The 53,770-nt window shown below is 54.6% G+C and overlaps 1 protein-coding gene across 5 annotated transcripts; it reads left to right on the top strand.

The window, feature by feature from the left end:
• Positions 1–899: 899 nt before the first annotated feature.
• KIAA0930 (KIAA0930 ortholog) lies at positions 900–46,720 on the top strand. 5 transcript variants are annotated; one of them, XM_003812394.6, is made up of 10 exons: positions 900–1,085; positions 29,132–29,283; positions 36,573–36,692; positions 36,778–36,855; positions 37,165–37,266; positions 38,497–38,637; positions 39,298–39,492; positions 42,449–42,611; positions 44,599–44,757; positions 45,331–46,720. In XM_003812394.6, the coding sequence occupies exons 1-10, from the start codon at positions 1,022–1,024 to the stop codon at positions 45,369–45,371; spliced, it is 1,215 nt and encodes a 404-aa protein (XP_003812442.1). In that variant the 5' UTR covers positions 900–1,021; the 3' UTR covers positions 45,372–46,720. The 5 variants fall into 5 exon arrangements, with proteins under 5 accessions (XP_003812442.1, XP_063459209.1, XP_063459208.1 ...); XM_003812393.5 differs by lacking the exon at positions 900–1,085 and adding an exon at positions 28,694–28,974; XM_063603140.1 differs by lacking the exon at positions 900–1,085 and adding an exon at positions 28,762–28,868.
• The last annotated feature ends 7,050 nt before the right edge of the window (positions 46,721–53,770 follow it).

The following is a 53,770-nucleotide window of genomic DNA, read 5'->3' as shown; positions in this document are numbered from 1 at the left end:
TCAGGATGACACGCCCAGCTAACCTCATACCTTCCCCTTCATCAACACTCCCCCATGTTGGGGAGGCAAGGCAGGGAAAGGTCCCCCATGGTGCAGCTGAGGAAATGGAGGCGCAACACTCGGCACTGTGCCAGGTGCAGAGAAGGGGGGCCGGAAGGGCTTTGCCACAGTGTCCCCCAGAAGACCACCTTCTGGGAGCAGGTGACCTCTTGAGGGGTTCTGCGGAGGAAGTTCCCAGAAGTCAGCCGAGGGGACTTGGTGGAGGTGGCAACGCACAGGGCGGGTGACAAAGTACACATCCCGTGGGGTAGCAGCGGGGGAGGGGAGAGGGGCCCTAAAGGGGCGGTGGGAGGGGCTCAGAGGCGTGATCCTGCTGGTGGGGCGTTTAGGACCGTGGGTGGAGGCGGGACCCCGCGAGCGGTTTGAGGGAGGGAGTCCTGGGCATCCGAAGATTGGCGGAGACTGACCGTTTGGAAGTGGGTGGGGCTAGGGAGGTCAGGGGGCGGGACCAGGGAGCCGGGGGTGGGTCCGGGCCGTTCAGAGGCGGGGCGGGAGGGGACAGGGGCGGGGCCGGGGCGGGGAAGGGGCGGGGCCGGACCGGGGCCGGGCCGGGCCGGGCCGGGGCGGGGCGGGGCGAGCGGAGCCGGGGGCGCGCGGGCGGCGGCGGCGCGGAGGTGCGCTCGCCGGTGCTGGGTTTGTCGGGTGGTGGCGGCGGCGGCGGCGGCGGCGGCGGCGGCGGCGGCGGCGACGGCGACGCGCACAGAGGCGGACTGTGGCTTCCTTGGTGCTCGCGGCGGGCTGCGTCGGGGCGGGGGCGGCGGGGCGCGCCGGGGGCCCCTGCGGGCGCGGCGCAGGCGATGAGCCGGGGCCCGGCATGGCCTCCGCGCGGCCGCCGGGCCGGGCCTGCGCCTCGGCGTCCGCGCCCGCGGGGCTCCGGGCCGGGCCGCCCGCCCTCCCCGCCGCCGCCGCCGCCCCCGAGCCTGCGGGCGGCGCCGAGGCCGAGGAGCGCTCGCTGCAGCACATGCTGCGTGCCATAGCGGAGGAGCGCGGCCGTCTTAGCCTGCGCCGCGAGGTCTGCGGCCTCGGTGAGTGGGACCCGGGGGCGAGGCCGGGCCGGGGTAGGTGAGCGTCTCCGGGGCCGCCTCTGCGCGTCCGTGTTTCTGTGCGCCCCGCGCATCTCTGTCTCTGCGCGGGTGTCGTGGTCTCTGGGTCTGCCTGGGTACCCTGTCTTCCTCCATGGCCCCCCCCCGTCCCTGAATCGGGGTCTGTCTCTGCTTTCCGTCCGACGAGCGCCCTGCACCCCTGTGCCCGGGTCTCATTCGGCGTCTCCCGTCAGTCCGTCCGGGTGTCTGTCTCATCTTCCTCCTTCTTCTTCGTGCCTCTGCGGGTCTTCTTCCTTCTCCAGGAAGCCCGCCCCGGGCCCTCAGCACCGCGGTAGGGAGTGTGGGCGTGGGATCTGGGTACACCCTTAGCCCAGCGCGGCAGGGTCAGGCCCTCGTTGGGCTCTGGGTGGACCTCGCTGCGAGCGTGCCCTGGCCACTGTCTCCTGCTACCCGAAGCCTTTGTCTTTCCGCACCCACCGGCCCCTCTCATCCCTTGGCTGTATCCAGGGACCTGTTGGGCAATGGCCCCCCGAACCCGCCCGCTTGGCTGAGGGGCAGGGCCTGCTGCCTCTCGGTGTGATTCTGGGCTTTAAGTCATGGATCTGCTGGGGGGCGTGGGATGGGGGTGCCTCGTATTGTTTGGAAGGGCCTGGGACTGCAGGTGTGGGTGGGGTCTCCCAGCCAGTGAGGTAATCCATTACTGATGGATCGTGCCCAGACTGAAGCCCAGGAGAAGCCCCCTCTTTTGTCGTCTCAGGTTCGTCATTTTCTCCGTGGAAAAGACCCCTCCCTCCTCCGTGCAGGGAATGACTTCATACCACATTGTCAGCCACCCCCCACCCCACCCCCAGGCTAGGCTGGGGATTTCTGAGGGGGTGACAGCATTGCTGAGTAGGGAATGTCAGCCTTCCAGATTCACCCCTTCATTCACCGTTGGGGAAACTGAGTCCCAGAGAACAAGTGCATCCCCCTAAGGTCACACAGCTGCAGGGACATGGCAGTCCCAGGCATTCAGGGCCCCTCAGCAGGCCACACCCTGGAGGCTGGAGTTGGGAGAGGAAGTAAATTTGAATCCCTTTTGTAGGAGGCAGGCTTAGCATGGGAGGCTTCCCAGTGAGCAGGCCCCAGCCTAGCCTGCCCAGGCGAGCCTTTCCTCATGCAGGGGTGGGGTGGGGGGTGCTTATGAAGTGAAATGGACAAGAACTTCAATGGTTGACAAGGTTTCAATGGTTTCTTTCTGAAAAGGTGTCAAGATTTACTTTTGAGCAGAAATTGGAGCATGCTCATTCATTCATTCTGCAAACATTCATTGAGCACCTACTGTGTGCCACCGTGGCAGGCCCACCTGTCACCTGGCACCGAATATCTGAGCTGGGATGCGTCTGAAGGACCATCTGCTGCAGGTCACTTGGCCCTGTTTGCTCAGCAGCTTCAAGCAGTCCCTCCCCACTCCCCTGTCCACACACACCTATTGTCCTCTGACCACCTTTACCTGTGAGCACCTTCTCTCCTCTTTTAGGCAGCCCCTCCCACAAGGAGGCTGCAGGGCCATTCCCAGAAGAACAGTGAACAGTGAAAATGGCACCTAGCATTTACTGAGCACTTACTATGTGCCGGGTGCTTTACTCATGCTGCAAATTTAATCCTGACACAATACTGACTTTGCCAGGGAGCAGTATTATCTCCATATCAGCGATGAAGAGCCTGAGGGTTAGAGAGAGAGAGAGAGAGAGGAGGCCTGCCCAGGGACAACCAGTGAGGAAGCAGCATTGCCGGGACTGACCCTCTGCCAACCTGACCTCAGAGCCTGCCCTCCACTCCCCGAATATCCCCAGCCAGGTCTTTCTGTGCCTACGATACTCACGCTGTTTCCTTGTCTCCTCTCCAGGCCTCCCGCACGTGCCAGGTCTCCCCTCTTCCCCTGCTGCTGAACTCAGTCCCTGCAGGGCTCTGAAGCAGAGAAAACCTGCTGTTTTCTCTGCCCGGAAAGCTGCCCCTAGTCATGTGCCCCACAAGCATCTCTTAAGTTTTCCTTTAAGTCTCAGCTCCAGTATTGCCTCTCCGGGAACTCTTTCCAGCTCCCAGGCACACAGTCCTGTTCTGCCTGTGTTCTCTTTGTGCCAGGCACATGTTTGTTGGGACAATCAGGACAATTGTGGCCTTGTCATGGTCTGTGTGCTGTCTCCCCAGTTAGCAGGTGAGGCCTTCAAAGCCATTACCCAGTCTGATTCATCTTGGTGCCCAGCATGGGGCACATACGGAGCAGGTGCCCAGTAAACATTTAGTGAACAAGTGAGAAAATTATTATCTGGACTGGTAGATGAAGGGCGTGGAGGGCCACGGAGATGGGAATCTTAACTTCTTAGAAGGCCTCATTTTTGGCCGGGCGCGGTGGCTCACGCCTATAATCCCAGCCCTTTGGGAGGCTGAGGCGGGCAGGTCATGAGGTCAGGAGTTTGAGACCAGCCTGGCTAACACGAGGAAACCCCCGTCTCTACTAAAAATACAAAAAAAAAAAAAAAAAAAAAATTAGCCGGGCGTGGTGGCGGGCGCCTATAGTCCCAGCTACTCAGGAGGCTGAGACAAGAGAATGGTGTGAACCCGGGAGGCGGAGGTTGCAGTGAGCCGAGATCACGCCACTGCACTCCAGCCTGGGCTACAGAGTGAGACTCTGTCTCAAAAAAAAAAAAAAAAAGGGGGCTCATTTTTCAGATGAGAGATTTGATGTTCAGCGAGGGGTGAGCTTACTAGGAACCTGATGCCCAGAGTGGAGCTCACCTCTCACCTCTCAGGTGTGAGTCCTGAGAGGAGCCAAAACACCAGCCCCGGAGCACTTCTGCGTCCACTGAATCATCAACACTCTCAAGCTGTGGGGGCGGGGTTGTGTTTGATCACCTCCACTTCACCTCTGTGACAGCCTGTTAGATTTATGAATGAATTTAAATCTCCCAGATTTTTGTTGTTGTTTAGCAAAAGCTTGGGTTACTCAGAAACCTGCTGTGTCCTCTGACGTTGTTTTGAAGGTGTCAAGGGAGCCTCAGGTGGAGGCGCTGGGCTTTGGTTGAGTGGTTGTCATTCTCTGAGTCAGTGTCTGTCTCTGAGATGGGACTAAGCTCCTGGCCCTCCCCACTCAGGGGTCATCGCTCAGCTCTCGTGATGAAAGGCACCTTGTAGATTTCACATCTGGCTTTTGAGGTTTGTCTGTGGCAGCCTCTGCAGTAGAAGGGGAGTTGAGCACTTGCTCTGTACTGAGAGGGGGCGGGAGTGTTGGGCCCTGATCCCTGCCTTGTGGGAGGGCACAGTCCATGGGGGAGACAGCCAGGAGCACAGGTCACTGTTAGCTGAAGTACAAACCCTGCTGGAAGCAGTGGGGCTGCGGCTGCCCGGAGCAAGATTTTGGTGTTGCATCCACAGGACACTGCTCATGACTCCAGGTCACAGATGAACCAGGTGATTCAGGACCCAGGTGTGCGATGCAGACGTTTGGACTGAAGGGGGACAAACCCTGCCACTTCTTCCCGGGGCTTGGGCCTTCTCCTGGGCCCTGGGCCTCAGCCCAAGCACACAGGCTCCCTTTCAACAGGGGCAGCCCACCCGACAGTTGGTCAGGCAACGTGGACGCGACCTGGGCCCAAGACCTGGTGTGAGTCCTGAGAGGTGCCGTGAGCAGGTGGGGCCCACATCCGGCTGCTTGTCTCTGCGCCCTGCCTCAGCTGAGCATTCTTGGAGCAATTTGTTCCTGGCATTTGGGGCTAAGGGATTCTCCCTGTGTCCGGAGTGGTGCAGAGAAGGGGCATTTTATGTTCATTCTTTCCTTTTGTCTTTGGAGTAATCCTGTGGGCTAGACATTGTTCTGTTCTTCTCTTTGTCCTGATGAGGGAACACAGGTTGGGGGGAAGTAAGGTGCCCCCAGCTGCAAGGCTAGGAAGTGGCCGGATCTTGCTGAGCCCAAGCTCTTAATTGCTTAACCCTGCGCAGAGGTGAGGCCCACCTAGACCCATCCTCAGGGTGCTGAGGGTCTGGTGTTCCAGGTTGTGTGGCAGCCTGGCCACAGTGGATGGAGGCAGGGCCCCAGTGGAGCTGTGAACACTTAGCCAGAGGCCACAGAGAATGGAGCCACCAGCGTGGCCCATGGGAGGGGTTTGTGGACAGCGTAGTCCTCAAGCAGGGCTGAGGCTGGATGGGCTTGTGTGGATGGAGGAGCAGAAGCTCACTTTTCTCTAAGCAGGGCTGTGGAAGTCGAGGCTGGAGTAATCCCTGGCTCAGAACTTGGTATTTCCCAGCCCTGGCCTCGGGAAGCCCTGCAGGTGTGATTTGTGGGGCGGCTGCATGGGAGGGGCCATCAGTGTAGAGGATACTGCGTGCCTGCCGCGAGCCGGTGCCTGACACCTGCCGCATTTCCTTCAGTCCTGCTCCCGGAGAGGTGGGTTCTGTCTTGACCTCATTCTGCAGGTGAGGAAGCTGAGCTTCAGAGTGGGGAGGGATGTACCCACAGCCATGTAGCTGGCAGGTGGCAGGGCTGCCGTTCCAGCTGAGGCCCATGATGTGCAAATAGCCAACCCGGAAGGGTTCGTGGAATGGGCCAGAGGAGTGAGGGAGACGGCCTTGCCTCTGTGCTGAACACCTGTGTGTGCTAGGCCTGCGAATGGGGAAGAGCGCTGTGCACCCTTCACCTCCCCCAACCCGCCATCACTTTGCTAGGCCAGGTGTAGCTGGGCATAAGTGATGGGGGCCGGGGGGCCTTTAGTGGGAGGTGCCGCTGGAAAGGAAGACTGTGAGCCCTGGCTGAGCGCTCCAGCCCTCGGGCCTCAGTGTCCTCATCTGTAGACTGGAGACCACAAATTCTCTAGGGACTTAGGGATTGTATGAGAGAAGTGACAGGGAGTAAATGAGACGTGGCAGGTACAGGCTCAGCACAGAACTCTAGTGTGGAGTCGGGTGCAGTCCAGGCTGCTGTTATTATCCAGGATACAAAGCACCTGGCGCAGTGCCTGCATGTGGAATCAGGGTTGTATTTACGCCCCGACGCTCGGGCTGCTTCGAGTCAATGCGGAAGCTCTCCCTGCGCTCCTTGGGGCCCTCCAACCCCACAGCAGTCAGAGCTAGTTGTGGGCCAGCGCAGCGGGGAGGAAGTGTGGCCGTGTGGCATGGCAGCAGAGCCTCTTTCGGTTCCTGGGCCTATTTTAAGGGTTGTGGGTTCCGGCCTCTACCCGTTCCTGGGGCTGGAGCAGCCCAGGAGGCCCTCTCCTGAGGCTGAGACTCTGTGTCCTTCCGGACGGAACCTGAGGACGCTGGACCTTACAGTTTAAAGAGGCCGAGGACCACAGCTGCATGGACGTCTTTGCAGCGGCCGCGTAGGCACCACTGGCCTGGGTAAGAATGCTGTGCTGCCCTGCTCAGGGGCCTTGGGGAGTCATTTCCGCCTCCAGCTTCCAGCCTTCTGCAGAGGAACTTCCATGGCATGAGCCGTCCCCTCACTGTGCTGGGTCTCCTTGCCTCCTTCATTGAGCTGGGGAGGCTTGTATCAGCCACACCGCTAGGCTGCTGTAAAGAAGCCCCAAGCAGGAGACTTGTTAAACATCCTCAGATTTCCCAAATTTTTTTCTAATTAAAAAAAAAAAGTCACATGCACGTTACGGAAACTAGAAAATAGGAAACAATTATTCCTAGTTCCAGTTACCCAGAGACACACTATTAACTTTGCAAAGTCCTGCCCTCTGATCTTTCTAGAGGTTTTTTAAAGAGTACTTGATCTTCTCTATGCAGGTTTCTTAATCACGCTTTTTCATTTAAAGTTCCTAACACATTTCCCATGTTGCTCAGACTCCAAACATTAAATGCCTGCTCGAGAGTTGGGTGGGCAATGCTGTGATTTACTTAATTGGTCTCATGTGGTTGGAAACATAGCTGGGATCCAGTTTTCACTGTTAGAAATAACTTGCAGCAAAGCTTTTTATACGTGCAAAGGTGTCTGTATTTGGATTATGTCTTTAAGCTGGCCACCTGGGAGGCCATTTCTTGGAGGCTGCTGTGTGACCCCCAAGGGCAGGGGTAGGACCGTAGGTGGTAGACAGGTGTTCACAGGGCTGAAGGAGAACCCTTTTAGATAGCTTGTGTGGACTAGGAAGGAAGGTGAGCCACAGAAGGTAGTGATGGGCGTCCCCGCCGAGGGCATGCAGGGAGCTGAGAAAGGATCCAGCCTCAGACTAGACTTTGGGCCCGTGCCTTGCCAGTCTGTGATCCTCCAACCTTGTCTTCTTACCTGAGAGCTCTCCCCCTGGCGTTTCAGGCTTGTCTTCCCCGAGCAGGAAGCAGAGGCCCCCTCTTCCCCATCAGAGGACCGTGAGGCCTGGGAGCTGAGCCCTGAGCACAGGCCAGGCCAGCTCCCCAACGGCACCCACACGCACACTGACCTTCCACTCCTGGTCACCCCTCACTGCAGGCCACCCCAGCTTGCCGGGGCCTCAGAGACAACAGAGACGTTTGCCCCTCAGGGTCAGTACATGTGCCCGGCCTCTGCCAAGGCCCCCGGGTCTCAGAATTCAACCAGCCTCTCCCTGTCACTGCTGTAGACAGGAGCTCTGCAAGCCCCAGTCCAGGCTCTCCCGCTAAGGGTTCTGTGGGATTGGGGAAGCCCTGGTGCATAGCTGCAGCCCCTGTGCAGCCCCAGCCCCGCTCTTCTGTCTTCTGGAGGCCCTTGTCCCTCTGGACCTCTGATCCCTCCTGCATGCGGTGCTGGGCTAGGCAGGGCCAAGCGGGACTTGTAAACAATACGCCATCTAATCTCATAACCCCCGTCAGGTAGGAGTTAGCCCGTGTCTTACAGGGATGAAGCAGAGGCTCAGAGGGTTGAGTAGACCTTCCCTCGGTCATTTCCAGCAGCTTGGGTCTGTGCACTCAGCTTCCTAAGAGGGCAGAGCTCACTGCCTATCACCCAAACCCGGCTGTCCTGCCCACCCTCCCAGCGTCCTGAGAGCAGCCACCAGGTCCCCTGGTGAGTCAGAGCCTAGTGAAGGTCCTGCCACCCAGGTGGGCACCAGGGCTGTTCTGCAGCTGACTTAGAAGCGTGTTTTGACTGGATGTGATTTCCCAGACTTTCCAGGTGATGTCCGCCTCTGGGCCTTTATGGCTGTGGCTGCTGTGCTGAGGGGACCTTTCCCACCCAGGCCTACCGACTCCTTGGAAGTGGGGCTGCATGCCCTGCGTGGCCTGTGCTGGGGAACTCGGCCTAGAACCTGTGCTTACTCGTTCCACTTGAACCTCAGCCTCCACTCCTTAGAACACCTCGCCTGCCTCAGTCTGCCCACTCTGTACCACACCGTGTCCAGAGCACAGAACCCTGGGGAACTTTAAAACAAAATGCCCATTCCTTCCCCCGACCTGGGCATCTGAGTGAAAGTCCTCCTGGGGGGCCCTGGAGTCTGTGGTGTAATTCATTCGTTCCCTCTGTCTGGGTGTGTCAGCCTGGGTTGGTGGCCACTGGGCTGTCTGTTTACCACCCCTGCCCCCATGTGATAGATGGGGCCACTGAGGCTCAGAAGCAGGAGGGACTGGCTGTGATGCCTTCCTCCACCTTCCTGATCTGGCCTGCTCCCAGCCACCTGTCCTTGGACCCACCTGAGCCCCAACAGCATGAACCTTAATGTCATCGACATTGACACCTGGCGGGGGTGGGTGGGAAAATTAACACTCCACGGGGTCCCTTCCTCACCCCCAGAGATACCTGTGCCCCTGAGTTAAAGCCGAACTCTGCACATCATGGAAACGGAGGCTGAGGTCACATACAGAGCCCTGGCTCAGCCCCACCACATGGAGAGGCGGTGGGCCAGCCTCTCCTGGAGCCGGTCCCCGCCCAGCCCACTCTACAGGATGAGCATTCTCCTGGGAAAAGATGTGACTCCAGGCTTCCTGTGCCTGATGAGCTCTACCCTCCCAAGGTAGGGGGGCAGTTTGCTCCCGGTGTCCCAGTTTCGGCTGAGGCAGCAGAATGCCCTCTGGGTCACAGCCCGTCCTGGGGGAGCTGGGATGGAGAGAGTCCCAGAATTCAACCAGCCTAGCCCTATCACTGACACAGACGGGAGACTCAGAGTGGACCCCGACTGTCTCAAACAGGGTGAAGAATCAGGAGGGCTGGCTGCCTGATCTCACCAGTGCTGCCTGTTGCCTCGTGGTGCAAGTGAGGAGACCGAGGCAGGTGAACAACAGGCAGAGTTCCCTTATTCCACGTGTCCATTATCTTTAATGTAAAAGGGCTTTGTATTGGGATGTGCTTTGAATCTTGAAAAATGCTTTTCACACTTGGAGCAACACTTATGGCAGAGAAAGGGAGAAAAGCAGAATACAAATCCACATGTTATGAAGCGTGTGGATTATCCATGTAATTATAATAGAGAAGTGCTGCCCTGCACAGCCTCGTGTGTCCTCACAGCAGTGCTGAACAGAAGGCAGGAGGGGTGTTGTCCCATTTACAGAGGGGGACCAGGCCTCAGAGTGATAGGTGGACCTGGGGTGAGGTGGCCTTGGACTAGGCTTCTGCCTTCTGGTTCTTTCTGAAACCTTGCTTCATAGGCACCTTTCCAGCAACAACAGCCATTCAAGACCCTTGTGCCTGTTAATTTTGTTTGTTTGTTTTGAGACGGAGTCTCGCTTTGTCACCCAGGCTGTAGTGCAGTGGCGCGATCTCGGCTCACTGCAAGCTCCGCCTCCCAGGTTCACGCCATTCTCCTGCCTCAGCCTCCCGAGTAGCTGGGACTACAGGCACCCGCCACCACACCAGCTAATTTTTCGTATTTTTAGTAGAGACGGGGTTTCACCATGTTAGGATGGTCTTGATCTCCTGACCTTGTGATCCACCTGCCTCGGCCTCCCAAAGTGCTGGGAGTGTAAGCCACTGCGCCTGGTGTGCCTGTTAATTTCTTACCTTCTCTGCAGTTTTTGCCCCTGTCTGAGTGTACATTTTTATGTATTTGTAGTCACCATTGTGTCATTCATGGAGATCATATTTATTGAGCCCTGGAAATGCAGTGCTAAATTAGGGTTGATCTGACTCCTGGGAGCTTGGCGCCCCCTGGGGAGGGGGTGGTGGCAGGCAGGTACAGGCTGATCGTTCATGCCTCTGGCTTCCCGCCCCTGCCTCTGTATCCTGTTCACACACATCGCTGGGACAAGCCCAGACATCCCTCGGATCTTCAGGCCCCACTGCCAATGTAGGAGGTGAAAACTATCTTTCTTCCCATCTTAGGTTCATGGCTGAGGTTCCTATAACAAAAGGCAGAAGAGAGAAAAGTATAATTTAGTGTAAGTTTTACATGATACAGGAGCCTTCATAAGGAAGTGAAAATCCAAAGAAATGGGCTCAACCTGTGTATTTTCTTTCTTTCTTTTTTTTTTTTCTGAGACGGAGTCTCAGATCTTGGCTCACTGCAACCTCTGCCTCCTGGGTTCAAGGGATTCTCCTGCCTCGGCTTCCTGAGTAGCTGGGATTATAGGCGGCCACCACCATGCCTGGCTGATTTTTATGTATTTTTAGTAGAGAGATGGGGTTTCACCATGTTGGTCAGGCTGGTCTTGAACTCCTGGCCTCAGGTGATCCATCTGCCTCAGTCTCCCAAAGTGCTGGGATTACAGGTATGTTGAGGCACCGTGCCCAGCCTCAACCTGTTTATTTTCTATGCTAGGTTTGATAAGTGGGTCATTGTGGAGGAGTCTGACTGGATAAAGAAGTGTGATCTGGGCTGGGTGACGTGGCTCACGCCTGTAATCCCAGCACTTTGGGAGGCCAAGGTGGGTGGATCACAAGGTCAGGAGCTCGAGACCAGCCTGGCCAACATTGTGAAACCCCGTCTCTACTAAAAATCTAAAAATTAGCCGGGTGTGGTGGCAGGTGCCTGTAATCCCAGCTACTCAAGAGGCTGAGGCAGGAGAATTGCATGAACTCGGGAGGCGGAGGTTGCAGTGAACCAAGATTGCGCCACTGTACTCTAGCTTGGGTGACAGAGCAAGACATCGTCTCAAAAAAAAAAAAAAAAAAAAAAAGAATGTGATCTGGGGTAATAAACTGGGGGCACTTAGCAAGGCCTGTTTGTTGAGATTCTTCTCTCAACTAATTGCTGTGTCTTCAGAGATGAGGATGCTCTTTTCCTCCGGACATAGAGAGGGTGCCTTTCACATGAGGGTCTCATGACCTGCTTCAGGGAGAAGGGCAGGGGGAGGGTGAGAGAGACCTTCCTGCTTCTGCTATTTTCTCAAATGCCAGCGTGTCGTATTTTGGGGTAACATGGCCTGAACCCTATCACCAACTGCCCTGGGACATCTGCTCCCACCTGTATGTGTCTCGGGTGCCTCCAGCTCAGCCTGACCAAGATGTGACTCGCTGCCCGCCCTGTGTTTGCTCTCCCCTGCACTCCTCAGCCGCAGGCCAAGAGTCAGCCCTCCCTTGCCCCTCAGCCAGCTGTGGCTGAGGTCCAGGCTGTGCCTGGGCTGTCTCCTTTCCCCACCTGCATTGTCCCATATGTCCCCATGTGGCTGTTCCTGTCACTGTCACCCAGGCTGGAGTGCAGTGGCATAATCTCGGCTCACTGCGCCCTCCGCCCCCTGGGTTCGAGTGATTCTCCTGCCTCAGCCTCCTGAGTAGCTGAGATTACAGGTGCCTGCCACCATGCCTGGCTCATTTTTTGTATTTTTAGTAGAGACAGGGTTTTGCCATGTCGGCCAGGCTGGTCTTGAACTCCTGACCTCAGGTGATCCACCCGCCTAGGCCTCCCAAAGTGTTGGGATTATAGGCGTGAGCCACTGCACCTGGCCCACGTTCACACCTTTAAGAACCTCTTGATGTTTGCCAGGCATATAGTCCAAGACCCTTGGTGATCTGCCCCAGCTGACCCCCTGAGCCCCAGCCGTAAGACTTGTTGGAGGGGGTTTCCCGAGGTCCCCTCCACACTCGGCCTGGAATCGCCCTCCTCAACCCGTTGTTGGCGGAGAGCGGGGCCCTTGGCTCTAGGGCCCTTCTGTGGCCTCTTCCTGACCCGTTGGTGGAATCGGCCACTGCTACCCTTGTTCTTGGTGCCACCTGTCAATTCCTGCCCCTGTGCTGTGACACTGCGTAGTCCCCCGTGTGTGGCTCCTGTCCCTCTCCCACCTGAGCTCCCCTGCACGGCTCTGACTTTTCATCCCTCGCACCAGCTCAGAGTAGACGGATGCCTGGGCGCAGGCCCCTGGGAGTGACAGGGGGAGCTGCCTAGGGGCGCGTTTGGTGGTGGGCGGTGTGGAGAGGGATCTTTTGGGTGAGTGGTGGTGGGGGAGTGGAGAGGGACCTTTCGGGTGAGTGGTGGTGGGGGGGTGGAGAGGGATCTCTCAGGTGAGTGTTTGGTGGTGGGGAGTGGAGAGGGACCTTTCGGGTGAGTGGTGGTGGGGGGGTGGAGAGGGATCTCTCAGGTGAGTGTTTGGTGGTGGGGGGGATGGGGAGGGATCTTTCGGGTGAGTGTTTGGTCGTGGGGGTATGGAGAGGGATCTTTCGGGTGAGTGTTTGGTGGTGGTGGGTGGAGAGAGATCTTTCCAGTGAAGAGGTGATCACTTGTTGGGGAACTGGCCCTTGAGCGAGGTATTGCCCACACAGGGCCCTGCCTGAGCAGAGGCGGCAGGAAAAGGGCAATGAAGGTTCACACTGTAATTTGCTGAGCCGCTTCCGGGAAGTCACTGTAGGCCTCTGGGCTCCGTTCCCCTTTGCAGAGTAGTACTGCTTGCTGCTCTCTCTCTACCTGAGGAAGGAGCGAGGGTCAGACCTAGAGCCTCAGAGCGTGTCATGGAGGCTGCCTGTGACAGGTGGCAGAGCTGTGCCTCAGTTTCCTTTTATGAATTAGGGAGGAGAAGGTTGACCTTGTCACTGCTCACAGCCAAGGTTCTGGGACACATGTTCACTGGTCCACACTCTTAACCACTTGAAACCAAGCCACTTGTAAAAAGCACTGTGGGTAGGCAGGACCAGCTGCTCAGGGAGGTTGATGCTGTGTGTGCTGGGGTTCGGGGACATCAGAAGTGAAGGAAGCAAGACAAGCGAGAAGAATCACACCCTACTCTGGCCCCACAAAATAGAAATCGAACCCTGTCATCCCACAACCCTGTGAACTGTGACTTCACACTTTGGGTCATAGATTTCCTGCCCCAAACCCCCAGCTCTATATGCAGGTCCCTCCTGCCAGCCCACGGATTGTCTGCATTGGCCGGTGCTGACCTGGGCCATCCCTGAGACCATGCCTCCCAGGGGTGTGGGGGTCTAGGATTCCAGGTTTCTCCTGATCCAGGGAGGAGGGAGCTGCCCCCGCACACAGTGGGAGCTCGTTAGCTGCTGCTCAGCTCCCGGGAGCCCTCTCCCTGCAGCAAACCCCGATGGATCCGCCCCAGCCGGAGCTGCTACTGCTTTAGGGTACAGGGATGAGGTCATCTCTATCAGAGGCTGCGACAAGAAGAAGGCTCTGTGTCCAGGATCCTTCCCTGAAGTTCAGCGGGGCCCGTTCTCTCCCGGGGACAGTTGGAGCCAGAACCACTGCAGTCCCCTTTATGGAGGGGACTTCATTTCCTCCAGTGTTGTATCGGCAGCGTTTCATCAGTGACAGCCCGGTGACGTGAGGGGTGTTGTCCCTGTTGGCAGAGGGAGACAGCGGGACTTAGGCTAAGGCACTTGTGCAGGGTCCCATAGCAGCAGGGGATGTTTGACCTAATTGTCCTGGATTCGAGGCTGGCGCTGCCCTTCTCATGCTCAAACATATCCCTTTCTCCAGGGAAGGATGTTCGATGCCCTTTTTTTCCTGGGTGGGCCTGTCCTGGCATAGTGTACGAGGCAGAGCCCAGCCCCCTGGTTTTCACAATGCAGTGGGTCTCAGAAGTCAGAGTAGAGGAGGGCTAGGAATGAGGGTTGGTGTGGGAGTGGGCATTTCCGAGGACGCTGCCTGCGGAGAGCATGAGATCGAGCAGGGGACTGAGACCCCTGGGAAGGCAGAGCCGCAGAAAGGCCCAGAAGGCCTTTGCATCCTTGTCCTGTGTGGTGTGTCGTTGCCTTGCACCTAGTACATGTGGGCCTGCATACTGAGCACCTGCCGTGGGCCGGGTGCTGGGCACAGGGGTGGGTGGCATTGGCGGATGGGTCCAGCTGTGTGCCTGGCTCCTGGCTCAGGGCCCGGGCAGGGAGTGGAGGAGTGAGGGAGCAGCTGAAGCACATGGCCTGAGTTCCTCCGCCAGGGTTTGACATCTCCGCAGATATCGTGAGCTGGGGGCGTGGGTGGGCCTCAAGGTTCAAGGGTTCTGTGACTTCCTCGTGCCATAGAGCATGGAGGCGGGAGGAGGTGGAATGATGACTGGGCAGTGGCTGGGTGGCCTCAAGCCCAGGCAGTGGAGGAAAGGGCGGGGAAGCTGGCAGTGCTGGCTCCTGGCTGAGATGGGGCACCTTTGCGTGAGTGTCAGGAGAAGCTTGAGAAATTAGGAAGTGGTCCGTCAGCTGGTCGTGTAGGAGGCCATTTTCTGTGTCTGAGCAGAGCAGTGAGTTAGGATCTTGGATAAGGCCCCTGTGAGGATGATCTCACAGAAAACAGGAATTTGAATCTGGAGCCACTGTTTCAGCTTGATGATTGTGCTTAGGAGATATTGAAACTGTCTGGAAACAGCTGTGGGGTGGGGGGGGCAGCAGGTGCGGTGGTCACAGGGGGTAGGGGCTTTGTGGGAATTGTTGCTTAGAGGAGGATAAAGGACGCTTTCTGGGAGCCCCAATCCAGCAGGAGCCTCCCCCGCCATGCAAGGCACCTTGAGGTCAGGGTTTGTTCCCCCTTGTCCCCTAGGACCTCCTGCAGCGCCTGGGGCAGAGCAGGCCCGCAGAACTGGATACGAAGCCCAACCCCACGAGCTTGCCAGGTGCCCGGACTTGAAGGTCTCGGTTTCCTTAACTGTAAAGTGGCTGTTAGGTGGTCACACATGTGGCCTGGGGATTGTGAAAGCACTTCGAGGATTTCACAGCGTTGTGCAAGTCTAAGACAGGCCCATGAATAAAGTTCTGCCTGCCAGCAGCTGAGGGTGAGTGGAGAGGCTGCCGCGTGCTCTCTGAACGCACCAAGGACAGGGCTCGGCACGTCCTGTGTTTCTTGTCGTTCACTGGCTCTCTGTGGTGGATACTGCCCTGCGCTGGGCCCCGGACGCCCTGCCAGCAAAGGGCCTTTTCTGGGTGGGGAGGGGCCAGTGTGACAAGCCTGCAGCGTGGAGCCAGGAGCGTGGCTTTGCAGGCAGGTGGGGCTGTGGCCTGGCCCTGACAGGCCTGACTGCAGACCAGGCGCTCGGGCCTTGAGCCCCAAGTTCCTCATCAGATAAATGAAGGGAATTATTCTTACCTCTCAGGATCTTTGTGAAGATCAAGTGAGGCAATGCCGTCAGGTGCACGTGGGCACGGGCAGCACTCGGGATGTCTTGCAGGGCCCCAGCTGGGTCACGGAAGGCCGGTGCTGGGGTGGGGTGGTAAGGAAGGCACCCCGAGGGGGTGCAAAGGCGGAGGTGGCCACTGAGCCGACCTGCACAGGCCAAGTTGGAATGGGTGCCGTGCTTGTGCCCTGTGGTGTGGTCGAGACCTGGTGAGAGGGAGCAAGGCTCTCCAGGGGGATGCAGGGCGTTTGGTCAGAGAAGAAGGGCCAATGCTGGCTGGAACATCGGGGACCACATGGCAGATGCGGGGGCTGCCTGGAGAGCCTGGCTTGCCTGGTAAGGGAGCCTGGACTTCTTCCAAAGGAAGATGTGAAACCAGGCAGGGGTTTTAGGCACGCAACGTGGAGACCCTACGCTTCCCTTTGGTCAGAGGAGAGGGCATGGCACTGCTCACGTGGGGACTCAATGGTCCAGCTCCCCTCCCCCAAGTGCCTCGTCAGAGCAGCCAGGGGCCTCCCTGGACAGTGCCTTTGTTTTCTGTGCCCCGAGGGAGGGAGGCCCTCAGCTGGAGAGGCTCTGGGAGAGGCTCTGCGAGGCACGAGTGGATGAAAGGCCTATTGAGGGGCCACAGAAGCCCATTCAGCCGGCCCTGGCTGCCTGGGTGCGGAGGCTTACAGAGGGCGAAGGGCCGTCTGGACTTTCCCCAAAGAGTCCAGTTGACCCCCACCTTTGGACCATGACCAGGGCCAAGTGGAGTCTGTTGCTGAGCCCGGTGTTCTCTGGAGAGGACCCTCTCAAGGCCCTTGACCCAGACAGTCCCGGGACAGGCACCCAGCATCTGCAGGCCACCCCACGGCAGATGCCTTCTCAGCCCCCTCCCCACCAAACACTTCAGGGGTCCCCAGCCCTCTGGGGATAACACAGAACCCCTGACCCAGGGAAGAGGGCCCGGCCCCTCCAGCTCTTCTTCCCACTCCACTTCCTCAGCCTCAGGGCTGATCCACCATCCTGGCCTCACTCATCTTCCCCCAAGGGGAGCGTTGAATGCCGTCCACCTTTGCCTGCTTGATTCCTAGTTTTCCTTGAGTCTCCAGCTGACTGGCATTCCCTGTCCAGGCACCACCTTCCCCTACTGGCCCCTGCCACAGCTAGCATCTCACTTCTGTCTGTGTTACTTAAAATTCATCCTGCTTCCACTGAAGCTGGGGATGGCGGGGGCAGCAGGGACCGCATGAGACCAAACTAACTGATGTGAGGACGAGTGGGTTCAAACACCAGCTCCAACCGCGGGAGCCGGGCAGTCTCCCTCCTGCCACGTCCTCATTTGTAAAATAGACTGCTTCAGTTGTTGTGAGATCAAGAGCGTCAGGCCCCAGTGCTTAGCACCACGCCTGGCACACAGGCAGCCCTGGGTGTATTTGTAAACATGCCGCAGAATATTTGTAAAACAGGACAACGTTATTCTGGCCTCACTTTTTTTTGTCTTTGTTTTATTTGCGGGATGAGGATCTGTGCACTGCACCACTCTTAACCCTTCACTGTGGGCATGTGCGTGTAATTCCTTCAGTCTTTCCTCCTAGGCATTTTTTAAAATAGACAGTTTCCTTCATTTAAGTATTCAGGTATAATTTTGTGTCCTGGCTTTTTTCCTCTACCATGAGCGTTTTCCCAAGTAACTGCATTGTTAGAAATATTTTGGTTACTTTTTGGATAGGTAAACGTGCTCAGGGTACAAAATACAAAAGGTTTGAGAAGGTTCTTAATGAAAACACTGAGTCTTTCTCCTTCATAGTTTTTCTCCCCAGAGGCCATGAGGATACTAGTAATGATGTAATAATACTTTCCCACCCTGGGTGCTGGCTCAGTGGTTACCCTGGGTGCTTATCTGGTGCTGATCCTGGGTGCTCATCTGGTGCTGATCCTGGGTGCTCATCTGGTGCTGATCCTGGGTGCTGTCTCAGTGCTGACCCTGGGTGCTTATCTGGTGCTGATCCTGGGTGCTCATCTGGTGCTGATCCTGGGTGCTGTCTCAGTGCTGACCCTGGGTGCTCATCTGGTGCTGTTCCTGGGTGCTGGCTTAGTGCTGACCCTGGGTGCTGGCTTAGTGCTGACCCTGGGTGCTGGCTTAGTGCTGACCTTGGGTGCTTATGTGGGGCTGACCCTGGGTGCTTATCTGGTGCTGATCCTAGTTGCTGGCTCAGTGCTGACCCTGGGTGCTTATCTGGTGCTGATCCTAGGTGCTGGCTCGGTGCCAGCACAATTTTAAAGGCTTCACGTGGATGGACTAACTTTCAACAACCCAGGAGGTAGATACCATTGTTACTGCCATTTTACAAGTCAGGAAACAGGCACCAGGAGGTTTGGATTTGTCTGTCGCATGACCAGAACTGCTAGAGCCAGGATGGACCCTGACAATCTGGCTTCCTCACCTCCCTTCTCTTCCGCAGGCTCCAGCAAGCATTGGAGTCATCTTCAACGATTGGCTTTAATAGGAAAAACCTCTAATATTCATTTATTCTAGAGAACTTTCTTCCTTGGAACAGATAGAGTTGCTTCAATCTTTTTTAATTGCTGCGTAGTGTTCTGTTCTGTGAATGTCTTATAAGTTAGTTTATTTAATTACTATCCCTATTGATAGGACAACTCCACTGTTTTGCCAACAGTGCTGTAATGCTTAAAGAATTTTATGTAGGTGGTAGGTAGTGAGACCACAGGGAAAAATTCATCTGTGGGATCGTTGGGTCAGAGGTAAAATGCGTTTGTGATTTTGACCGTCTGATATTTTTGGCAGTTTACGTTCCTACTGCAGGATATAAAGTCCCTGTTTCTCCACATCCTCTTTGACCTGAAGTATTGTCAGGTATTTTGATCTTTGCAAACCTGATAGGTGGAAAATAGAATTTTGAGGCTTTAATTTACATTTCTCTAATTGTGTCAAGCTGAGCATGTTTTTGTGCTCTAAAACCACTTATATTTCCTTCTGCTTTCCGTGCCATTTTATTTTCTTATGCATTGTGTACAACTTAGTATTTGTTAAGGAAATTGCCCTCATGTAAGAGTTCCGTCTGTGTTTCCAGTGTGGTATTTGTTTTTTGCTTTGTTTATGGTGTATGTGTGTGGTGGTGGGGGGGCGGGGGTGGTTTTTTTTCCCTATAGAAATTTTTAATTTTTGGCCAGGCCCAGTGGCTCATGCTTGTAATCCCAGCACTTTGGGAGGCCAAGGCAAGTGGATTGCTTGAGCTCAGGAGTTTGAGACCAGCTGGACAACATAGTGAGACCTCATCTCTACAAAAAATACAAAAATTAGCCAGGTGTGGTGGCGTGCGCCTATAGTCCCAGCCACTTAGGAGGCTGAGGTGGGAGGATCACTTGAGCCTGGTGAGGTCAAAGTTGCAGTGATTGTGCTACTGGACTCCAGCCTAGGTGACAGAGTGGGACCCTGTCTCAAATAAGAGAAATTTTAAGTGTTTATGTAGTTTGATTGATCATTCTTTTCCTTAATAGCTTTTATGTTCTCCTTAGAAAGGCTTCTCCCTCTCTGAAGGAATAAAAAATCCTCTCATGGTTTTTCTTTTTTATAGTTTTACTTTTAACATTAAAAGTTTTGATCTTTTTGGAATTTATTTTGGCTTGAGCAGGGACCCAACCTTATTCTTTTTCCTCAGCAAGCCACTTGTACCAAGACCAATTGTGGAAGAATAATCTACATCCTATTGATTTGAAGTGCTGTCTTCATAAAAACTCTTGGCCAGGCGCAGTGGCTCATGCCTGTAATCCCAGCACTTTGGGAGGCCGAGGCGGGCAGATAACCTGAGGTCGGGAGTTTGAGACCAGTCTGGTCACCATGGTGATACCCCGTTTCTACTAAAATAGAAAAATTAGCCTGGCGTGGTTGCGCATGCCTGTAGTCCCAGCTACTCAGGAGGCTGAGGCAGGAGAATCGCTTGAACCTGGGAGGCAAAGATTGTTGTGAGCCAAGATCGTGCCACCGTACTCCAGCCTGGGCAACAAGAGTGAGACTCTGTCTCAAAAAACAACAACAACAACAACAACAAAAACCCAGTTATTGTGTGATTGAGTTTTGTGTTTTTGCTTTCTATTCTGTTCCATTGATCTGTCCAGTCATGTACTGATACCACCTTGCTTTCATTAATCATTTAATTCATTTATTCAATTAGCAAATATTTATTATGTCATATATGCCAGAAGCCATTCTGGAAACTAAATGTATAGCATTGAACAAAATGATCATAGAGCAAAGCTAATGATGTGTTCATGGAGCTTAAGTTCTGGTAGGGCATCTGCGTGAAAACATACATCAGCTTTGGTAGGGCAGGTGTTGGCAAACTATAACCCTAAATCCGGACTGTTTCCTGTTTTTGTAAAGAAACTTTTATTGGAACATAGCCATGTCCATTTCCTTACATATCGCCATGGCATGCCATTTCTTTACGTACTGCCATGCCATTTGCAGCTATGGTCTGCAAAGCTGAAGATATTTTCTCTCTGGACTTTCATGGAATTTGCTGACTCCTTTGCTAGGGAAAGACTGAAAGTAAACAGAATAGGCAAAATATATATTCAATAGTGACAAGTGCTGTGGAGAAAAATCAAGCTGGAAGTGGGATAGGGCATATTGAGGGTGGGATTTGCAATTTTAAATCAGGTGGTTTGCGAAGGCCTGTCTGAGAAGGTGATAGTTCAGTAAAGAGCCTGGGGGCAGGTCAGGAAATAAGCTTGGTGGAGGAATTTGAGCTGAAAAGTGACGAGAACTGATGTGTGTTCTAACAGTGGGCAGGGTGGAAATGCAGAGACCAGTGAGCAGGCAGTGATGGTGATACAGGCCAGGATGGCTTAGCACAAGGTGGAAGCAGTGTTTTGTGAGAAGTGGGTGGGGTTGGGGGGGCCGGGCACAGTGGCTCACACGTGTAATCCCAGCACTTAGGAAGGCCTAGGTGGGAGGATTGCTTGAGCCCAGGAGTTCAAGACCAGCCTGGGCAACGTGGCGAAACCCTGCCTCTACAAAGAATACAAAACACAGCTGGGCATGGTATTGCATGCCTGTAGTCCCAGCTACTTGGGAAAGTAAGGTGGGAGGATCGCTTGAGACTGGAGGTCGAGGCTGCAGTGTGTCGTGATCATAGCACTGTGCTCCAGCCTGGGCGACGTAGACCCTGTCCCAAAATAAAATAATAAATAGAAATCAAGAATGGGTGTTGAATTTGATTGAATGCTCCTTCAGCATCTGTGGAGATAATCCTGTGTTATTTCTCTTTTGAGCTCTAAATAGATATGAATATATTAATAGATTTTCTAATATTGAAGCTTTTTTTTTTGGAGACTGAGTCTCTGTCGCCAGGCTGGAGTGGCCCGATCTCGATCACTGCAACCTCCGCCTCCTGGATTCAAGCAATTCTCCTGCTTTAACCTCCTGAGTAGCTGGAATTATAGGCACCTGCCACCACACCCGGCTAATTTTTTTGTATTTTTAGTAGAGACGGGGTTTTACCATGTTTGCCAGGCTGGTCTTGAACTCCTGACCTCAGGTAATCCTCCCGCCTCGGCCTCCCGAAGTGCTAGGATTACAGACGTGAGCCTCTGAGCTTGGCCTAGACCATTCTTTATTCCCAGTTAAATTCTGCTTGGCCAATGGCATATATGTTTAATAAGTTGCTGGATTCTTTTAAATACTATTTTTAAGATTTTTGTCTTGACATCTGTGAGATTAGCCTGTAATTTTCTGTGTGTGTGGTCTTCGAAATCAATACTGTGCCTCCTTGTGAAAAAGAATTGGCATGTTTCTTAGGCTCTGAAGTTGTGTGAGTAGCCCTGAAGCTAGCTGTCTGTTTCCTGAAAATCTGATAGGATTGCCTTCCCAAAATCACTTCTTGGGCTGGGCGCAGTGGTTCACACCTGTAATCCCAGCACTTTGGGAGGCCAAGCAGGCGGATTGCTTGAGCTCAGGCGCTCAAGACCAGCCTGGGCAACATGGTGAAACCTGTCTCTACCAAAAATACAAAAATTAGCTGGGTCTGGTGGTGCATGTCTGTGGTTCCAGCTACTCAGGAGGCTGAAACAAGAGGATGGCTTGAGCCCAGGAAATGGAGGTTGCAGTGAGCCGAGATCACATGATGTTATTCCAGCCTGGGTGACACTGAGACTCCATCTTAAAAAAAAAAAAAAAAAAAAAAAAATCACTTCTTGGCCTGCTGTGTTAATGTACTTTTTTGGGAGATAGTTCTTGGACATTTTTCTTTATTTAATACAGAACCATCATTTTTAATGGCTATAAACTATTTTAATCAGGGCTTTACCATAACTTGCTTGTGTGGTTTAATGGTTTAATCCTTTTCTAAAAAAGGATTGGGGTGGGTTTCAAGGAATGCCTCCTAAAGTAATTCGCAATTATTCCCAGGGTCTGGTTAGTGGAAAATGTTCCAAGTTATCATAGTAACCACAGTGGCAGTTGTCATTCATCGTTTCTAAGTGCGTGTTGCACTGCTGAGCACTGTGTAGGAGCTCATTTGGTCTCCATGGTAACCGTAGGAGGCAGCTGTTTTGATTTTACTGATGAGGAAACTGAAGGTCTGAGAGGTTCAGTCACTTACCCACGTGGGCAGTGCATCACAAATGGGAATCAAGTCTGCTCTTGAACTCCAATCTGACAGTCTTCCCCCATCCCGTATTGTGATTGGATTCACGTGAAATGCCTCGAAAGATAAAAGTTTCCCTTCCTTTTCAGTGTGCATCTGAAGAACCATCCCCATGGAAAATAATTAAATTATGTTAAATTGGCACTCGGCTGGGAAGTGGATCCCACAGCCCCTGTGCATGAAGCTCTTGTCTGAAGTTCTTCCAGGGGTTCTTACACTATCCCAGGAAGCCCTGATGGTGCTTCAGGGCTCAGAGTGGCCCCTGTGAGCCCACCCCGCTGGGGACTCAGAAGTTGGGGGAGGGGGGAGGTCTGAAAGCCTGAATTGCTTTCCTAGTTGTTCACCAGGTGACCCCCGGGTTCACTTAGTTTCTGCATTTGTAACATAGCTGGGAGAATCCTCGTGCAGGGCCAGGCTAAGGATAAGGATGTGGGCTTATCCAGGAGAAGGATATGGGCTCTGTTGGAGGGGCTGGGTTTGTGTCTCAGCTCCTGCACACACCATCTAGCCACTAGAGTCTCAAGTTTTGGTTGAAAATGAAGACTGACGTTTGAAACTAAGCTGAGATTGTCCCCACCTCATAAAGTTGCCATGAGGATCTGAAAAGACAATGGGTGAAAGGGCTTTATAAACTGTAGGGTGGGCCGAGCGTGGTGGCTCACACCTGTAATCCCAGCACTTTGGGAGGCTGAGGCAGGCGGATCACCTGAGGTCAGGAGTTTGAGACCAGCCTGGCCAACATGGTGAAACCCCATCTCTACTAAAAAAAAAAAAAAAAAAAAAAAAAAAAAATCAAAAAAATTAGCTGGGTGTGATGGCGCATGCCTGTAATCACACCTACTTGGGAGGCTGAGATGGGAGAATCACCTGAACCTGGGAGGCTGAGGTTGCAGTGAGCCGAGATCGTGCCATTGCACTCCAGCCTGAGCGACAAGAACAAAACTCTGTCTCAAAAATAAATGAATAAATAAACACACTGTAGGGTGCAGGGCACGCGCGAGCTGTCGTCACGTTCCTCGCTCCTGAAACCAGCACCGTTGAGCTCTTGGTGCTGTCATGCCACCAGTCCAGCGTAGTGCAGAACCGGGAGGAGAGTTAGTGGCAATTCAGAGGTGGCAGACACTGCACTGGGGTGTGGACGGCCCAGGCTTAGTGCTCACTTCCCACGCGCCCTCTCCCCTGCTAGTCCCTGGAGTCACTCACCTGGAAAGGGCTCTTCCAGTTCTGGAGTTCGAAGAGAGTGACTTACAGAAGCAGGTCACTCGCTTGAGGCAGGGGAGACAGCTGGATCACCAGAACTCCTGGCAAATATCAGTTTTCCTGGTCCAGGCCATTGTCATTATTCACGGATTCACCTACTCACTGAAATTTATTTGTAACCCTAAAATCAGTACTCATGGCACTTTCGGGTTAATGACTGACATTCATGGAGTGTCGAAAAATTCCTTACCTGACACAGGTTTCCAGCTGAGGTCAGACAAGGCGATGCTCCGTCTCACACTGTAAAGAAGTGTCCTTTTTGCAGTCTAGTTAGTGCCATGTATTTTGCATTTTTTGTGGGTTTTGTCAGTGCTTTAAAATGGCCCTGGGCTGAGATGCTTTCTAGTCCCAGGCACAAGATGGCTGTGATGTACTTTATGGAGAAAATACATGTGTTAGAGAAGCTTCGTTCAACATTGATTGTTGTTGGCCATGAGTTCAATGTTAGTGAATGAACTATATGTTAAATATGGTGTCTTTTTTTTTTTTTTTTTTGAGACGGGGTCTTGCTGTGTCTCCCAGGCTAGAGTGCAGTGACGTGATTTTAGCTCACTGCAACTTCCGCCTCCCGGGTTCAAGCGATTCTCCTGCCTTAGCCTCCCAAATAGCCGGGATTACAGGCGCCCGCCACCATGCCCGGCTAATTTTTGTATTTTTAGTAGAGATGGGGTTTTGCGATGTTGGCTAGGCTGGTCTTGAACTCCTGACCTCAAGTATTCTACCTGCCTTAGCCTTCCAAGGTGCTGGGATTACAGGCATGAACCGCCGCATCTGGCCTTAAATAAAGTGTCTTGAAAGAGAAACATACATAAAGTAAGGTTATGAATTGATTAGTTGCTGAAAATGTGATCAGAGGACCCTAACCTTGTATTTGCCTTAGGACCCAGTGGGTCGGTACTGACTAACTCAGTGTTCACGGCTGCCTCAAATCAGAATGGGTTATAATCTGGCTTCATAGGACCCCGGGAGGGAAGGCAGGGCCGTGAGCACAGAGCTGTCCGAGGTGCTACCACCGTAAGCCTGGCTCAGCTTTCGGGGCCACATCTGCTTCCGTAAGTCTCCACTGTGCTTGAGGGTGGGGAAAACCTGCAGCCCTGACTGGCAAGACGGTAGGGAGAAGGGACAGAGAGGAGTCTGGAGACGACGAGGCTCTGTGCTGGACTAGCAGCTCCCAGGGCTTGTGACCCAGGGGATTTCTTGCTCGGCAGGCCCTGGGAAAGGGTGAAGGGAGAAGGGGTTTGCTTGTGGGAGAAGGAGTCAGCAGTGACTTCACAGGCCAGCTGTGCCTCGTGTGTTTATTCACAGCCAGTTGCTGCACCGTGAGGCCAAAGGACACTGGAAGGTTTGGGATCCACTGACGTCATCCAAGCAGGCCACACTGCCGTGCCCGGTGTCAGTGTTTCTGACATGCAGGGCAGCAGAGCAGAGGGTCTCCAGCAGCCCACATTGCAGCAGCTGGAGCTGTGCAGCCAGCAGAGCACTTTCACTTTCAGCCAAGTCCTCACCTTGGATTCTGGGAGGGTGGCAGGTTAGAGACCCATCTGACAGGTAGAACCACTGAGGGTCAGAGAGGTTGGCTGAATGAATTGGCCATCTGAGTAGGGAAGGGTAGCGTCAGGACCTGAGCTCACATATGTTTGACTGCAACTCCTAACACTGTACTGTGCCTCCGGGAATCAGAGATATCCCTCCAGTCCCGACCTTTCCTGGCTCTTGGATGTGGAGTGTGTCTGTGTTTGCCTCCCTTCCTCCCTCTGAAGAGAGAGAATCTCTTTTCTCTCCACTCTCCCTGCTCCCTTTCTTTTGTTTTTTTTTGAGACGGACTCTCGCTGTGTTGCCCAGGCTGGAGAGCAGTGGCGCGATCTCGGCTCACTGCAAGCTCCGCCTCCCGGGTTCACGCCATTCTCCTGCCTCAGCCTCCCGAGTAGCTGGGACTACAGGCGCCCGCCTCCCCGTTCCCTTTCTTAATGAGTCCTATGATATTAAAAGTTGTACATTCATAGGAGAAAGTATTATAATCTTATGACTGAAAATATTAAGTTAAAAAAAAATGCTGTGTTCAATTCTTCCACTCCTAGCGTTCTCGTCTGTTTACCTCTGGTGTTTCCATGTGATTTACGTAGTTGTCATCATTGTGTCTACAACTTGGGGTTCCGCTTTTCCACTAAATATCGTATTACACGTATTCCCATGCATCTGTGTGTAGTCTTTATAGCCATCGTTTAAAAAGATTGGTGGCGATTTGGTTGAATCCGTATGGCATGCTTTACCTTGGGGAAATGTCAGAAATGGCAGGATATTGTGTCCTTTCCTTTCGTCGTCTTCATTGTGGTTATTGCTGTTATATTATTTTTTCTCATGAGTAACACACGAAATGTTTTTGTGCAAAAGGCCTTTAATTTTGTACTCTGCCGTCAGGTAGATGCATAGGAGTGAGAAAATGCTCTTTAGCTTCTCACATGTTTTGTTCTCTGGCATATCGGAGAGTTCCAGTTCAATGCACCCTTGCCAGCATTAGCTACAACTTAACAATTTTATTGGCATATAGTTTATGTAAAATAAACTGCATATATGTAGACTAAACAGTTTGATAAGTTTTTATGTTTTTTAAATAATTTTTTGAGACAGGGTCTCGCTCTGTCTCCCAGGCCGGAGTGCAGTGGCACGATCTCGACTCACTGCAGCCTCTGCCTCCCGGGTTCAAGTGATTCTAGTGCCTCAGCCTCCCGAGTAGCTGGGACTACAGGTGAGCACCACCACACCCACCTAAGTTTTGTATTTTTAATAGACATGGGGTTTCACCATGTTGTTCAGGCTGGTCTTGAACTCCTGACCTCCAGTGATCTGCCGGCTACGGCCTCCCAAAGTGCTGGGATTACAGGTGTGAGCCACCGCACCTGGCCTAAATTTTATTTTTTAATACCCTTTTAGAGACAGGGTCTCACTTTGTCCCCCAGGCAGGAGTGCAGTGGTTCGATCATAGCTCACTGCAGCCTTGAACTCCTGGGCTCAAGTGATCCTCCCACCTCAGCCTCCCTAGTAGCTGGGACCATAGCCACATGCCATCATGCCCAGCTAATTTTTATTTTTTTTTTAGAGACCAGGTCTCACTGTGTTGCCCAGGCTGACCTTGAACTCCTGGCCTAAAGCAGTCTTTCCGCCTTGGCCTCCCAAAGTGCTGGGATTACAGGTATGAGCTGCCTCACCCGGCTAAGTTTGATGAGTTTTGATGGTCATACGCACCTGTGAAACCAGAGTCACAATCAAGATCTGGAACCTTTCAGGGCAACCACCCTCCTGCTTTAAGTCACTACGGTTCCGCCTTTTCCGAAACATCGTGTGAATGCGATCATACAGTAAATAGCTTTTTGTGCCTGACTTCTTTTGCTCTGCAGGACAAGTTTGAGGTTTATCCACGGTGTAGTGTGGATCACTAGTTTGTTTTTATTGTGACATGTGTGCATTCTCCTGGTTTCCAGTTTGTGGCCATTATGAATAAAGATGCTGTGAACATTTGTGTACCAGTCTCTGTGGACATGTGCTTCATTTCTCTTGGGCAGGTACCTAGGAGTGGCTAGTGGCTGGTTTTGTAAGTATATGTATAACTCTGTGAGAATCTGGCAGTTTTCTTAAGGGCTGTTTTGTTTGTTTGTTTGTTTGTTTGTTGAGACAGTCTCGTTCTGTTGCCCAGGCTGGAGTGCAGTGGCACAATCTCGGTTCACTGCAACCTCTGCCTCCCGGGCTCAAGTGATTCTCCTGCCTTAGCCTCTAAAGTAGCTGGGACTACAGGCGCCTGCCACCATGCCTGGCTTATTTATTTATTTATTTATTTCCGAGATGGAGTCTTGCTCTGTCACCTAGGCTGGAGTGCAATGGCGTGATCTCGGCTCACTGCAACCTCTTGCCTCCCAGGTTCAAGTGATCTTCCCACCTCAGCCTCTCGAGTAGCTGGGATTACAGGCACCCGCCACCATGCCCGGCTAATTTTTGTGTTTTGACTAGATACAGGGTTTCACCGTATTGGCCAGGCTGGTCTTGAACTCCTGACCTCAGGTGATCCACCCACCTCAGCCTCCCAAACTACTGGGATGACAGGCATGAGCCACCGCACCCAGCCAAGGGCGCTGGTTTTTAAAGACCAAATTTATTCTGTTATTCCGTTGGGCTCTAAGAGGGAACCAAAAGTGAAGCAATGTTAAGAGGAAGTAAAAAAGAATTGAAATTTATCCAGGAATAATCACAGCGCTTTGCTTAATTTTGCAAGGGTCTGTAGTAGCGTGACTTGGGCTTTGCCTGTTGCAAAAACGCGGCAGGAATTTCAAAGCGACTCTGCAGACAGCACGCGTGTTTCATTCCCCCGGGTCCTGTGAGCCTGGGAGGTCTTGCCAGTCCCGTGGGCTCTCCTGGCCCTCACCCCTGGAGGCTGACAAGGCTCGCTGACCCAGACCCTCACCGATGAAGCCTCCTTCTCTTTTCCTCCCTCTCACTGCCCTAGAACCCAGGAGCCAGGCAGGGCATGGGAGTGGGTGAGCAACACACTGTTGGGCAGAGGGCTGAGGGCTGAGGGCCGAGGGCTGGGGCTGGCTGTGAGTCCTGGTTCTTTGGTTAGTGGTGTGGCTGATGTCAACCAAGGCTGGGGTGTTCTGCATTTGACTCAGCTAGTGGCCGAGTCCTGGTCAGCCCACTGGCCTGCCTGTGAGGGCGAGAGAGGGTTCTGGCACCACTGGCCCTCAGGTTCCCCATCTCTAAGTGTCGGGATTAGTGCCTTCCAGCCCGAGTACCAGCACTAGATTGCACTGGTCAGTGAGGAAGACAGAAAACAAAAGCAGACCCGGTTTAATCTACTGAGTTGATAAGAGAGAGCTTGGCCGCATATTTTGAAGTGTTGAATCTGTCTAGAGAGGGGACAGACCCACCTATGTTGATCCTGCTGTGTGCCCGTGGTCTCGGTTTGTCTGCATGTGCCCCGAGGAACCTGTGGCTCAGAGCCCCCGCCCATTGTCCCATCACCAGCGGCAGCGCTGGAACGGAAACCCAGATCTTCCCTACCAAAGCCTGTGGGCTTTTTCTCTTTTGCAGGAAAATATTACAAATATTTATCATAAAGAAATACCATTTGTAATAGAAGGAGAAGTCCCTGTGAGGATCAGATGAGCACGAAGCTGCGCAGACGTGGGGCAGGGGTGGGGCGGGTGCTGTCTCCCTGCGGTTCCCGCTTGCAGCCTTGGCTGGCTGGAGGGCGGCTGTCCCTTTAAGTCGGGTTCCCGCTGGGACTGCCGCAGCCAGGGGGAGTGGGTGGGGGTGAGAGATGTTGGTGAGAGCCCTGCCTCTCCAAAGGCTCCCCCCCAGCCAAGCCTTCCCGGCTTCCAGCCCAGACAGCAGCCAGCCAGTGGCGTTCCTGGCTCCTCGGGATTTTCCTTTTCCTCTGAAGCTGCTGATTCATCCCCAGGCTGGAGTCAGGCTCAGCTGTGGGGCTGGGAGCATGGGCTCTCAGGCTGCTGCTGGGTGGAGGAACTGGGCCTCCTGGGAGGTGTCCTCCAGCCTCTCTGGATGCTCCATGGGTGGGGGTCGGGAGTGGTGAGGGAAGGGTGGCGCATCTCAGAGCCCTCGCAAATTTCTGGCCAGAAATGTGGGGGTGTGGGCACAGCTTGGCCAAGGCCATGCTGCAAGGGCCAGGGTGGCCGTCCTTCCTCACTCCTGTCTGGCCTCCCTCTGCAGGGTGCTTCAAGGATGACCGCATCGTCTTCTGGACTTGGATGTTCTCCACCTACTTCATGGAGAAATGGGCTCCCCGGCAGGACGACATGCTTTTCTATGTGCGCCGGAAGCTGGCGTACTCCGGCAGCGAAAGCGGTGCAGACGGGAGGAAGGTGAGTGACCCCCGGCCCCTGCCCCTGTGTCTGTGCCCCAAGCATCCCTGTGGTGTCTGCTCTCGGTGTACATGTGGGCTTTCCTACAGTGCTCATGCATATCAAAGAGGGTGAGTGATATTTATTGAGCACCTACTGTATTCCAGGAACTGTGTAGACAGTCTCATGTGCAAATCTGGATGTGCTGGGTGTCTGTACACATTGTCATTCATCTTCACTGTGACCCTGAAGGGCAGTGATTGCCGTCACCGTCGTAGCTTTGAGGAAACAGATCAGAGACAGCTAACTCGGCTGGCCTCTTATAATTAGTCAATTGATGGTAGAGCAAAGGTCGGACTCCAGAGCCCAGGGCCCTCCCTTGGCCATGGCAGGGTGACCTGACTCAGTGGTGGTGGTGATGACGGTGCCTTCCACTTACTGAGCCCTCGCCATCATCTAGACACATTGCTGAGCTCTCTTCTTCTTAGCCTCATTGTGAAGTGCCAACAACTCGACAGGGTGGGTGTTCTTATCCCTTTTACAGATGAGGAAACGGAGGGCTCGGAGATGAAGTGATTCGCCTAACGTATTCATCCACTAAATCGCAGTGTGGGAGGAGCTAATGAAATACATTTTGCATGCTTCCTTCTCTGTTTTTCACAAGCTTTTGCAGTTCGTAAAATGTTTAAGCAACTCCATATGCCAGACATGGAAACGCTTTTGTTTTCCTTCAAAAACAAGAAATGAGAGGGCCGTGGAGCTAGGTCTGGAACTTGCAGCCTGCCTGGCTCTGTGACTCCGGGGCCATGGTTTGCTGGCAGAGGCTCATGCAGGGATTACTTGGAGCCTGGCCTTGCCTTGGGCCCATTTTCTGAGCCTGAACACACGCGGGATGGATTTTCTGCAAGTGGAAGGGCCTGGGTGCCTGCATGCTGGCCCCGAGCCCTGAGCTAGCCCTACTTTGGAGGGACCAGCAGGAGACCATGAACAACTGGCCAGAGAGGTGGGGGAAGAGCCAGGAGAGGGGAGGGCACCCCAAGAGGGGAGGTCTGGAGACGTGGGTGCAGCCAGTGGGGTGCAGTGTCTGAAGGGCCCATTGGATTCGGTACCAGGGAGGGGTGGCGGCCTTGGCGCAGCAGTTTCAGTGGCGGGTGTGCAGGCACTCAAGCCACACTCGGGCAGGCAGGGTGTGCAGGGACTAGAGCCACACTCGGGCAGGCAGGGAATGCTTTCTGGGAGGGATGAAGAGGAGGCCTGACTGGTGATGGGATCCCCGAGTAAGAACCTTCTGGAGCTGGCTCAGGGCTCCTCAGAACCTGCTGCCACGCCCGCCCTGTCTGGGTGTGCAATCGAGAGACCAGCTTTCAAGGCCAGTCTTGTTTTTCCCTGGTTTACCATATGACACTGCCAGGTCATCTCCTCTCTGGGGTAAAAGGGGATCAGGGCAGGTGCCCCGAAAGGTGAGGGCCTTCCCATTGTGGACACCTGGGAGGCTGGGATGTTTGGGGTTAGCGTGACCATATGAGTGTCCTTGGCAGGGGGGTGGATGGTGCCTCAGGATCCTCACTGCCCGTGACCCTCATGGCGGGCACAGGCTCCTCTCACCTCTGCACAGTTCTGGGGAAGGGACTCCTCTCACCCATGGGAGCCGGAACTCGGAGGCTCAGGCCCTCTGTCGTCCCAGGGCTGTGGACCCCGCCCCTGCCTCCGTCCACTGTGGCCTCTCAGCTTCTGCTGGACTTCAGGTTGCAGAGAACTTTTCTCCCACCCCCAAATGTTGGTCTTTTCCCCAAGGCAGAGTCTGTTGCAAGCCAGGGCTCTAACGAGGACTTGGTGCATTTGAGACACTCTCAGCTGTACTTTGAATTTTGATTCCAGAGAGGTCACGACTCTGGTCAAGAGGGCAGACAGGGAGGTGGGAGGACGGGTTGTGTGCACCCTGGATAGGCCGGGGTAGGGGGAGGAGAAAGGAACGGCAGATGAGGGGTCCATCTTGGGTGGAGCAGAAGTTAAAGGTGAGAGCCCTCCACTGAGAAAGCGCAGCCCTGGATCCAGGCCTGAGGAATTTGGAGCAGAGGGGATGGGGTCACATCCAGGATCTGCTGAAAATTTGGGGGTGTCGAGGTCAGTGAGGGAAGCCTGAGTCCCACGGGAGCAAGTGGCAGTCCAGCTGTTTACATGCTAGAATGTTCTATTGAACACCCACTGTGAGCCATGTGCAGATGCCCCCCCACACTCAGTGCTGGGAGCACAGAAATGACTCATATCTGGCCTCAGTCTGTTTGGATAGACAGACGGTATAGCCAGTGCTATGGAGCCATCAGTGCTGTGATGGTGGGAAGAGGAGCAGGGCGGCGGTGGTGGGGGGAGTGCAGAAGGTGACATCTGGTGGGCGGGTTGTAGGACAGAGCGGGCAGCAGTGGGCTGAGGACACGCCCCGTGGAGGGACCAGCGAGTGCAGAGTGGGAGGGTGTGTGACAAGTGCCACATGGGACCTGCCAGAGTAGGCCGATGGAGATTGCGGGGCCTGGTGGGTGGGTCCTGGGGCTGCCCCAACTTGGCATTTTTCCCAGCTTGCCGGGCTGCAGTGCTGAGGGTGGCCTGCAGGGGGCAGGCTGGAGGCGCTGATGGGGAGACGGGGAGACCCCCCTGGCAAAAGCCCTGAGCCCTCGGTGGAGGTGGGGGCCCCGCAGAGTCGCCTGCGCACTGCAAGTCCTCTGCGGCAGCCTGGCTGCTTCCCGCCCCCTCCCCGTGCCCATCCCGCTGGTACCCGGTTGCCATAGCAACCAGTCGGGCCTCCTGCACCTAGCAGGGGAGGGTGGATGGGCAGGAGCTGCAGTGTCAGGGGGACAGGATGCCAGGAACCCCGAGTGCTCCAGGGCCCAAGGGACATCCCCAGTCCAGCCTTTCCTAGGGAGGGATGTCCTGGATTCCCTGCCCTCTGTTTCCTCCAGCCCTGGACAAAACGCTCTGTGTTCCTGGGCAGCCCATTGTGTGCCTTTGGCAGGAGGGGGACCTGGCTCTGTGTGCTGCTGGCTCTGCGCTGGTGGCCGGAGCCCTGTGTCGCACGGTCACGTGACACCTCAGGATCCTAAGGTGCCGATCGTCTTCACACCCACTCAGAAAACCAAAGCTCAGAGACAGGGAGGAAGCTTCCTGGGGTCACACAGTTTGCTAGCGGCGAAGCCCTGTCCCCAGTCTCACTTTTTCCTTTTTAGTAGATTGTTTTCAATATAACGTCTATACAGAAAAACAAAGACGTGTACACAGCTTGATTCTTCTTAGACTGAACACCTGGTTTCACCAGCCCCCAGATACAGAGTGTGATGAGAACACCGAGGCCCCTTCACCCCACCCCAGGGCTCAGCCTACCCCTGGGCAGCTGCTGCTCTGTCTCCTCAAACTTCCCGGGCGGGTTCTGCCTGTTCTCACAGCTCCTGCGTGTGGAGTCGGTGGTTCTGCCTGTTCTCACAGCTCGTGTGTGTGGAGTCGGTGGGTTCTGCCTGTTCTCACAGCTCGTGCGTGTGGAGTCGGTGGGTTCTGCCTGTTCTCACAGCTCCTGCGTGTGGAGTCGGTGGTTCTGCCTGTTCTCACAGCTCGTGTGTGTGGAGTCGGTGGGTTCTGCCTGTTCTTACAGCTTGTGCGTGTGGAATCGGTGGTTCTGCCTGTTCTCACAGCTCGTGTGTGTGGAGTTGGGTTCTGCCTGTTCTCACAGCTTGTGTGTGTGGAGTTGGCGGGTTCTGCCTGTTCTCACAGCTCCTGCATGTGGATTGGCGGGTTCTGCCTGTTCACACAGCTCGTGTGTGTGGAGTCGGTGGTTCTGCCTGTTCTCACAGCTCGTGCGTGTGGAGTTGGCGGGTTCTGCCTGTTCTCACAGCTCCTGCGTGTGGAGTGGGTGGTTCTGCCTGTTCTCACAGCTCCTGCGTGTGGAGTGGGTGGTTCTGCCTGTTCTCACAGCTCCTGCGTGTGGAGTGGGTGGTTCTGCCTGTTCTCACAGCTCCTGCGTGTGGAGTCGGTGGTTCTGCCTGTTCTCACAGCTCGTGCGTGTGGAGTTGGTGGTTCTGCCTGTTCTCACAGCTCCTGTGTGTGGAGTCAGTGGTTCTGCCTGTTCTCACAGCTCCTGCGTGTGGATTGGCGGGTTCTGCCTGTTCTCACAGCTCGTGTGTGTGGAGTGGGTGGTTCTGCCTGTTCTCACAGCTCCTGCGTGTGGAGTGGGTGGTTCTGCCTGTTCTCACAGCTCCTGCGTGTGGAGTGGGTGGTTCTGCCTGTTCTCACAGCTCCTGCGTGTGGAGTGAGTGGTTCTGCCTGTTCTCACAGCTCCTGTGTGTGGAGTCGGTGGTTCTGCCTGTTCTCACAGCTCCTGTGTGTGGAGTTGGTGGTTCTGCCTGTTCTCACAGCTCCTGTGTGTGGAGTCAGTGGTTCTGCCTGTTCTCACAGCTCCTGCGTGTGGATTGGCGGGTTCTGCCTGTTCTCACAGCTCGTGTGTGTGGAGTGGGTGGTTCTGCCTGTTCTCACAGCTCCTGCGTGTGGAGTGGGTGGTTCTGCCTGTTCTCACAGCTCCTGCGTGTGGAGTGAGTGGTTCTGCCTGTTCTCACAGCTCCTGTGTGTGGAGTCGGTGGTTCTGCCTGTTCTCACAGCTCCTGTGTGTGGAGTCGGTGGTTCTGCCTGTTCTCACAGCTCCTGTGTGTGGAGTTGGTGGTTCTGCCTGTTCTCACAGCTCATGTGTGTGGAGTCGGTGGTTCTGCCTGTTCTCACAGCTCCTGCGTGTGGATTGGCGGGTTCTGCCTGTTCTCACAGCTCGTGTGTGTGGAGTGGGTGGTTCTGCCTGTTCTCACAGCTCCTGCGTGTGGAGTGGGTGGTTCTGCCTGTTCTCACAGCTCCTGTGTGTGGAGTCGGTGGTTCTGCCTGTTCTCACAGCTCATACATTGGAATCGGGCAGTATATGTTGTTTCAGGCTTCTTTCCCCCCATGTCATGTTTGTGAGTCATGCCTGTTGACACAGGTGGTTGTAATCTGGTCTCACTGCTGTGTAATGCCTGCAGAGTGTACCATGGCGGCCTGGCCACCCTCCTGTCAGTGGGTACCGGGCAGCTCCCAGTGTTCTCTTGGGCCTGGCTTTGGTGCGCACACAGACACCTTTCTGCTGGGGAACCTGCTCTTTCGCCTGCCTGTGCTGTGGTGCTGCCCCGAACAGCCGTGTGATCGTGCCCCCGAGCCTTTCATTCACTGAGTCCACAGCGCTTTGCTGAGCAAAAGCAAATGAACAGGTCAATGAAACGAGACCAGGAGGAACAGCAGAGTCTTGTGAACCCCAGGACTCTCAGCTCAGGGGCTCGGGGTGACTGCAGAACCATACAGGCGGTGGAAGTGGGGCCCCCCGACCCGGGGACGTCTGTTTCTCGCTCCTAGGCAAGGTTGGCCTCTTGCACCTCTGTCCATAGATCCCAGCTCTGCCTCTGGGGGGTGCAGGCCTGTGCACCTGCAAGAGGGCCCAGCAGTGCCCAGCCTCTCGGAGCCCGAGTCAGTGACAGCACCCAGGACCGGGACCAGAGGCCCCCAGTCAGCACAGCTGCTTCAAAATTGAAAGCCAGGCCGGGCGCGGTGGCTCACGCCTGTAATCCCTGCACTTTGGGAGGCCGAGGTGGGTAGATCACTTGAGGTCAGGAGTTCGAGATCAGCTTGGCCAACATGGTGAAACCCCGTCTCTATTAAAAAAAAAAAAAAAAAAAATTACGTGTGGTGGCAGATGCCTCTAATCCCAGCTACTTGGGAGGCTGGGGCAGGAGAATCACGTGAACCCAGGAGGTAGAGGTTGCAGTGAGCCAAGATTGTGCCACTGTACTCCAGCCCGGGTGACAAAGCAAGACTCCATCTCAAAAAAATAAAATAAGAAATAAATTGAGGTCGGGTGCAGTGGCTCATGCCTGTAATCCCTGCACTTTGGGAGGCCGAGGTGGGTAGATCACTTGAGGTCAGGAGTTCGAGATCAGCCTGGCCAACATGGTGAAACCCCCTCTCTATTAAAAATACAGAAAAAAATTAGCCAGGTGTGGTGGCAGACACCTGTAATCCCAGCTACTTGGGAGGCTGGGGCAGGAGAATCACATGAACCCAGGAGGTAGAGGTTGCAGTGAGCCAAGATTGTGCCACTGTACTCCAGCCCGGGTGACAGAGCGAGACTCCGTCTCAAAACAATTAATAAGAAATTAATTGAGGCCGGGCACGGTGGCCCATGCTTGTAATCCCAGCACTTTAGGAGGCCGAGGTGGGCAGATCACCTGAGGTCAGGAGTTCGAGACCAGCCTGGCCATCATGGTGAAATCCTGTCTCTACCAAAAATACAAAAAGTAGACAGGTGTGGTGGCACGTGCCTGTAATCCCAGCTACTCAGGAGGCTGAGGCAGGAGAATCATTAGAATCCAAGAGGCGGAGACTGCAGTGAGCCAAGATGTGTTGCACTGTAGCCTGGGTGACGGATGGAGTGAGATTCTGTCTCAAAAAAAAAAAAAAAAAAAAAAAAAATTGGAAGCTAGTCTCCCAGGAGAGGTGTAGACATGCTTTGGTTTCTCTCTGATATGTATTTATTATTGATCTTCAGTAAATTTGACTCTGATCTGTTAACATGGGGCTAATGATACCTGCATTGCAGGGTTGCTTTAAAAGGATTAATAATTTGTAAAATGTGTAGCCCAGACCCCGCCGTCCACTAAGAGCTCAGTAGGTGTCACTATTATCATTGATGCCACTTAGCAAATATTAGCTCTTTAAATCATTATGACAACTTTGAGGGGAAGATGCCCTTAGTCCATTGTACAGATGAAGAAACTGAGGCTTAGTGAGGAGAATGGATGGCCCCTGGGTCCCATCTCCCGTCGCTAGAGAACTGGGGAGCAAGAATTGGAGTTTGGCCGGGCATGATGGCTCACACCTGTAATCCCAGCACTTTGGGAGGTCGAGGCAGGAGGATCACCTGAGCCCAGGAGTTCAAGACCAGCCTGGACAACATGGCGAAACGCCACATCTACAAAAAGTTTTAAAAATTAGCCGGATGTGGTAGCACATGCCTGTGGTCCCTGTTGCTTGGGAGGCTGAAGTGAGAGGATCATTTGAGCCCAGGAGGTTGAGGCTACAGTGAGCTGTCATTGCACCACTGCCCTCTAGCCTGGGCAGCGCTGTGAGACCCTGTCTCAAAAAATAATAAGAAAAAAGAATTGGAGTCCTTGTCCATTGTAATGCCTGCATAGTAGTCAGGGAAGAAGAAGAGCACCACAGTGAGCCCTGGGCACTCACTCCTGCTCTGGGCCTCGCAGGCAGCTGAGCCCGAGGTGGAGGTGGAGGTGTACCGGCGGGACTCCAAGAAGCTGCCGGGCCTGGGAGACCCTGACATCGACTGGGAGGAGAGCGTCTGCCTGAATCTCATCCTGCAGAAGGTATGGGGTGGGATGGGTGGGGCTGCGGATTGGCCCTGTGGGATGGCTGACCCCTCCCTGCACGCTGACCCGTGCTCTCTTCCAGCTGGACTACATGGTGACCTGTGCGGTGTGCACACGTGCTGACGGCGGGGACATTCACATCCATAAGAAGAAATCTCAGGTGAGCCCTGGCACGAGAGCCCCCAGCCTCCTAACTGCCAGTTCAGGCTGGGCGTGGCAGAGAGAGACAAGTCCTCCTGCTTGCTTCTCTGCCCTGGAGGTGAGGGGTCTGGCTCCAGAAATCTGCTCAGCTCCTGGGATCCCGTATCCCATTCGAGGAGCACAGAACCAGCTTATCCCCCACATCTCCTGGTAGGTCTCTGGCTTTGGACTGGCTCTGGGCCGGGTGGCCTCCCTATACTGGCTTGGATTGGCTCTGGGCCTGTGCCGGGTGGGGCCTCACTTGTCCTCCAAATCTGCTTTCTTCCAGCAAGTGTTCGCGTCCCCCAGTAAACACCCCATGGACAGCAAGGGGGAGGAGTCCAAGATCAGCTACCCCAACATCTTCTTCATGATTGACAGCTTCGAGGAGGTGAGCTCCGCACAGGGCCTCTCTCCTTAGCTTCCCCTTCTCGTGAGGTGGGTGTTAGGCGCTTCTCCCCGCGGCCTTACGCTTGCAGAAAGGCATGGGTAGCTTGGAGCCGGGAAGAGTCCGGCTGAGGCAGACGTGGCTCTCTCTCTTCCCAGTGTTTGCTTGTGGGCAGGTGAATTCCCCCGGCGCAGCCTCCGTTTCCTCCTCTGTAAAATCAGTGTCATGATCATCTGTCCTACTTACTGTCAGGGCTGAAGACAAAAGGCTCCTGAGTGGGAGGACGCCTCATAAACTCTTGCAAGAAGCACTGCCCGGGCGGGGGGAGCCATTATTAATGCTAGTAAATGATAAAGAAGCGCCTCCACGCCTGCACTGACTTGGAATCCTAGGATGTCAAAGAGGGATGGGGTTTCCGGAGTTATCTGGGCCAAGCCTTTGTTTTAAGGTTTGGGAAACGGGCTTGGGCAGAAGGAGACTCACCGAGAAACACAGGGCACTGGGAGGGCGGGGAGGGAGCCGGTCGCAGCTCACTCCCTGCTCTGCCCATTTGTGTCTCTCCTCTGTTGAGGCCCTGGTCGGGGTCCTTGTGCGCATCCAAGGTGCTCAGGGCCCTGAGGACTTAGGAGGAAGGCGTGGGCGTCTGCAGGAAGATCCCAGGCTCAGGGAGGTCATGTCCCCTCCCCAGGCACACGTAGCTCCTGCGTGGCAGAGCTGAGATTTGCGTCTAAGTCTTTGTGACCTCGGAGCTCACAGTCTGTGCACCAGGCCCTGGGAGCAATGACTCGGGAAGGTGGCAGGATGGGGCCTGTGGCACCTTAGTCTGGTGTTGTCACCCCAGGTGGGCAGTCACCCTGCCACCACACTGAGCCTTTGGCCACACAGGAGCCTCAAAGATGTGGCAGGCAGGGCTGGGCACCCCTAGGCGGTGTGGAGGGGCCCAGACGGTGGCCGACGGTCCTGGTGAACCGTGATGAGGGTGTGCGTCTTCTGCCAGTCCCAGAGTCTCCGTAAGCGTCCCTGTCCTCCCCTGCTGCTCAGCCCCTGCCCCAGCGTGAGGCTGTTCTTGTCCCGTGGGGCTCGGAGGGCATGGGGCCACAGGAGTGTGTGACAGCCAGTTGTCCCCTGCAAAATGGGGTTTTCTGAGCAGCCCTCCCTGCCAGTTGGGCCAGGCTGTGGTGTGGGCGGTGGGAGCTGATGGTCACGTCCCTGTCTCTTTGTGTCTTGGCCCAGGTGTTCAGCGACATGACTGTAGGGGAAGGAGAGATGGTCTGTGTGGAGCTGGTGGCTAGTGACAAAACCAACACGTTCCAGGGGGTCATCTTTCAGGGCTCCATCCGCTACGAGGCGCTCAAGAAGGTGTATGACAACCGGGTGAGTGCGGGGCGGCCTCACGGGTGTTCTTCTGGGCCCGGGGACGGCGGCTCCACAGCCCACCGTGGTCCATACCATGGGGCCTCCCAGCCTGCTTGTGCATGGTAGCGGCCGTCAGGGGTACCTGCAGCCCCTCCGGGCTCCTTCTAGGCGCTCCCTGGTCCTCTTAACGTCATTCTTCATGGTCGGCCTCAGCCCATGCGGGCCACTTGCCTTCATCTGAAATGTGAGCGGGAACTTCCTCCTCAGTCTCTAGTTCCCTGGGAAGTGATGGCTGATGGTGTCGCTGTCACCTCCTCACTGTCACTTGCTTCCTGCGACTGGCCCTGGGAGCGCTCCGAGTCGCCCCCAACTAAGCAAGCAGATGTGGGCAGGCCCCTCTCCCCCAGCGGGCACCATCCGCAGCCAGCCTTGCTGCCAGCCTGGGGCCCTGTCCTCAGCCTGGTCCGTGGTTCATGGGGCGGTGGGAGGGGCACCAGGAGGGGCACCAGGCAGAGATGTGGGTCCATTCCAGCTGCCCCGCCTGCCGGCTCAGACCCTCCCTCCCGGGCAGCCCCCGCTCCTTGAGGGATGGTCGCCCTGGCTGTTCATGTCCTGGGGAGGGGCCCCATGGAGCCATCGCCACCTCCCTGACTCAGGCTGCCCCGCGCCGGCCCCCAGGTGAGCGTGGCCGCCCGCATGGCACAGAAGATGTCGTTTGGCTTCTACAAGTACAGCAACATGGAGTTTGTGCGCATGAAGGGCCCCCAGGGCAAGGGCCACGCCGAGATGGCGGTCAGCCGAGTGTCTACAGGTGACACATCCCCCTGTGGGACTGAAGAGGACTCCAGCCCAGCTTCGCCCATGCACGAGCGGGTAAGGGCTGCACAGCTGGGGGCGGGGGCTCCCGTCCCTCGAGTTCACTTTCCACCGTCTCCCCCGTGCTCACGGCCCCCTGGGGACGTAGGTGTTGTCATCCCCAACCACCAGTGCGCAGGCCGAGGTGCCGAGCGTGCGGAGGCCCGCACCACCCAGCCCTTCTCTTTGCCCAGTGGTTTGTAGGAGGCGCTGCCGCAGGGGAGGCGTTCCTGCCTTGCAGACCTGGAGGGCTGTGCCTGGCCAAGGTCACACCGCAGGCTGGTGCTGGGCCAGAGCTCTTTCTGCCTCCCTGAGATGCCACAAAGCCAGGCTGAGTCCACAGAGCCAGTGGGCAGAAGAGACTGGCTGGGGACCCAGGCCCGGCCCTGGCGCCTGCCTGGGTGGACCTGCTGGGTGAGCGTGGGCACGTGGCCGGCCTTCCCCGGTGAGTCAGATGGGGATGATGGTGACTGAGGGTCAGCCAGCGCATGCAGAGGCCTAGACCACCCAGCTCTTTGCCCCGAGGTTTGTAGGAGGTTCTGCTGCAGGAGAGGTGTTCCTGCCTCGCACAGCCGGAAACCAGACTTGCCAGCTTGCCCCAGGTCACAAGGTCTCTTGGGATAGCACTGGGCTTGGGGCCCTGCTCTGCCTAGGCCACTCTCCTTCCCCAGGGCGGGAGGCTGAGGTCAGCAGCAGCTTTGTTCCCAGAAGCCTTTGGTGGGGCACAGGCAGGAGAAGGTCTCCAGCCCACTGGCTGCTTTGCTCTGCCTGGTTCTTCCAGAGGGGCTGCCCAGAGCTGTAGTTCTTGGAGGAGTACAGGTGTGCTGGGCAGGGGGGTGCCCTTGGCACAGGTCCAGGGGCAGTCTTGCCCAGCCATTGTCCAGGAGAGACGCCACCCACAGCCAGAATCCTGCTCTGCTGCTCTCATAACCTTGGGTGTGTCTCTTTTCCTCTCCAAGCCTGAGTTTTCTCATCTAGAAACAGGGCATGAGGATACCTGCTCCTTCAGTATTTGGGAGGCTTTGAGGAATGCGGGGCTTGGCCCTCAGGAGGATTCCCAGGTGGCAGCTGCAGTAGTTGCTGTTGACCTACTTGGAAAGCAGAGGCGTGGGAATGTAAACGATGCATTACCGCAGGCATGCCTGAGATGAGGGAGTGTGCGTTTGTTATACGTTTAGTTCGAGAAAGATCTGAACCATGCATATCTCCGGGTGGTCAGATGTTGGTTTTCTTTCTCTTCTGTATATCTTTTTTTGGGGGGGAGGTATCTTCTGCAATGAATGTGTTTTGCAAGCCAAAGACAGCAAGTGCTATTTTTTGCAAAGATGGGTGAGAATTCCAGGCAGGGGCCTCTCTTGTCTTTGGAATGAGGTGGTTTATATTTCTGAGTTTGTTTCCGAGATAAAGGGCCTGGTTCTTCTCCCTGGTCCTAAATTATCCCCTGGGACTCTGATAAAATGTGTGTGTGAAAGTCCTTACGAAGATGTGGCCCGAGCTCTGGGCTGGACAAACCCGGGTGCCACCTCCAGCCACAGCCTGAGGGCTGAGTGACTACAGGTCACTAGACCTGCCTGAGCCTTGGTTTTCCCATCTGTCCAGCGGGAGTGGCTGTGAGGGGTGTGAAAGTCTCTGGTGCCTTAGCAGCTGGGCAGCCCTGGGGTTCAGGAGGAGGGATGTGCTAGGGTCACACAGGGTCAGCAGCAGGGCTGGCCCCTGGGGACTGCCGCCTGTGCGCCTGCTATTACCTGTCTCCTTCTCTGGCGGGGTCGTCTGGAGCCAGTGCGTGACACATGCTGACTCTGTGTATTGTGGTTGCTGCTGTTTGTTTCTTTTATCTTTTAAAAACCTTCCCCGGCTTGTGGGAACACCGTCTGGAGCCCAGCAGCTGCCAGGACTTTGGTGGATGTCGGAGCCGTGACGAGGAGGCTGACGGGGCTCCCGAAGTCTCAGTCCCAGCTCATCCTGCTCCTCAGATTATTGTTGGCATGGGGAGGAGGGAGGAGATGGGCCAAGTTCCCTCTGGCTGGAACGCCCTTCCCCCCCTTCTTCACCTGGCGAACTCCTACTCGTCCTTCAAGACCCAGCTCCAGCGGCGTCTCCTCCAGGAAGCCTTCCCTGATTTCCCAGGCTGTGGATCCCTTTTGCCTCTGTGCTTCATGTATCCTGTGCTTCTCTTTCTCTGTCTCCACAGCCAGCATGCTGTCTATGGTTGTCACTCTCTGAGTCTGTCACCCCAGCAGACTGTGAGCTCCTTGAGGGCAGGGACCTGCAATGTGCCTGTCTGTCCTTAGTGCTGTGCCTGCCTGGCCCTGAGTGGGTGTGAATGTTTGGTGAACAGAACCAAACGTGATTAGAAGTGGGGAGAAGACAGAGGCATAGAGCCACTTAGCACAGTATTTCCCGTGAAGGGTGCTGGGAATGAGAGGGATGGGGCCACGTCAGCCCTGAGAAGTAGGATGAGGAGCGTGGCCCTGGGGGACAGAAGACAGGGCTGCTGCCGTCCTGCTTGGTGACCACAGGCAAGCCAGGGTCTCGGTCCCTGCCTTAGTTTCCCCATGTGTCAGATGGGCTGACGCTAGCCCCTGTCTCACGGAGCTGGAGGCTCAGAGGGTCTGTGTGTGGGGCCGGTGCTCACTCAGCGTCAGCAGCTGTTGTTACTTTGTGCTTGAACACCCCCTACCCACTGTTTGAGGCCCAGAGGAGAGGGGGGTCTTTCTGCCATTTGCAGCAGCAGCCTGGCCCCTCCTCGGGTAGCACTGGTGGCCAGGTGTCCTGCTGGCCCCTGGGCTGGAACGCATCTTCCAGTCTCTAGGCCCCACCTAGCACGGGCCGGCTGGGTCTGGGTCCTCCTGGGCCAGCGGCCTCTTCCCTGGGAGCTGTGTCGGGTTGTTTGAGGGTGGGATAGGAGGGGTGTTGGGACCCCCGGGTAGGGGGCTGTTCTGCTACTCTGGTGACTTTGGCTGCTTGTTCCCAGGTGACCTCCTTCAGCACACCCCCCACCCCAGAACGGAACAACCGGCCCGCCTTCTTCTCCCCATCCCTCAAGAGGAAGGTGCCCCGGAACCGGATCGCTGAGATGAAGAAGTCGCACTCGGCCAACGACAGTGAGGAGTTCTTCCGGGAGGACAACGGTGGAGGTGACCCCCCACTCCGTGCCCTAGGGTCCCCGCGCCCTTCAGTCTCTTCTTGATCCAGACCAGTCATTCATTCATTCATTCATTCATTTGTTCATTCAGCAGCACTGAGAGAGTGGGTGCCATGTGCCAGGCAGCCCTCCAGGAGCTGAGGGTAGAGCTGGGGACAGACAGAAATGGCTGCCTCCGGGGGTCCCGTCCTGGTGGGCTCAGGCGTCTCCTTGGCAGAGTGCTTGGAGCGCAGATGTGCAGCAGTTGGTCAGTTTCAGGGGATTTCCCACCTTTCTAAGGCCTCTCAGCCTGCTTAAGGAAGAAGGCGGATGGGTGATCTGATGGCTCCGCACACACGGGGTGTGGCGGGAGAGAGGAGGGCTCCCCTCCCTTGCGCTGCCTTGGGCCAGCTCGCCCTCAGGGTGAGGCCTGGCCCTCCTGGCTCTGTGCAGCCTCCCAGAACCACGTGCTCTTTGGTGACAGAGTCGCCACCTCGTGCAGCCTACCCCCGACCTTCCTGTGCCCCTGTCCCCTGGACTCCGGGTGTCTGTATCTGGGTGTTACCATGCCCCTTAGTCCTGCCCAGGCACAGTCTGCACTCTCCTGAGCACCCGTGTCTGCTCCCTGTCCTCGCTCAGTGACCTTCCAGAATACAGGAGTTGTTCCCAGAGCCCCCAGGGAGGCCTCTGAGGGGTTTTAAGTAAGGGAGTGACATAATCAGATTAGCATATTTAAAATGCCACTCAGCAGTCTCTCTGGGAAATGGCTCCTGGGGACAGGGGTGGCCGTCACAGACAGGTTGGGAAGTTCTGCCATGCTCTGCTGGCATGGACCACGTGCCTTCCTCACTGTCATCCTCAGGACCCAGCAGGCGCCTGGCTCCGCACTGTGTGCATGTCTGTTGAGTGTATGGAAGTGAAGGATTGGCCAGGCACAGTGGCTCACCCCTGTAATTCCAGCACTTAGCGAGACCGAGGCGGGTGGATCACCTGAGGTCAGGAGTTCTAGACCAGCCTGGCCAACATGGTGAAACCCCGTCTCTACTAAAAATACAAAAAAATTAGCCAGGCATGGTGGTGGGCGCCTGTAATCCCAGCTACTCAGGAGGCTGAGGCAGGAGAATCTCTTGAACCTGGGAGGCAGAGGTTGCGGTGAGCCGAGATCGTGCCACTGCACTCGAGCCTCGGCAAGAGTGAGATTCCATCTCAAAACAAACAAACAAAAAAAAAACGACGTGAAGGATTCGCTGACAACTCCCACTGAGCACCTCCCCCAGCAGGGAGCAGGGCTGCAGCATTGATCAGAAGAGGTGGCAGTCTTTGTCCTGACCACTGGGACCAAGAAGCAGGGGTGTCCCACCTGCTCAAGGCCCTGGCCTGGGTCAGGGACTCCAGCACTGGCCTCGACCTGCTCTTGTGTGAACTTGGGCAAGCCCCTTCCCCACCTGGGCCCGTTCCCGAATCAGTAAGAATTATGTTCCCGAATCAGTAAGAATTATGTTCCCGAATCAGTAAGAATTATGTTCCCGAATCAGTAAGAAGTACTGATCACTGCCCTAGTCTGCCTCTCTGGGGCAGGTTCCCCCAGCCTGGACCCCAGGACTGGGTAATGGTGCAGGTCGGCTCAGCCTTGCTGCTCCCATGCTCTGCAGGTGGCAGTGCCTAGTTCCAGGGACAGGGCCTGCAGAAGTAGAGAATTGCAGTGTGTGTGCCAGACCCCCCGGAGGAGACTGAGCTTGAGACAGAGAAGAGACAGATGAGGGGGTGGCCAAAGTCTTCCCGGAGGTGGAGGCCTGGGTCTGGGCCAGAGGAAGTGGGGAGGGGTGTCACAGGCGAGGAGGCAGCAGCTCTGGAGTGCGTGGGTGCTGGTGTGGGGGTGTTGGTAAGGAGCGTCCTGGCCTCAGCAGAGTTTGGCCTCAGCCTGGACTGGGAGCTGGCCTCCTCCTGCTCCCGCGGTGTCCCATGCTGTGGGGGCCTTGACCTGGCCTTCTTTCCTCCAGCCGATCTGCACAACGCAACCAACCTGCGGTCTCGGTCCCTGTCGGGCACAGGACGGTCCCTGGTCGGGTCCTGGCTGAAGCTGAACAGAGCAGATGGAAACTTCCTTCTCTATGCACACTTAACCTACGTCACGTTGCCGCTGCATCGGATTTTAACAGGTAATGCTGGCGGATGTGGGGAAGCAGCCGCACCTTCTCACAGCCAGCTCTGCCTCCAGGGCCTTGGTACTTGTGAGCCACCCGGAGTCATCCCGCCCTGTCCTGTCGGTTGGTTGGGTTTCTTTGCAGGGCTCTTGGCCTCTTTGTCTCAGACTTTGGGTGGAGCCGTAGCTTTCCCAGAGCTGAAGTCCTCCCTTTGTTCACCTTTCTGGCGCACCTGCTGTCCCCTCTTGAGTGGCCACAGATGCCCGGGTGTGTGTTACTCACGGGCGAGGGGAGGCTCTCAGGCCACCTCGCTGACCCAGGCCTGCAGCAGCTGTGACAGGCAGTGGCTCTGGCCCCCACACCAGCTTGTAGCTGAGGCCCTGCAGGGTGTGCCGTTGCTGCGAGCCCATTTCCCAGTCTGCAGGGTGAGGATGGTGGAGACACGTCTCCTCTGCAGTCTGTGAGGCCTGGAGAGGAGACGCATGAGTGGCTGAGGCGGGCTTCCTTCAGAAGTGGCACTGCCGTGACCATAGCACTCACCACTGTTGAGGGTTACTGTTTCACCTGCTTCCCTCCTGCCGGCCCTAGACATCCTGGAAGTTCGGCAGAAGCCCATCCTGATGACCTAGCCGCGTGCGGAGCCTGCGCAGAGCCCCGGCCGGGCCCAACCCTGGGAGTGCTGCCAAGTGCCTACCTGTCCACCGCCACCGGGGTCTGCTGTGACACGCCAGTGCTGGAGCCGCAGCCAGGCGAGGCCACTCGACTCCCGGGGCCGGGGCCGACTCCACGAACACCAGCCCAAACTGAAGTGCCTCTTCCCTCCCCTGCTGGCTCTGCTCCGCCCTGTGCCCCCCCGCCCATCGCCCCCCACCCATCTCTGGAGAGCCCTCTGCACCCAAAGAGGACTAGAGATGCCGAGCGGCCATGAGAGAGAGCAGAAGATGCAGCTGATGCCCAGAGCGGGGCCAGAGCGGCGGGTCTATGTTCATGTCCCCCCAGCAGCAGGCGGAACCACCCAGCCAGGGCACTCGGCGCATCGGACTGTCCACACGTTCTTGAGGAAAGCCGGTGGAAGATTCTGGAATGCCGTGCGGATGAACTTCAGCACCCGAGTCAGTCCCAGCTCATCCTCCCCAGTTTACCACTTTGTTCTAATAGGAGATGGAAACACAAGAAGTTTGATAGCTTTGCCCTGGGCTGGGAATACCTCACCCACGCCCAGTTCCAGAAAGGCCTCCAGCTGAGCAGACGGCCCCGATCCCGCCAGAACGGCCTTTTGCTTCCAGCCAAAGAACACCGCCAACACACACACCTCCAACCTGGGACATCCCACGCTGGGCCTCGCACGGAGGAACCTGCAGAATTTGGATTCTGAGGGTAGTCGGGAGGCCTCGGTAGCCAGGCAGAACAGGATATCTGCCAAAGGGTGTCTGATGTGGGGTGGGGCTGGCATCCTCCCAGGAAGGTTCTAGGTGGGACCCCGTCTTCTGGGGGCGGGGGTGTCTTTTCATCTTCCCTGGTTTCCTAGAACTCACTTCCTTTGACGGCGTGTGTTGGTCCCATCTCTCAGACCAGCTCACTGAGGCAGAGGAGTTGCTCAGAGGCTCACATGGGCACACCCATTGGTTCGTGTGAGCAGCTGCCCAGCCCCAGGCCTGCCCTCGGCTTGGTCCAGCATGAAGGCGTTTCCATCTGCAAGGATGCACGGTACCCTCCCCGAGAGCAGGCCTGTCCCCTACCCAACTGGGAATAAACTGGAAGCTGGGTCTCTTTGTTGCTATGTTTTTTTGTTTGAAGTTCCCAGGAATATTTGAGGGGTTCCGGTGATGTGTTTAGGGATCTTCTCTGTGGGGGAAAAGGAAGAGGAGGGGCTTGTTCTCCCATCTGTTTATTCTTTGGGCTCTGGGAACAGGGGACTACTTTGGGGCTTTCTCCAGACTTTTGTATGTTATTATTAAAAGCGAGCTATTGCATTTCATTCTGCCTCAGTTTGCCCACCTGTGAAATGGGGCTGATACCACCTACCTCACTGAAGTCTCCAGGGTTCAAGTGTGTGGCTGGGTCAGGGCGTGGTCACCCGTCATTCTGCATAGGTCGGGTTGGATGTTAGACTCCTGGGATGCCCTCCTCCCCTCGCCCTTTGTAATAACCTAATCTGAGACCGTGCTTGGTGTGGGGATGTGAACTTTCTCTCTCCTCCAGCAGTGTCCGCTCAGGCCTGACAGCTCAGCTCTGCACGATTTCATGTTCCTAAACCCATGTCTTAGGGCAGCACAGAGCCAGGTCATGTCATGCCCCAAAGTGTGGGGACAGAGCCTCGGGGAGCCCCGAGCATGGTCCAGCCCCATTTGAGTGCTCTCCGGGGATGCCAAATGCTGCTTCCAAGTTTGAGTCCATGTGGCTAAAATACACCCATTTCTTCAGGAACTCTTCCCCTGGTTGTTCTGGGGATCTTGGGAGAAACACAGCCCTGACAGCTCGTCCGTGGGAAGATGAGGCAGTCCAGGTCGTGAGGAGCACAGCGGCCCGCCCTCTGTTCTCAGAGGTGAGGGGCGGGAGAAGGTTGGCTCCTCTGGGGCCAGCATTTGGCCAAGCTCGGAGGCTTGGCCAGCACTCCTGGATGGCTCAGAGCAAGCTGGGCTCCACGTCTGTAAGATGGCAAAAATGCTGCCCCCCTCACAGGGTGACCATGAGGACCAGTCACAGTGATGTGTGAAAGGGCTCGCTGGTCACAGAAACGTGTACAAATCATGCTATTTTAGAGATCAGCCCTCAATTTGTAAGGCATGTGAACAGGGCACACGGTGGGCTGGTGGTTTCATAGCTGACACACAGCGCCTACCACGTGCAGCTGCCTGTCCGACCCCATCTTAGAGAGGAGAAAACCAGCACACAGGCACCAAGGAACTGTCCGGAACAAACAGCAGAGGCCGACGATGGGAGTCAAACCCAGGCACGCGGCCTGGCCTGCATGCTGAGCCACATGGTGCTGTCCGGACAGATGGACAGACACTCGGTGGAGTCTGCCTTTCTCAGTCCCTAAATCCCTCTCCAAAGGGTACTTGCGATGCCGGATTTAAAACTTGCTCAGAGCCACTTAGCCACTTGAGAACCAGACAGTAAGGTGTTACTCCCAGGTTGGTTTTTCCAAAGTAACAGATGACGTGTGGAGTAAAGTAATAGAGTAACAAGTGGCACGGCCAGAACCAGGGCCCCCAAAGTCCTGGTGTTGGCACATTTGTACTTCTTGTAAGACCATCTTTAATTTTTCTGGGAACACACCTGCCTTTTGTGTAATGCGGGGAAGACTAATGCATGGTGATACCTAGTTTTCCTCAACAGGACACTTGATCCCAAAACCCCTTTAAGACCTTAGGTTTCCTCAGGGGAAAACTGTACTTTAATCCCAAACCCCCTTTAAGACATATTGGGGCTGGGCGCAGTGGCTCACGCCTGTAATCCCAGCACTTTGGGAGGCTGAGATGGGTGGATCACCTGAGGTCAGGAGTTCAACACCAGCCTGACTAACATGGTGAAACCCCATCTCTACTAAAGATAGAAAAATTAGCCGGACATGGTGGCAGGCACCTGTAATCCCAGCTACTCGGAAGGCTGAGGAAGGAGAATCACTTGAACCTAGTAGGCAGAGGTTGCAGTGAGCCGAGATCACGCCATTGCATTCTAGCCTGGGCAACAAGAGCGAAACTCTGTCTCAAAAAAAAAAAAAAAAAAAAAAAAAGATACATTGGTCTTTAAACCCAAACCCCCTTTAAGGCATGTTGGTCTCAAGGGGATTTGGGATTGAAGCACAGCTTCCTGTTGAGGAAGCCTAGGTGTCACTTTTTAGAACATTAAGAAGAAAGTTGTGGGGTGGGCTTTTCCATTTAAAGGAATGTGACGATCCTGGGTTCTGATGAGTGATAGGTGGTCTCTGTTTATACGCTTTCTTCTTTTGGCACCTGTAAGTTCGGGCAGTGGCCATCTTACATTCTCATGTCCTGCTGGAAGTGCCTAGTTGCCTGCAAAGCCAGCTAAGGCTTATGATTTCAAAAGAAGATTATTTAAAACATGAGTGACAGGTAGTCAGAAGAGAACAAAAGGACGCAAGACACTCTATAGCCAAGTCAGCTTGGAGGCAGGATGGGTTGCTGAGTGAAGTCGCCGCTCACTTTTGGATTCTTACGGACTGTGAGTTAGTCTTCCCTCTACACGGAGTCACGGGAAGGGTATAAAGGCATGTTCCTGAGGTGCCCTCCCCCAGAGAATCTACCTGCACTCAAACCAGGATCTGTTTTTGCTGTTTTAATCATAAATAGCCTAGTTAGTAGAAGACTTTCGAAGAACAAAGTAAAACTTTTTTTTTTATTAAAAGACATCCCAGAGGAAAGGCCCTGTGCAGCCAGTATATTCTAATGACTGCCTGGACCATGTCCTAATATGGTGGTTTTAAGTTGTTGGCCAAAATCCTTTAGAGACGTACGAAACATCTGCCAACTTTTTAGCGAACTTAACAGGTTTCACTGATGTTTTCCTCAATTTTTGAATTTAGGTGGGATTTGCTTTCATGTCCTGTTTGAAAAACCAAGTGTCTCTTGACAGCCCACTGGTTCTTCCTGTCCTCTTGCTCTAGTCTGTATCAGAAAGCAGAATGACTGTACTTCTGTTTTACAAACAACCACCTGATAGGACGGACACTCCACGAGATAAGGAAAGGCACGTGCCCTTGAGCTTGAATGGAAGCAGCCTCTGGAGGGGGCAGCCACTGCCCTTCGAGGGAGAGCAGCTCTTCAGCAGTGGCCAGAGTGCCATGTGACTCTGCAGACGACCCCTGGGAGGCGGGTGATGGGCACCTGCTGGGGCTTTTGTTTTTTCTTTTTCACTGGCTGGCTTGATCCTCAGTGGCAAAAGGACCCCTGAGCCCCTTCTCCGAGCCCTGGAGCACTCCTCGGGACACCGAGTGGCCTCAGGGCTGGGTTCAGAGCTCCTCCCGCAGGGGGAGCCTCAGAAGTGGAGGCAGCTGCTGATGGGTGAGTTTACAACTTCTTATCCTAAGGCGAGTAGACATTTTTATTCCGTTTCCAGTCCTTGAGCTCAGCAGATCAAAATAACAGTGACCCTGCAACCCCACAGAGCCCGGGACGCGCTCGCTTTCTTCCCCACCCTGCCCCTTTAGTCCCCGCTCTGGAAGGCCAGGCAGTTTAGGTGTAAATAGGTATCTTTTATGGTTTCCAAATGAATTATTTGTGTGGGAGTAATTAAATCTGTAAGAAAACCTGTTGAGATTCTTCACTATGAATTATGATTTCTACAACATGTATTTTAGCAAAAACACCATGCTGGCCTCCACTGGATAGCTCAGTATGCTGATTGCCAGTGCTAGTTTCATAAGCATTACCAACAGCGTCTTTATTAACCCTCTTCCCCATCCAGTGGAAATCATTTCTAGGCGGTATTTGCTGGTTGGCTGTTAGCTTTGCTTTATGATTTCATGTTTCTTTCAAAAGTTGTTTTGCATGTTGAATATTAAATTTTTTTCTGTGTCTTCCTCTAATCTTTTTCTGTAATGGGAATTTCAGGGTAAATACAGATACTATAGCAAAGCAATAATTTAATGATTGAAACTTAATTTGCCCCCAGTGATTCCTGAAACTTTTTTTGGAGCTTTCACACAAGCTACTTTTTTGAACTGGAGTGTGTTGGAGGCAGAGAAAAATCACCCTGTGTGCTGGCTTTGCCTGCCGTGAGCCAGTGAGGAGTCCGAGAAGAGGTGGGCAGGTCAGTGACGGGTTTGGCCAGAGATGCCATATTTGCAGAATTAAATCATTTCAAGATGCATTTCAAGGCCTGGCACGGTGGCTCACGCCTGTAATCCCAGCACTTTGGGAGGCCGAGGCGGGCAGATCACTTGAGGTCAGGAGTTCGAGACCAGCCTGGCCAACATAGGGTGAAACCCCCATCTCTACTAAAAATACAAAAATTAACCGGGCGTGGTGATGTGCACCTGTAGTCTCAGCTACTTGGGAGGCTGAGGCAGGAGAATCGCTTCAACCCAGGAGGCAGAGGTTGCAGCGAGCCAAGCTCATACCACTGCACTCCAGCCTGGGTGACAGAGACTCCATCTCAAAAAAAAAAAAAAATGCATTTCACGTTTAGCTTTTAGCCTCCACAAAGTAGTACACACCCTTTCAGTTGTGCTATAAAATCTCCCAAGCTTTTTCAGAGAACCTCTTAACCCTCACAGAAGTGGAAAAACAATGGAATAGAGGCCCGGAGTCCCAAGTTCAGGTTTTGCAGGCTCCAGGTAAGCTGGCTGGTCTAACGGAAGATGAGGTGTTTGCAGCAGGCGGCTGTCTTGCAGCTCAGCAGGTGAGGGGACCTCGAGCAGGCTCTCGCATTTTCCGGCTGATCCTTCCGAGTCTGCTACTGCAGGGCCCTCGTAGGTGGGAGCAGCCTCATCGTCGCCTTTCACACTGAGCTTTTCCTTTCCACGGTCAGATGGACTTAGTGAGTTACCAGCGATGGGTGTAAGACCTAAGACACCGCAGAAAGTTACAGAGTGGAAAATGAGGGGCAGAGAAAAGAGGGTCTGAGAGGAACGCAAGCATTCCGGAATACAGTAAGGGACATCCTATCAGTGACACTTCTTGGGAACAGCCACTGCCTTAGAAACACCAGACCAGGAGAATTTTCTGACCACAACCCCAAAGGCAGCCCATGAAGATGGCAGTTAGGAAGGAGGCGGTCTAGCAGGTGAAGACTTCCTTGCCATCCAGGTCAACCCCCTTCTTGTTGAACAGTGGGAAGTCCTTTTAAAGCAGTCACCTGAAAAATGTTTAATAGAAATTTGGGGAGAGTCTCTATCTTGGAAGCTGCCTGCAGGAACCTCATTCCTATTCATCGCCTCCTCTTGGAAGGCTAATCTGCTATTTCGGTTCCTTTAGCCTTAGATAAGCTTTTAGGAACTAGTCATGCCCTAGCTTAGAAGGATAAAAGGTAACTGGAAAGGAAAACCTTTGGGAATCTTAACACTGGGAGGAGAGGGGAATGTAACTCAATCCATACAATAACACAGTTCATTGTAAATAGACATGTTGACTGTGGTAACATGCTGTACTTTGTGCCTGATTGATAAGAACAGCTGGAAAATTTACACGAGGAAGGGAAAATACTTGTTTCTGGGGATAAAGAAAGGATCATGTTGTCTTTTCTTTCCTTACAGTGTCACTGAATTGCCCCTGACTTAGCCTCTCCATCAGCCAACAGGTTAGAGAGTTCTTTCCTCTGTGTGGACTGGGGTCTTTCCTCTTGGAATCTGATTTTAATGAAACAATTAGGTTGCTCATTTTGAAATAACCATGGCTTTTAGCCAAATTTTATGCTACTCTGAATAAACAATTTTGCTTAAAAGATTTTAGCCACTTCCAGAAGCCAGTGCAGTTGAGTAATTTAGTGGGCACGTATATCTCACTTAACGTGGCATGCTGGGGAGAGGTGTGTGGGGCTGGGACCTCAAGCTGCACCACCTCAGACACACTCAACCCTGGGCCTGGGTTTTCTCAAGTAGAATCACCACTTTCCTTCCTGGGATGCGACGATGTTGAAGTGAGACAAGGTTACGTCCAAAGGCTGGCATAGTTGCTGGCAACGCTGATCACTACTGCCATTTCTTCCCGGCGTGTGCAAGGGGTATTTCACGGGCCATCTTTGGAGTCATCGGGAGTGCATGTGCCAGCGGTTCCCAAATGTGAGCATGCCTCAGGATCACCTAATGCACGCTCTAACCCAACGTTCAAACCCAGAAGACTGGTGAGGAAAATCCTTTGGATCAGTGATGATGGCTGCACCACTGTGAGTATACTAAAAGCCACTGAATCATGTACTTTAAAGGGGTGCAGTTTATATGAATTCTACCTCAATTTTAAAAAATGGGCTCCAACCTGAGGCGCTGATTCAGTAGCCTAGTTGGGTCCCATGGGTTAGCCTTTTGTTGGGGGGTGGATGGGCACGGACAGCGTCTTGCTGTCACCCAGATTGGAGTACAGTGGCGCAACCACGGCTTACTACAGCCTGGATCTCCTGGGCTTAAGCGATTCCTTCCACCACCATGCCCAGCTAATTAAAAAAAAATTTTTTTTTTTTTTTCCTAGAGACAGGGTCTTGCTGTGTTGCCCAGGCTGGTCTCTAACTCTGGGCTCAGCAATCTTCCCACCTCAGCCTCCCAAAGTGCTGCAATTACAGGCGTGAGCTACCTTGCCCAGCCGGGTTTGATTTTTTTTGGTTTTTTGAGATAGGGTCTTGCTTTGTCACCCAGGCTGGAGTGCAATGGCATGATCACTGCTCACTCCCTGGAGCCTCCACCTCCTGGGATCAAACCATCCTCCCACCTCAGCCTCCCAAGTAGCTGGGACTACAGGTGCATGCCATCATGCCTGGCTACATTTTGTATTCTTTGTAGAGCCAGGGTTTTTGCTATGTTGCATGTTGGGGACCAGCCTCAACACCACCCGTAGGGTACCCGAAGTCTGGTGGCGACAAAGGATTGAGAAGAGACAGGTTAAGAGTGAAGGTGGGAGCCAGGGGGCCAGTTGCAAAATGTGGAGGCTGCAAAAGGCTCAGAGCTCTGGTCTCCACACTATTGAGTCCAATCACAGATTTAAGCAGATGTTCGGGGCGAAACAGTGAAAGGGCGGCGGTGCGTCACAGGCATCATCTACGGCAACAGCGGTTTCAATGAACCTCCTCTGTGCTGCTCAGCGTATCTTTATCGGAGAGTAGCTGGTGGGAGCGGGCTTAACTCGGAGCCTGCACGTCTGTCCACATTCCAGTGTTTCAAAGGAGTGTCTCTCTCCTTGAACACAGTGTTTACAGATAAGAGAGCAGGTCTCACTCTGAGCATGGGAACATGATGGCAATTAGGAGTCTCTCCTCCTCAGAGACCTCTTGTGGCTTTCCACAACTTAGTGTCCTGTATTTTTATGGCCAGTTTATACAGGCACCCCACAAGCCCTTTTCCCAACAGTTGCACAGG

Source organism: Pan paniscus, chromosome 23, assembly GCF_029289425.2.
Source record: "Pan paniscus chromosome 23, NHGRI_mPanPan1-v2.0_pri, whole genome shotgun sequence".
Classification (NCBI taxonomy): domain Eukaryota; kingdom Metazoa; phylum Chordata; class Mammalia; order Primates; family Hominidae; genus Pan; species Pan paniscus.
This window is presented reverse-complemented; position numbering and strand designations above follow the sequence as displayed.

Coding starts and splice junctions, on each gene's coding strand:
- KIAA0930 (XM_063603138.1), top strand. CDS start 28,722: ATGTTGGTGAGAGCCCTGCCTCTCCAAAGGCTCCCCCCCAGCCAAGCC. Junction 36,856..37,164: donor TCCATAAGAAGAAATCTCAG/GTGAGCCCTGGC, acceptor GCTTTCTTCCAG/CAAGTGTTCGCGTCCCCCAG. Junction 42,612..44,598: donor CCGGGAGGACAACGGTGGAG/GTGACCCCCCAC, acceptor TCTTTCCTCCAG/CCGATCTGCACAACGCAACC.